General features: G+C 49.8%; 5 protein-coding genes and 1 long non-coding RNA gene across 9 annotated transcripts; 4 read left to right on the top strand and 2 right to left on the bottom strand.

Annotated features, from left to right (window-relative positions):
- Positions 1-16,638: 16,638 nt before the first annotated feature.
- On the bottom strand, positions 16,639-20,573 carry LOC120690156 (pyruvate kinase isozyme A, chloroplastic-like). Its single transcript, XM_039972695.1, has 6 exons — positions 19,836-20,573; positions 18,992-19,082; positions 18,669-18,862; positions 18,255-18,376; positions 17,362-17,840; positions 16,639-17,150 (listed from the first exon to the last, which is right to left on the bottom strand). Exons 1-6 carry the CDS (start codon positions 20,556-20,558, stop codon positions 16,849-16,851), a joined length of 1,911 nt encoding a protein of 636 aa, XP_039828629.1. The 5' UTR covers positions 20,559-20,573; the 3' UTR covers positions 16,639-16,848.
- A 2,373-nt stretch (positions 20,574-22,946) lies between these two features.
- Positions 22,947-26,443, bottom strand: LOC120689845. Of its 3 annotated transcripts, none has more exons than XR_005681480.1 (5): positions 25,825-26,443; positions 25,448-25,530; positions 23,967-24,982; positions 23,439-23,567; positions 22,947-23,340 (listed from the first exon to the last, which is right to left on the bottom strand). It is a non-coding gene; the product is annotated as an uncharacterized LOC120689845 (long non-coding RNA). The 3 variants fall into 3 exon arrangements; XR_005681478.1 differs by having other exon boundaries at positions 23,419-23,567; positions 25,825-26,442; XR_005681479.1 differs by lacking the exon at positions 23,439-23,567 and having other exon boundaries at positions 25,825-26,437.
- Positions 26,444-27,675: 1,232 nt separating this feature from the next.
- Positions 27,676-28,445, top strand: LOC120687625. The gene is made up of 2 exons (XM_039969651.1): positions 27,676-27,955; positions 28,030-28,445. The coding sequence occupies exons 1-2, from the start codon at positions 27,676-27,678 to the stop codon at positions 28,443-28,445; spliced, it is 696 nt and encodes a 231-aa protein (XP_039825585.1).
- A 3,214-nt stretch (positions 28,446-31,659) lies between these two features.
- Positions 31,660-34,583, top strand: LOC120688802 (60S ribosomal protein L4-1-like). Its single transcript, XM_039971175.1, has 2 exons — positions 31,660-32,822; positions 34,179-34,583. Exons 1-2 carry the CDS (start codon positions 31,722-31,724, stop codon positions 34,290-34,292), a joined length of 1,215 nt encoding a protein of 404 aa, XP_039827109.1. The 5' UTR covers positions 31,660-31,721; the 3' UTR covers positions 34,293-34,583.
- Positions 34,584-35,631: 1,048 nt separating this feature from the next.
- LOC120692518 lies at positions 35,632-39,734 on the top strand. Of its 2 annotated transcripts, none has more exons than XM_039975850.1 (4): positions 35,632-35,844; positions 35,994-36,132; positions 37,796-38,160; positions 38,872-39,734. In XM_039975850.1, the coding sequence occupies exons 3-4, from the start codon at positions 37,819-37,821 to the stop codon at positions 39,403-39,405; spliced, it is 876 nt and encodes a 291-aa protein (XP_039831784.1). In that variant the 5' UTR covers positions 35,632-35,844; positions 35,994-36,132; positions 37,796-37,818; the 3' UTR covers positions 39,406-39,734. The 2 variants fall into 2 exon arrangements, with proteins under 2 accessions (XP_039831784.1, XP_039831785.1); XM_039975851.1 differs by having other exon boundaries at positions 35,998-36,132.
- Positions 39,735-40,432: 698 nt separating this feature from the next.
- LOC120693312 (basic proline-rich protein-like) lies at positions 40,433-41,224 on the top strand. Its single transcript, XM_039976736.1, has one exon. It carries the CDS (start codon positions 40,499-40,501, stop codon positions 41,030-41,032), a length of 534 nt encoding a protein of 177 aa, XP_039832670.1. The 5' UTR covers positions 40,433-40,498; the 3' UTR covers positions 41,033-41,224.
- The last annotated feature ends 28,028 nt before the right edge of the window (positions 41,225-69,252 follow it).

Consider the following 69,252-nt stretch of genomic DNA (forward strand, 5'->3'; position numbering starts at 1 on the left):
ATATCCTTTATATGTATCCTTTGGGTTGCATTTTGGTTAGTTGTGCTAGGTGCCGCGCTATAACACACTCTGGTCCTTTTTAATTAATTTGATTAATGGTTTACTTAAACTTAATTCTGAGAGTGGCACTCTGTGCTTCGTGCTTGGGTGGCTCACGTCTCGTTAAAATATGGTTTTTGTTAGAAACATGGTTTAGGGGGCTAGCACGGTGCTTAGTTCTTGGTTGGCCACTCTTCATAAGGACCGGTTCATAGAGCGACAACCTGGGACAACAGCGCTACCACAAGACTGGAATGGGACGGTCTTGGCGTAATAATTAGGTCTTTTTGGTTTGGAGTAACTTACCTGCGGGGCAGGGGCGGTAAGCTTCTATGGCCCTCGTACTGAGTGGCCTCGTCTGTGCTTGGTCTGCGTACCTGTGTCTTGACGCCCACTAGACCTGCTCCATAGTCGCCGATCTACCCTCGCGGTTACTCCTTACCAACGAGATTCTTTGTAAAGGCCTCGTAGTGAGTTTGCTAGTCATCTCACCTGAGGAAGTGTGATGAACAACTAGCGTAGCTCACGACTTGTGGGTAAAGATGTGCAACCTCTGTAGAGTGTAAAACTGGTATACTAGCCGTGCTCACGGTCATGAGCGGCCTAGATCCTCCTTTTGATTAGTGGGGTTGTCTCCTTCCGACGAGGGAGGTGCCTCTCGGGGTTACCTTGGTGGTTTCGGTTTGGTTCTCAGTAGTAACATGATTAATTTTGATTAATTACTATGTAACTGGTTTATGGTAATTCATCAACTTGTAGTAATTAGCTTTAATAAAATTTTGCCAAGACTTAAGAGCTAATGCAGTCAGTCATCCAACCTTAGAGCCTCATAGTTTGTGTTATACTTGTTGAGTACAAGTTGTGTACTCACCCTTGCCTCTTCTCTACTTTTTCCTCTTGGATACTCTACTGCTGCTCAGTACCTGCCGACACGAGGGAGTTCGCTCAGCGCTACCAGGACTACGAGGACTTCTAGGCGTTCGTCTCCCAGTCGACGTCCCTGTGGCGCCCTGCTCAGCTTCGGAGAGTTTTTATCGTATTTGTACTCGCTTCCGCTGTATCAGACATTTTTGTCATTAATGTAATAATTAACATTCGTATTCGCTTTATTATATCTTTTTACGTGATATGTGCTATGATATACTGTTCATTCTGTTGTATATACGTGTGACTTGATCCTGGCACGTATATGATTGCTCGGTTTATGTTCTTTTATAAACCGGGTGTTACAGAGTGGTATCAGAGCCGTATCGACTGTAGGACGAAGCCTAGATAGAACTGGTCGAGTTCTTCTCTCCAATCCTTGTCTGCTGAAACTATTTTACTATTATACCCCTTGAATTCTATGACTTTTTACCCTTCTTGCCTTGATTTTTCTCTCTGAAGAATAGTTTTCGTAGATTTTGGCCTGAATCAGTCATCTGACCACCATGAGTATTAGCTAGGTGACCCTTTTATAATAATACGATAGCACGTTCTGCGACGCGTTGTGTTAGTCGAGTCGTATGTTAAACTCGGCTAAGTTGTGAAAATTGTCTGCTTGTTATTATGCTACATGTTTGATTTGGATTTTTGAATGATTGAATAGCTTAGTAGTTTAAATTTGTTTAAAGAAAATTACTCTGATGTTAAAGTTAACTAATTAATAAAATGAGTTAGATTGTTGGGGGTAAAACAGTCCACTCTATCCCGTCTACTTTGTCATGTCTGAGTCTTTTTCCGCAAAGAGTTATCATATCCATCTGAATTTATTCTTGCAATATCCTTACTCGTGAAATCTTTTGTCCAAAATCAGATGGTGAACACCAGGCGTGGTTCTGACCAGCAGGGGCAGAACAACCAGGGTCAGAATACCCAGGGTACCGGGATCCCGATGCCTCCGCCTTTGACTCCGGAGCAGTACTTCCAGCTCCAGATGCAGATGATGGCCACCCTGAACAACACTGTTCAGGCTCTTCAGCAGGCTCACACTTAGCCTCCGCCCCCTCCACCGCCGCAGCCTCGTGACAGGCGTGCTGAGTTCCTGAGGGGTCACCCGCCGATGTTTTCTCACACGTCTGACCCTCTTCAGTCTAGACCTGGGCATGGGTCACCCGACCCGAACAACCCGACCCAACCCGCCCGAAAAAAACCCGACCCGACCCGACCCGAGCTACGTGGCGGGTGGGCGCGGGCCGTATTTTTTGACCCGCAACAATCAACGGGCCGGGCCACGGGCCGTGATTTTTGACCCAAAACCCGACCCAACCCGAAAAACCCGACCCAAAGGCCAAAAAACCCGACCCAACCCAAAAAAAACCCGACCCGACACGCCCGCGCAGGGTGCACGGGCCAACCCGACCCGACCCGGCGATAGGTACGGGTCGGGCGCGTGCCGTCCTATGCGACCCGTGACCCGGCCTTGACCCGACCCGAACCCGACCCGACCCGATGTTTGCCCAGGTCTACTTCAGGCTGACGACTGGCTCCGTGCAGTGGAGCGCCAGCTGGACATCGCCCAGTGCGAAGATCGTGAGCGCGTCTTGTATGCAGCAGGACAGCTGCGAGGGGCAGCTTTGGACTGGTGGGAGTCCCACACAGTTCAGGACCGCGAGGCTCTCACTTGGCACCAGTTCAGGGAGCGCTTCCGCAGCCACAACGTCCCCGCGGGCGTTATGAAGATGAAGCAGAAGGAGTTCCTTGCACTGAAGCAGGTAATCTTAAATATAATCATTCAGCGGTTTCTTTTGAGCTAATGCCCCTTGTTCTATCCTTATGAATCTTGAGTTAATCTTTCGATATCTATCTGTCTTTGTCACTTCAGGGGACTATGTCGGTCACGGAGTATCGTGATCGCTTTCTGCAGCTTGCTCGCTACGCCCCTGCCGATGTTGCGGATGACCGCAAGAAGCAGGATCACTTCATGGAGGGTCTTGAGGACTACCTCCAGTACGCGCTGCTCAACCTCCGCTTCGACGACTTCAACCATCTGGTTGACAGCGCGCTCAACACTGAGCGCAAGCACTTGGAGATGGAGGACAAGAAGAGGAAGATTGTCCCCGTTGCTTTCGGCAGCAACACTCGTCCTCGCCTCCAGCCGCCTCAGCAGTACCAGCAGCAGCAGTACCGGCCTCCCCAGCAGTACCAGCAGAGGCCGCCGCTGTACCCGCCTCGACAGCAGCAGCAGGCAGGTCAGGGCCCGAGGTTACCGGCACCTCCGGCTCGTGCTCCACCAGCTCCGCCAGCACCGCAGGCTCCACGTCCGGCAGCTCCTACCGGACAGCAGGCTTCGACACTTGCACGCGTCTGCTATCACTGCGGCCAGCCGGGGCACTACGCCAACACTTGCCCCCGGAAGACGCAGGCGGGACAGCAGGGGCGCCCAGCTCAGCCCAGGGCGCCAGCACAGGGTCGGGTGAACCACGTGACGGCCGAGTCAGCGGCCGAGGCTCCTAACGTGGTTATTGGTACGTTCATGGTCAACTCTCACCCCGCTACAGTGCTTTTCGATACCGGTGCTACTCATTCTTTCATCTCCAAGTCATTTGCCGAGCAGCATCGTATACCGGTTTCTTGTATGAGGACAGCTATGGTAGTTACCTCACCTGGGGGTCAGATACCTACATGTTCTATATGCTCCAGAGTTAGTATTGTCATAAAGGGGGTAGAATTCCGCACTGGCCTGATAGTTATTGACTCCTCGGGGATAGATGTAATTTTGGGCATGGAGACCCTTACCAGATGGGGAGTCCGTATTGATTGTGCTCAGCGGACAGTTCACTTGTCAGCATCTGATGGCCAAGAGGTGACAGTCAGTGCTTCAGATCCTTCTGGATTTCTTCATCAGATGGAGGCTAGACCCACGGACGGTATTCGCGTGGTGTCTGAATTCCCGGATGTCTTTCCGGATGATCTGCCAGGTATGCCGCCTGAACGCGCCATTGAGTTTTGTATCGATCTCTTGCCTGGCACAGCTCCTATTGCAAAGCGGCCCTACCGTATGGCACCTATAGAGCATGAAGAAGTCAAGAAGACTATTGATGAGTTGCTAGCCAAGGGCTATATCCGTCGCAGCTTCTCTCCTTGGGCTTTTCCATTATTGTTGGTAGATAAGAAGGATGGCTCGAAGAGAATGTGTGTTGATTATCGGGAGCTGAATGCAGTCACTATCAAGAACAAGCATCCACTGCCCCGTATTGAGGATCTCTTCGATCTGCTTCGAGGTGCTCGTATATTCTCGAAGATTGATCTTCGTTCGGGTTATTTTCAGCTGAGGATCCGTCCTGGGGATATTCCGAAGACGGCATTCACCTGCAAGTACGGGCTATATGAGTACACGGTCATGTCCTTCAGCTTGACTAATGCCCCGGCTTTCTTCATGCATCTGATGAACATGGTTTTCATGGACTATCTGGATGTCTTTGTGGTGATCTTCATTGATGATATTCTGATCTTCTCCAAGACAGAAGAAGAGCATGAGGAGCATTTGAGACTCGTATTGCAGAGACTGAGGGAGCATCAGCTGTATGCCAAGTTCAGCAAGTGCGAGTTCTGGATTGACGAGGTTCCATTCCTCGGTCATGTTATCTCTCAGGGAGGCATTGCTGTTGACCCGAACAAGGTGAAGGATGTGCTCGAGTGGGAGACACCGCAGACAGTGAAGGAAGTCCGGTCATTCTTGGGCTTAGCTGGATATTATCGGAGGTTCATTGAGAATTTCTCCAAGATCGCGAAGCCTTTGACTTCCTTGCTAGAGAAGAATGTGGCATTCATATGGACTGATGAGCGTCAGATGGCCTTCGATGAGCTGAAGAAAAGGTTGACTACGGCGCCAGTCCTGACTCTGCCAGACCAGACCAAGAGGTTCACAGTTTATTGTGATGCTTCGAAGGATGGTCTTGGGTGTGTTCTGATGCAGGAGGGCAGAGTGATAGCTTATGCTTCACGGCAGTTACGTCGGCATGAGCTGAACTATCCTACTCATGATCTTGAGTTAGCCGCAGTTGTGCTTGCTCTGAAGATTTGGAGGCACTACTTGTATGGGCAGCGGTGTGATATCTACACTGATCACTAGAGCCTCAAGTACATTTTCACGCAAAATGAGCTGAACATGCGGCAGAGAAGATGGTTAGAGTTGGTCAAGGACTATGACCTGGAGATTCACTATCATCCGGGCAAGGCCAATGTTGTAGCAGATGCTCTGACAGAAGAAGTTATGTCAATATGGCCGTAGCTTTCCAGATGCCTCCAGAGTTATGCGAGGAGTTCGAGCAGTTGAGTCTGGGCTTCTTGCCTCATACCTCCAGTGCAGCATTTGAGGCAGTACCGACTCTAGAGTCAGAGATCAGGCAGCATCAGAAGGAAGATGAGAAGCTGCAGGAAATCCGTGAGTTGCTCAAGAAGGGCAAGGCTCCTCATTTCAGAGAGGATGATCAGGGTACCTTGTGGTACAAGAACCGGATCTGCGTGCCAGATGTGAAGGATCTCCGGAAGTTGATTCTGAGTGAGGCCCATGATACAGCATACTCCATTCATCCGGGCAGCACGAAGATGTATTATGATCTCAAGGAACGTTTCTGGTGGTATGGAATGAAATGTTCAGTGGCAGAGTACGTGGCTATTTGTGACACCTGTCAGCGTGTCAAGGCTGAGCATCAGAGTCCAGCAGGTCTATTACAGCCTTTGAAGATTCCAGAGTGGAAATGGGAGGAAATCACTATGGACTTCATTGTTGGATTGCCTCGTACTCAGAAAGGGTACAACTCCATATGGGTAGTAGTGGATCGATTGATGAAGGTTGCTCACTTCATTCCAGTGAACACTACTTACTCCGGTGCTAGACTTGCAGAGTTGTACATCTCTCGGATTGTCTGCTTATATGGTGTGCCCAAGAAGATCATATCTGACAGAGGGTCTCAGTTCACTTCTCGATTCTGGGAGCAGCTCCATGATTCGCTGGATACGAAGCTGCGTTTCAGTACGGCTTATCACCCTCAGACAGATGGGCAGACAGAGAGAACCAACCAAGTGTTGGAGGATATGCTGAGAGCTTGTGCTATTCAGTATGGTACTAGTTGGGATAAGTGCCTGTCTTATGCGGAGTTCTCATATAACAACAGCTATCAGGCTGGTCTGAAGAAGTCCCCCTTCGAGGCATTGTATGGCAGAAAGTGCAGGACTCCTCTCTATTGGGATCAGATTGGTGAGAAGCAGCTCTTCGGCCCTGAGATCATAGATGATGCAGAGCAGATGGTTCAGGCTGTGCGAGAAAATCTGAGGATTGCACAAAGCAGACAGAAGAGCTATGCTGATGGCAAACGGAGAGATCTGACCTTCAGTGTCAGTGATTATGTGTACCTGAAGGTGTCTCCGATGAGAGGAATTCGCAGATTTAATGTCAAGGGGAAGTTAGCACCTCGGTATGTGGGGCCATTCAAGGTGCTAGAGCGGAAAGGCGAAGTTGCTTACCGCCTGGAGTTACCTCTCAGCCTCTCAGGAGTTCACGATGTCTTCCATATATCTCAGCTGTAGAGGTGTCTGCGAGTACCCGAGGAGCAGGCACCCCTGGATGGAGTAGATGTGCAGGAAGATCTGACTTATACTGAGCATCCGGTAAAGATTCTGGAGACATCAGAGAGGGTTACTCGGAATAAACGCATCAAGATGTGCAGAGTTCAGTGGAGTCATCACAGTGAAGCTGAGGCTACTTGGGAGCGAGAAGATGAGTTGAAGAAGACATATCCAAATCTCTTTGCTAGCCAGCCCAGCTAAATCTCGGGGACGAGATTTCTTTAAGGGGGTAGGGTCTGTAACACCCTAATTTAAATTTCAGCATTTTTTAATAAATTTAATTGGCTTTATTTAAATTTCTAAGGTTTATTGTGTTAGACTTGCTGAGGCTACTTGCTGGAGCCCTAATAAATCATAGGTTTAATTTTTGTTGTTGCATCATGCTGGAGCATTGTTTTATTTTTAGAGTGCTTGTGTGAATTCAAATTCAAATTTGAATTCATTTGTGCTTAGTTTGGTTTAGAAATAGAAATTTGAGAAATAGAAAGAAAAACCCAAAACAACCCAACCCAATCCGGCCGGCCCACCCCGGCCCAGCTAGCTCTCCACCTCAGCCCAAGTCCCGGCGCCAGCCCAGCCCGCTCTCCCGCTCCCACCGGCCCTTTTCCCTCCCCAGCAAACCGGCCCATCCCGCTTAGCTCGGCCCGCTACCGCTCAGCCCAGTTCACCCCCCTTAGCTCCCCGCGCACGGCCCACGCGCTCGCACCGCACGACCCGGCGACCAGAGCCCAGGCCGCGTCGCCCTTCCCCACCTGCCAGCGCCCACGGCCTCTCTCGGCCACGCCGGGCCCGCGCGTCAGCGCCCTCCTCTCCCCTCCCTTCCCGGCTCCGCAGCGGCCGCCCGAGATCACCGGCGAGGTCGCCGGGATCCTTATCCCGCTGCGCCCCGCCGCAATCCCTGCCCAGCCCCTTTAATTGGCCCCCCACGGCCCCCCTGCAACCCTACCCTCGCCATACCGCCGCCCCAATCCCTAGCCGCCACGCCGCGCAGCCCCGCCGAGCAGAGCAGAGCTCTGCGCCGCCGCGGGCACGACGCTCCGCAGCGCCCAAGCCCCACCGGAGCCGTGCACAAGCTCCGCCCGAGTCCCAGGAGACTCCCCGAGCTCTCCTTCCCCGGCCTAGGCCCCTGCAGCGCCGGATCTCCGCCGAACCCGCGTCACCGGTGAGAAGCTCCGCCGCCGTAAAATCATCGCCGCCGGCAACCCCCGATCCCCTCCTGACCCTGTTCCACCTTCACAGCACCCCGGCGCACCGATTGGAGAGGATCCGAGGCTCGGAGAAGCATCCCGCACCCCGGACCGCGGAGCTCCGCCCAGCGCCTCCGCACAACCTCGCCGCCGACGTCACTCCGTTGCGACTCCGACCCCCCCGTGCGCTTGGTAAGCTTTGGCCCGCCTCCCAGATGCTTTTGCGCCTTATCTCGTGCCCCGTAGTGCACTCCAGTAGCGGGAACACATCCGCCGGCGAGCGCCACCGCGCAGAGCCGCCGCCGCCATCGCTCTCACCGCTCAGACCTTCCCCGTGCCTACCTAAGTGCCCAGGTGGACTACACGTTCCGCGGGCATGCTCCCCGACCCAAGCCCGGGTCGGATTGACCCCCGGAGCGCCGGTTTGGGCGTCTCCGGCGAGCCCGCCACCGCGGAACCACACGCCGGCGGTGTTCCGCCGCCGCCGCCGCCCGCAAAGCACCTCAGCCACTAGATCTAGGACCGACGGTCTAGATTAGATCTAGGATCCTTTAGATCTGAGCCGCCGGATCCTAAACCTACGGCCGAGATCCAAAGATAACGGTTCGGCTTGGATCTTTTTCTAAAGAGACCCCCATCTTTATCGAAATCAACCCGCAGTCCGATCTTATTCAAAAATATTTACGCAGAGGTCCTGTTTTTAGCGTTTTAGCCCCTGGAGTTCTTTAAAATTAAACCCGCCGTCCTTTCCTTGACGTTTTTGCGTGTTAGACCTCGGATCTTTCTGTTATTTACGTTTAGGCCCTCAGTTTTAGCAGAAAAGTCCCTGGAACCCTGTTTTTATTACAAATAAGCCCCTAGACCTTGTTTTTAGCGTAGATTATGCGTTTTAGCTCCGTTTTAGGCGTTCTTTATGTCCACGCGATCGTTGTAACGCGTAGAACAGTTTAGGCTTAGTTTTTCTTGCTATTTTTATGTATTGATGTACTGTTTCTTAGTTTTTGTTAGTGTTTGCTTGTATGCTTTTTATTGCGCCTTGTTTTGGCCATGTGTTCGTGAGTAGACGTTGATCCATCTGAGGAGCCCCAGTACCAGTACCCGGAGCAGCCGTCTTCCGAGCATTTTGAGCAGCAGCAGGAGCAGTATGAGGAAGGCAAGTATAACATGAACAACCTATCACTTTTAAATACAATTTCATACTGCATTTTAATACTGTATGCCTATAAGGATTTCCTAGCCACTTTATATCCTTTATATGTATCCTTTGGGTTGCATTTTGGTTAGTTGTGCTAGGTGCCGCGCTATAACACACTCTGGTCCTTTTTAATTAATTTGATTAATGGTTTACTTAAACTTAATTCTGAGAGTGGCACTCTGTGCTTCGTGCTTGGGTGGCTCACGTCTCGTTAAAATATGGTTTTTGTTAGAAACATGGTTTAGGGGGCTAGCACGGTGCTTAGTGCTTGGTTGGCCACTCTTCATAAGGACCGGTTCATAGAGCGACAACCTGGGACAACAGCGCTACCACAAGACTGGAATGGGACGGTCTTGGCGTAATAATTAGGTCTTTTTGGTTTGGAGTAACTTACCTGCGGGGCAGGGGCGGTAAGCTTCTATGGCCCTCGTACTGAGTGGCCTCGTCTGTGCTTGGTCTGCGTACCTGTGTCTTGACGCCCACTAGACCTGCTCCATAGTCGCCGATCCACCCTCGCGGTTACTCCTTATCAACGAGATTCTTTGTAAAGGCCTCGTAGTGAGTTTGCTAGTCATCTCACCTAAGGAAGTGTGATGAACAACTAGCGTAGCTCACGACTTGTGGGTAAAGATGTGCAACCTCTGCAGAGTGTAAAACTGGTATACTAGCCGTGCTCACGGTCATGAGCGGCCCAGATCCTCCTTTTGATTAGTGGGGTTGTCTCCTTCCGACGAGGGAGGTGCCTCTCGGGGTTACCTTGGTGGTTTCGGTTTGGTTCTCAGTAGTAACATGATTAATTTTGATTAATTACTATGTAACTGGTTTATGGTAATTCATCAACTTCTAGTAATTAGCTTTAATAAAATTTTGCCAAGACTTAAAAGCTAATGCAGTCAGTCAGCCAACCTTAGAGCCTCATAGTTTGTGTTATACTTGTTGAGTACAAGTTGTGTACTCACCCTTGCCTCTTCTCTACTTTTTACTCTTGGATACTCTACTGCTGCTCAGTACCTGCCGACACGAGGGAGTTCGCTCAGCGCTACCAGGACTACGAGGACTTCTAGGCGTTCGTCTCCCAGTCGACGTCCCTGTGGCGCCCTGCTCAGCTTCGGAGAGTTTTTATCGTATTTGTACTCGCTTCCGCTGTATCAGACATTTTTGTCATTAATGTAATAATTAACATTTGTATTCGCTTTATTATATCTTTTTACGTGATATGTGCTATGATATACTGTTCATTCTGTTGTATATACGTATGACTTGATCCTGACACGTATATGATTGCTCGGTTTATGTTCTTTTATAAACCGGGTGTTACAATCCGTCCTGTAACTCTCATTATTTTACCTTTCTAATTCATCTGAATCATCGTTGTATATATATTTGTACAGCATTTAAGTACTTTCCAAAAAAAAATCTAGAAGCTGCAAAAGAAGCCAAGCAAGGCCGAGTTGGAAGGAACTTTTTTTATTCGAAGAGAGTTGAAAGGAACTTGATCGTCAAATGGCCATCCATCTTTCTTTTTCAAAAAAGAAAAAAAATTGCCATCCATCCTACATCAGGCACTCCCGCTTAAACAAGCCTACGCCGATTGCTTCTTCGCGGATTATGCGGGCAATTCCACTTCTCTTTTCTAGCTACAAGGCCAATCAACGTGACGCTAGCAAAAGACCCTCTCCGTGAGTCCGTGTGCACACACGATGACATACATTTTTTTTTTTGGAATATTCATGCACGGTGCTTATTATCTGGACAATGCGTGTCATTTTCGCTGCAAGATCAGAAGATCATGCGAATTTAAGCGAGCTAAACTTTGTACCGCTGGTGAACCTACCTTCTCGTTGACAAAATAAATAAAATTCTAGAAGAAATATAAGCAAAAGCTTCTCTAGCAGTCCAGCCAAGTTGGGCTAGGCCGCTAGGGTAAAGCCTCTCCTGGGTGTGGACCCGGCCGTGCATTACCATCAGAGTCGTCGTCATGGGCTCGTGGCCCATTGTTTTAATTCCGATCGCATCATGCTGTGAGGTCATTTGATGGATGGATTATTAACTAATATAACGGATAAAAAAATCACATAAACCGTACGTGTACGAGCGTGTGCACGAGCGCTAGAGTCGTAGCTGCGCGAAGCACTGTACTCTCTTTAATTATTATTACTCTTTTCCGAACAAACAATTATTATTACGTACAAATTGCTTTGATGCCGTCGATCAGAAGGCTGTAATAGTTTACTCAGCCTACGGTGAATTAGAGGCCCGATCTTACCGGCTGCACCACGAATTAACCTAAATGGAGATTTTACGGGTGGATGGAAGTTGTTTTTTTTTTTAAAAAAATACTGCTAGAAGTGGATCCCAAGCATACAAGATGAAACCGTGCGGCTCGAATCGGACCGAAAATCTGGAAATTTCCGGAGCAACCGCCCTACTTCAGATCATGGGAAAGGGTTGATCCAAAAAAATTCATAACACATTGTGCTGCTTTGGTAGCCTAAGAAAAACTCGACTAGTGGAGGAAAAACCACCCCACGGTATTATATTAAGAAGAAAATCAATCTTCTCCCGATTGACCTAGAACCCTAACCATACTAGCAAGGGAAATTCTTTATACAACGTTCGAGAATAACCAAGATGAGGATGGCCACTACTGGACGCATCCGTTCCACCGCGCAAATATGCTCTCATGCAAAGTGCGAGGCCGGGGGCTCGAAGCTCGTTGGTTGCACAATGACAGCCCAACCACCGAGGCTGGTACTGCTTGGTGGTCAATGGTCACTCTTCGTCTCCCTCGACAACTGCGAGGTATTCTCCTCTCCTGCAGGCCTGGGATTTCGGTTCTAACCGAATTGATCGGTTCGGTTCTACGGTTCCTACACAAGTTTGGTTCTTAGAAAATAGAAACTGATCAGTTCTTTTTAGAAATGGAAATCGAGAAAATTCGATTGGTTATTATGGTTTGATTCCGGTTATAACCAAATTAATCGAATCTATCTCAACATAGGTTCATAAAATCGAAAAACAAAAAATGGATCCCGACGTCATCTACCAGCGCCGCCGTTCACCTCCTCGACCGTTGCTCTCGCGTGCGCGGAAGCTGCCGCCACCAAGCCGCGCAGGCGCTGGCCAACCACCTGCCAGGGTGGCCGTCGCCCACCAGTGCTCCCTCGCCCACTGGATGCACCGGTTGGAGTCGGTGAGTCCCCGCCGTGCAAGCCGGGGATGCTGTCTTGTTGCCGCTATGCGGCTCTGCCATCCGCTCAACCCCTGCTCGCACCGACGATCGCGCTGCTACCCACGCTCAGAGTGGATGATAGAGTGGAGGCGTGCGCTAGGGAGGGGAGGAGGGTGAGGCGACAGCAGGCGGTCGATGGCGGCGGGCACTGAAGGAGTCTGTGGGACGTGGGAGTGGGACTGCCGAGGGCGAGGGCTTGGGGCACCGGGGCAGGAGTTAGCTAGGGTTTGGTTGATGGTTAGCTTGGGCCTTTGCCGAGCTTAATGCTTTAATAGGCTGATTTGCTCTTCTCCTCGATTAACCTAGCCTGGAAACCGAATTAACCAGGTAATTTTGGTTGCTTAGGAACAGTAACTGAATTCTTCGATTCCTCGTTAAATTTGCCCACTCCTATCCTATCTTCTGGACATGGGAAGAAGGGGCCTGGACGACGCGGCCATCTTCCACTCAAGCCGGACGGACTGCGAGTCTGCGACGCGTGCTGGATCTGTGACTGAGAGCGCACAGTCTACTGGCCTGCTGCTCTCGAGGTAACACCAGTTGCTCGCGCCCTGTGGGTGGGTCAGGTCACCACCACGCGGGTGTTGTGTTGCTTTGCGCCGTGCAACGGCGTAGGCGTACGAGCATGCGGACATGACATGAGTGTGAGTGCTGCCTCAGAATCCGCGCTTAGGACCACACGCGCGCAAACGATCGCCGCACGCCTCTGTGCTCCTTCTCCAGCTCTCCCACCCAGTCTCAGTTCGCGCACACGCATGCACGCAGATCCCCGGCCGGCGCTGTGTTCCTGCGCCTCGGAATGGAGCAACGCTCGGCCCGGCAACGCTGCCCTGAAGCTGAACGCTGGGTCGTCGGCGACGCCTCGGCCGCATGGGTGCCTGCCTGCACACGACGATGCGGCCGCGCCCGCGCGAGCGGCTCTCCCCTCTCCGGTGCCTGCCTGCCGGACTCCACACACCACCACCTCCCTGCTGCTGCGCGTCGTGGTGCTCGTACGCACACGCACGCGCGGGGGCCCGGCGGGGCGTGGACCATGGGCCCGCCTGCTGTCGCCGTGATTCCGACCGTACACACACCTTGGATCAGGCATTTTTTATTTTTATATTTTTCAAAATCGTTTTGTACATAAATATATTTTCAGTTTCATAATTTACAAATTTATACCCCTACCGCCCGGCTGCGGGGCGGCCGGCCCCCTGCCGCCCTCCTGCCGAGCGGTAGTAACCTTAATGTAAATAAAATTTATTTTTAATCGCATTTTAGCCCCTGGGGGAGGCTGCCGCCCGACAGCCGGGCGACAGGTACCCGCCGCCCGGTGGCGGGGCTGTAGGCCTACCCGCCGTCCGACAGGGGGGTGGCAGGCACCTCCCGCAGGTTAAACCTTGACCGTCAGTGTGGCAGTGCGGCATTAGATGTGGTTTTAAATATTTTGGATAGAAATAAAAACCGTTAGTAAAGTAGATGAATATGAAAAGTATAACTTAGCAATTCATACACATACGCAACTGAGAATGAAATAGGTGATACATGAGAACTAAATAAGTATAACATGACGACATGTCCATAACAAAAATACAGAAACAACTAGAAGCACCTTCTAACCACCCCGGCCATGTCGACCTCTTTTACGCTGTGCGTGGACGTGGTCTGTAGGGTAGGTGTGTCGGTCTGGAGGCCCTACGTCTCTACCTGGACGTCAGGTGGCCACAGGTGTCTGGAAGGTAGGATCGGCCTGCTGGTTAGGTGTAGAAAATAACTGACTCCAGTCTTCGAAGCTCGCCTCAAAGGTATCATGTGTGGCCCTATGCAGTAGCAATTAAGATATCTTAATCAAGGTCAAGATTTAACCTGCAGGAGGGGCCTGCCGTCCTCCTGCCGGGCGGCTGCCTGGCCTACCGCCCCGCCATCGGGCGGCGGGTACCTGCCGCCCGTTTGCCGGGCGCCAGCCTCCCCCAGGGGCCAAAATGCGATTAAAAAAAATTATTTATATTAAGTTCCCTACCGCCCGGCAGGAGGGCGACAGGGAGCCGGCCGCCCCGCAGCCGGGCGGTAAGGGTATAAATCTGTAAATTATGAAACTGAAAATATATTTATGTAAAAAACGATTTTGAAAAATATAAAAATAAAAAAACGCTTGGATCAGACGGCACCGGTGGCGGCCCCCACCCGACCCGACGCTGACGCGAGGTGGGCCGCGCGGTCCGTGCCTGCCGGCCCCCTCCTTCCTCCTCCCTAGTCCCTACCCTGCGCGGCGGCGCAGGAGCACAAGCAGAGCACTGCTGCGTCACGGACGCAGCGACACGAGTTATTCGCGGCCACTGTTGATGCCGACCCGCCGTGCATGCCCTCTACTGTGGCCGTCCATGGCTACACCATCGTCGTCCCGTCGGGTGGTGGGCACGATGAAGCACTAAAACCCTACGTGACAAGAATAGGCCAATAGGGTACACGCACGACCGACTGCCAGCCGGTCCGCGCCGCAAGCACATGCCCGGCCTCGGGATAACGGCAGGCGCGGCGCGGCATGGCCGGCCCCGGCCGGCAGCTTCGCCGTGCTGGGCGCGGCGGGGTTTCGGCGCGGCGCGGCGCGGCGCGTCCGTACGCGCAGTGGAGCTAGGTCAATCGAGGTGCCGGGGCCGTGTGGATGGTGGTGGGCTCGCGGAGGCATCATCTCGAGAGCTCACATCAGCTGTTGCCTCCACGCGAAAAGCGCGACACCGGCGACTGTTGCGGTGCTCCCTCCCCCGCGCCGGGTCATCAAAGACGGGCTGCAGTGTCCGCGTTTGGCATCTCGCTGCGAGATTCATTCCATTCGACTGGTTTAATTCAACTTTTTGAGAGGTCGCAGCAAACGCCAAACGGGTAGTAAAATTGACGGTGATTTTTTTTTTGGTTTTGTGGAGGAGAGATGGCTTCAGACTTCAGAAAGGCTGAGAGCCTGAGACGAACCATGTATGAATTGTTTTTCTTCTTTCTCATCGCAAAAAAGGTATGGATTTAACCGGAAGAAAGCAAGTGATATAGATTGGAATATCATGTTTTTTTAGCGTGATTGGAATACCATGTTGTGACGCTGAGATGTGGACCTTTGATGTACACACAGACCTGGCCCGCATGCGACGTGCAGGGGCATTATCGCCAATTAGTCGCACTCAGCTTGTCAAGTCCTCCAGGCTTTCAATGACCTAGCCTTCCTGATTTTTCTGGATTTGTTCTTGGATCCATCACCCCCACCTTTTGTTTCCCTCGGTTAAATAGGCCCACAATCAAAACTTAGAGTACACAAAGTAGTAACAACAACAGCAACAATTAAAGGTTCTGGTAACCACTTTCAAGGTGGGGCCCAGAGAGAAGAAAGGGATCCTTTTGGAAGCTTTGTCCGCGCCAAGCAAAGCAGTTGGTGTGGCATCTAATCTAACAGCCCTGCTTAGTGATGGATTTCGGGTAGAGGTGGTGATGATGCCTCAACATTCGTGAGGGGATTTGGCTAAAGGAAATGAGGTGCAAAAAAGGACCATCATTCGCGCCACATTTTATAGTCGTGTCAACTTTGTAGATTGTTTTCTGGATAATTTTCTGGATGAATGATGGGCTGGACTCCATTGGTCCTGAACACCCAATTGCATGGGCCAGCGCAAGTGCAACCATTCTTATTTTGCAGCTGCAAGCAAGCAAGATGCTACATAAAACTCATGCGTGGAATCAGGCGGTGAAAAATGGCAGTTACAGCGAGACAACCTGGAGTCTTGGTGCATTTTACAATCTGGAGTCCAGTGGTTGCTGCTTGGATACTTTTCTATGGTTACTATTAACCTTTTATTTGGCGTCTCATTGGTTTGCAAGAGATTTTTGTATGTCTCTATCAATTCTATAAGTTGGGCTTTGAGGCGCCACGCCTAACGCATTGAAAAAAAAAGGCAATCACGTTTGTATTATTTGGTTTACAACGGTAATGCAAAAGTAAATTGTCAGATCGGCAATCCGATCGGCAAGAGTGTACCTGAACCTGTTTGGCTTTTATGACTGTCTTAAGTTGTAACAGTATAGGAAGCACTAGAAAATGCCAATATCTCAAAAAAAAAAAACAGAATCGTGTCTCGAAGCTAGATAAAAAACAAATCAGTTAACCTGGGTTTGAGACTTGCATCCTCTTAATATCAAAACGGGGACGGTCTGCCCTTCACATCAAGTGTTTTTTTACTTAAAAAATAAACAAACAGAAACAATCGATCCCTTCGCACTTGCCAATTGATGGATCTGTCCTCGTTAGCCTATATAAGAGGCTCAACAAAGAGCAAAAGCTCCCTCCCCACCCATGGGAGAGACCAAGCAAATTCTGGTCATATCATTGCAATTCTAACTTTTTTTAAAATATCTTAATACTGTAGTAATGTGCCGATATGGCGGTATGTAGAAACACAACATTGTGGGTGCCGTTGTTAGACTCACAAACTTCAACTTATTGGTAGCAAGCGAATGCAGTATATTCAAGTGTGCACCATTGAACATCGACACAATATAACAAGCTCTCAAGTCGCACAAAGCCACAAAAGAAAAGTGTCCTTCCATGCTACAGTACAGCTCAGTTTCAAAATTGGTCGGGATAATGATTGTACAGGAAATGACAGGACACGGGGATACAATTCCTAGGGTACATTCATCACTTGGATGGACTGCAGCATGTCGGAAAGCGCAATCACCAGGTCACCAGACTGCACCATACCCCTGGCCTTGAGCAGGGAGAAGGTGCGGTTGAGGTTGCTCTCCATGTCATCAGAGTCACTGAGCCGGAACGGGATGAGACCCCACTGTAGGTTCAGCCGTCTCCTGACAGAAGTCGAGGACGTGAATGCGAAGATTGGGCAGTCGGGGCGGCATCGTGAGAGCAGGGAGGCCATGTGGCCATCCTTTGTGTAGACGAAAACAGCATCGACTCCCAAGTTGTTGGCTGCAAGTGCAAAAGTTGGTTTCAAATGTTTATCTAGAGATCATTATGCACAAAACATAATGCCAAACTAGTTCAGAATTTACCCACGAAGGCACGAACTAACTTCTAAGTTAATCTCAAAGGCAAAGCAATCAAAGTGCAGGTATGCATCAGTTTATTATATGCCTCTGCAAATTTCATTGGGTATTGATAATGTGACTGCATGGCTTACCCATTTTCGCTGCCGAATTGCATATTTCCTCTGATATCTTATCAGAGAAGGAAGACGAGACATCTTCAAGCTCCAATGCCTCATGGCGTTTCTCTTCTCTCCACCACTTTTCAATCCTCAGACTAACACTCCTAAGGACACTGAGAGCCTTCTCTGGATACCTTCCCATGGCCGACTCACCAGAAAGCATGAGAGCATCTGCACGCTGGCGGACTGCTTCAGAAACATCAGCAACCTCAGCCCTAGTGGGTGTAGGATACTCAATCATTGATTCCAGAAGCTGAGAAGCAACAATGACTGGCTTGTTGAGCTGTCTGCACGTTCTAACTACTTTCTGCTGTACAGAAGGGACCTGTTCCAGGGGGATCTGTGCCCCCAAGTCCCCTCGGGCTACCATTACTCCATCTGATGCACGGATAATCTCTTCCAAGTTCTTCAAAGCATCAATGCTCTCAATCTTTGCAATGACCCCTATGTCACTGGCACAAACAACGAAACAATAACAATTTAGATGACAAAGCAATGACTTGTAGCTGAAAAGAAAACTTCACACATATGGTGTCTAAACCATTAATAAGGGTGACAGCTTCGCGTTTAAACTAGGGCATATAGATCTGCTACACCCTCAAGTGTGCAAAACCAAACTGCTAGTGTGCTGATTATTGCACAAAAGAGAACCCTGTGGCAGACTCCTGTAAAACCTCAAGAATTGTTCAATACATGCTCCGATACTTATTGTCCAGAAGCCGTATGGGATTGTGCAAAAGCTCATAACTAATGAAACACTTCCTTTCTGTTTCAGATGTACGGATAGTCAATACAGCCCAGCTACATCCTACATGTAAACTTTGCATGTGATGAGGTAACAACTTTCAAAAGTTAAACTTACTTACCTTCCACGGCTCCGTGCAGTAATGTAGCTCTTCAGATGTTTAATTACTTCTGCAGACTTGACAAATGATACAGCGATGAAATCTACACCTTCAGCAATTCCAAAATCAATGTCAATCCAGTCCTGCAAAGTTGAGATCATAAGTAAAATTATCATCTGCAAGCAGCGCCCAAACCTTTACTATATCTTAATTGAGTGCAGCCTATAAGAGTTCCAGAGTGAGGAACAGCAAACCTTTACATTCTTGAAAATAATTTTAGCATCCAGTTAAAAATAATCAGCCAACCCTAGGGTCAATATGGATTGCCATAAATTTGTGAGATGTTCTGTATTGAATTACTATATTGACTGTTAAGCACAAAGTATGAGAAGCATATTTCAAATCAAAGCAATAGCTGTTCACTATATAAACTACCTTTGATGAAATTGTAGGTAGCATAGCATTCCTCTCTCGCACTACACTGCCATCACGCCATATAGTAAGATTAGCTCGTGGCAGCACCAAACCAGGATCAGTGCAACGACACTTCACATCTGGCCCTAGCTTTTCAATCACCTCAAACCTGGCCATTCCACCGTCCACAAATAGTTCATCGCCAGTTTTAACATCTGGGTAAGGTTTTGACAAATTATCAAAGCAGGAAAATATTACAATCACACTACTGGATGGGAGTAATTTTGCAACAAATAACTAAAAATAAGTAGACTCAAGAAAGAAGATCAGGGCTTATAGATAACCTTCAGCAAATCCATCGTAATTCACATGAATGATACGATCTGGTAGTGATGTGTCAGAAGATCTAACGCTGAATGTCCAAACTTGTCCATCCTGCAAAATCCAAGAAAATGGTAAGTTCTTATGAGTGACAACTAAGGGCTCGCCATAAAAAAATCAGTACATCGGAGTTTAGATTAAAGTGAATGAATAGATGGTTTACTTTTTAAGTACTGATAGTGTGCATGATCTGAACTCAAAATCTTTGTTAGGTTATGCCACATTTACCTTTTCTCGGAAGAATTTAGTGGTTGGGTTCTATCATCATAATCAAATCAAGATCTTTATGCTATAACAATATGGTTTCTACTCTCCATTTCGGAAAAAAATTGAGTAGTTCAACACTCTCATAGTTTCCAAACAGACTTTTAACTACAATCTCAACTTATAGTGGAATCTATATCTGCTTGTCTCTGAATTGGTGGAAGACAAGGTTAATAAACCAGATTACTCCTACATAGTTGTCTCTCATGCTCTCAACAAGCCTTAGCAAGTGTAACCCTATGCATCTGAGTGCTTTTTTTCTATCATGAGTAACTAGAGTTTTACAAGAAGTTTTGATATTTTGCATCAAATTTAAGAACAGAGACATAATTTTATCACACATCTTGCACAAACGCTCAAGATTGAATCTCAACCTGAACTTACACATTAAATCTCATCCTGAATATCATCAACTACATCATCCTCTTAAGATCTCATCAGATGAACAATGAATCAGGTAAATCAACCGATATCCTAGGTCTCTAGTGTTTAGGCACGGAATAAACCTATGAAAGTGAAGGAGAGGCAGGGGCCCGTGCTCACCTCGGCCTTTGCGGAGGGCGCGCCGCCGAGGTCGCCCATGTGGATCTCGCACCCCTCGGTGTCCATCATGACGGCGACGGCGAACCCCTTCTCGTCGTTGAGCCTTCGCACGGCGCGGATGACCCCGCGGTGCCACTCGCGGTCGCCGTGGCACATGTTGACCCGCGCGACGTTCATGCCGACGACGGCGAGCGCCTCGAGCTCGGCGGCGCCGCAGGTGGCGGGCCCAATGGTGCAGACCAGCTTGGTGCGGCGCGTACTCCGGAACCCATTCTCCCGCAGCTCCGCCTCCGTGGCGGCGTCCACGTCGATGGCCGCGGCCGCCGCGGGGTGGGCCGCCGCCCACGGGACGTAGACGCCGTTCGGGGTCGGGGCCGGGTCGGGGAACGAGGTGAGGTCGGAGGACGAGGCGGCCAGGCGGCGGCCGAGGCGCTGGGGGCGGGGCCGGAAGTGGAAGGGGACAGGGAGGCGGTGGTGGGAGGGGATAGCGGGTTTAGGAGGTGTCGGGAGGTGGAGAGAGCGAGCGGTGGTAGCCATGGCTGCTCGCTGCGGCGGCGGAGAGCAGTCCACGAGGCTGGCGACAGCGGCGAGGCGGGTCAGCGACTCAGCGGGGCGGCGGCGTAGCTCTGGGTTTGGGTCTTTGGGATTGTCGCCCGCGGGCCGCCTGGATGCAGCGTCAGATGCCCACGGCGCTTCGTCAGATTCGGATCTGGCATGCGACATCTATCAACACGCATGACACGACCAGTTATTTTTTTTTAGGATTGTACAGTATCGTGAAGAACTAAGGCTCTTTCGTAAACCCCTAAACGAAAAAAAAAAAATCACATCGAATGTTTTGATACATAGAGTACTAAATGAAGTCTATTTATAAAACTTTTTGTATGGATGAGTTGTAAATCGCGAGACGAATCTAATGAGTCTACTTAATCTATGATTTGCAACATTGATGCTACAGTAACCATCCACTAATTATGGATTAATCATGGATTAATTAGCATCATTAGATTCGTCTCGCAATTTACAACTCATCTGTAGACTTCATTTAGTACTTCAAATTAGCAAGATTCTTTCGCAAAATTTTTTTGCGTTTCAACTAAACAGGGCCTGGTCGAAGTTCAGGGTTCTACAGTCTCGCGAAGATATGTTGCATTAGTTCATTCATCATACTCTATTTTCATACTTTAAAAAAAAATTATATTCTGCACATTGAGGTTCTTTCCCCCAACTTATTTTTTCGCATCTGTCGTACTCTGGCCCTGTTTGGTTTAGGTTAGTACAAGTAGCACAAAAATTTTGACTAATAATTAAGGGTAATAAATAAAAGTAATTTATAAAACTAACTCCACAGCAGTGTTCTACTTCGCGAGACGAACCTAATGAGGTCTTTGACCGCACGTTTCGAGGATGGTTACTGTAGCATCACTGTAGCCAATCATCAATTAATTACTATCGTTAGATTCGTCGTGAAAAGTTACACCCATCCGTGAAAAGATTTTACAAATAAACTTCGTTTAGTACTCCATGTATTGAAGATTCTTTTCTCGGAAAATGTGTGCTAGTAGTACTAGCAGTAAACCAAACAGGGCCTCTAGAGAATGCTGGTGCAGCTCCTCGCCCGATAAATATGTACTGGCGAACGTTTAAACCATCCCCTGTGCGGACAGCCTTACTACCATATTATCAGCATGGAGGAGGGGGAGAGGGGAAGGCACTTTTAACAATTTGCATTGGCAGGAAAAGATTATTGTCTTGGAAGAAAGGAGCTGGTCGATTATACTAGTGCGCAAACACTTGATTGAACTCAACAATAACATGCGCATGATAATTTTGCTTTTTTTATGCACAAATTTGATATTTTTTGAACTCAAATAGTAGGAGCTCTGTCTTATGAGTTGCTCCTACTGTTTAAGTTTAATTTTCTGAACTCAAATAGTAGGAGCTCTGTCTTATAAATTACTCATTCTATTTAAGTTCAGGAAAAAATGTTACAGCTTAAAAGAAAAAGAGATCTTAAGCTACGTTACAACTTACAACAAATCTAGTCACTCTTAACTATGTACAACAAGCTATATGATTGATGCTACACTTCTTCACTTTGTGCTTGCGCTAGTTTTTAATATGACTGAACTCGACTAACTTATATGGGATCATCTGTTAACACCTATGACAATAATGGAAAAAACTCTCAACATTTTACTAGTACATCTGAAGTAAGCAACATAAACGCAAATGATAAACCTTGTTCACTAGAAAACCACGAGAAAATGATTTATTTGTGGATGGTATCTGTAAATATAGATCTTTTTCATCTAATACCAAAAGGATATGATATTTTTAGATGACTCCAAGCTACACAAAACAGCATTAAACCCGCCACAATGGTTGTCTTGAGTGATGTCCAAATAGGTGAGAGAAGATTTAAGCGCCACTCCATACAGTGCAAGTCTGCAACAAGTGAAGCTAAGTCGAAGTGATGCCAAAAAAAAAAGATGGAGCCGAGCAACCAGTGCCTATTATTATTATTATTATTATTATTATTATTATTATTATTATTATTATTATTATTATTATTATTATTATTATTATTATTATTATTATTATTATTATTATTATTATTATTATTATTATTATTATTAAATAATGATTTTTGCAATCCAAACAAAACCCTGCATCTCGGAGCTCATGGTAGTGATAAGCAGTAAGAGACCATATTTTGCTCTGTTGTGGGTCCATGTGTCAAGATAACATTTTTTTAGGGTGATGTGTCAAGATAGCAGCGATGCCACGGTTTTCTTTACGCTCCAGCCCAAGTTGCTACGTGGGGCCCAATATTTTTTTTTAGCTTCAACTAGGTGAGTGTCCTACGGGTAGCAAAAAATAATTTCATAATATAATATATAGAATCAGAAAATATGATATAATTCTAATCTAGAAAAGGCCTTATAACCTTTCGTATCATACTATTCAAACAAATAGGCCAAGAGTCTTCTCCAAAATCTAGAGTGTTAAAATGGACATAATTCTAACCTTCCAGGACCCCTAGAAGTGCAGTTGTGATGAAAGAGAATTAAAGAACACAAAAAAAGAAAATAACAATAGTACAATGTATGAATTGTATCGCTGCATCTATAGATGGAACTTGCATTGCATTTTCTTTTAAAAAAATACAGCCATATCTGAATCCTTAGTTTCGTGCACATGGTTTAATTATCTCGCTATGTACAAGCAAATATAATAGCATACTCATATCTTCCAGAAGTACAGATTGAACGAAAAAGGACTAAACGCCTGACCATTATGTTGGCAAACTGCAGCTCGTCAAACCTTTTTGTGTTCAACATTTAAATTGCAAGTATGCTTGACAGACACTTCCCTGTGTATAGAACTACTCTTCTGAGGCTCCTTAGATTAGACCATTGTCTTTTTTTTTTGAACGGGAATTAGACCATTGTCCTTTACCAGATATTTGACGAGTTGGGTTCAGAAAATCCATCATATAGTTCTGCAAACAGATGGTGGAAAAATTAGGAGCAGAATAACTATTCCATTTAGTGCACATACATGAATTACTTATTAGTACCATTAAAATGCACAGAATACTTGGTCAGCTGCCATTCAGATTCAGCAATGAAAAGTGATTGCAACAATCACATAGATCATGAGCCTTGACATCTGGTAGGTACCATTATCTTTTTAGCTTTCCTAGCCTTGAGCATGGGCAGAGACATCCTATAGAGTGTAGATAAGAGTGAAGGGTTTGCCATGCATCACCATTCCATTTAGAAAGTAAAAGAGGGTCAAGTGGACACATTTTTTATCACTTAGCTGCAGGATAACAGATATCTAGTCTCACTTATATACAATCCAAGGCAAAAGATTAGGAGTGATAACTATCAATTATATACATTTCCTGTTTCTTTTCCATACAAAGTACTTCATTACTTGCATCAGGACTGAGAAAACACAGCCACCATCAGTTGGTAGCAGTTGTTGAAGATAAGAGTGATATCTGATAGACTATCCTAGTGCCCTGCCATTAGGTATAACTACAGTCCTGAAAAATATGTTGGTTAGTTCCCCTGTCCTGAACGCATGGGGCATGCACTGAAGAGAAGGAAATAATCTCACCTTGGCCCTGAAGTTTCAAGAATTAGTTCTCTGAGTTCCCAGCTGCAGCTGCAGTAAAAAGCAAGTGTCACAAGGAATGGACAAACTGTTAGTACATGAGAATATCTAAAACGAGGACATCATCAATTGAAATTGAGCAGTTCTAGAGTCCAACTCATCCATCACTTACTGTGCCACTTCAATCAGCTACTAAAGGAAGGGAAATAATAGAAAAACACACACAACAATTAGACCACAGAAATGGTAACCCTTGCCCTAGAATTTTACAAGAACCCACCCTGACGAGTGATGACCTGACCATGTATGTGTAAAGTATTGGGTGACCAATTTGGAGTGGAGAGAACACAAAGGCAGCTCGAGCTTGCTCTAGAAACGATTCAAAACAATGTGAAAGTAGAACACAAGCGAATAGCCGGCCACAAGCTTGCACTAAGTTAGTGGACTATTATGCCTCATCTGGAATCAATAACATAGCATCACAATTTTAGTGAACAAGCAAAATCAATTAGCAGTACTGAAAAGGAGACCCTGACAGGTAGTGCAAGCGTAGAGCACCTTCACCTGTACCAAGGTCCAAACCCAAGCAAAAGAGATAAGCTAATACTCCAAAGATTAACTTAATACTTGGCCATGGGATTCATCCAAATCTAACCGAGGTAAACAAGTAGAGATTAGAATAAAATCTCCTGCATCCATATCACTTAACATGCAAGAATGGCTAACTGTTCATTCACAAAATTAAGCATTTAGCTGCAGAGCGAAAACAGAGATAAGCAGAGTTGTTTGCATGCATACTGGTTAGCACATTAATGTAGGTTGGAGTCGATCATCTGAGCTACAAATGCCACAACAAGTAATTAAATAAACCAATCTAATAATGGTATACTGTAGCTTGAAAGGGACACCACAAATCTGATTTCCATTAAATTAACCAAGACAATAATTGTATACTGTGGCTTGAAAGGGACACACCACAAATCTGATTTCCAGTGTCTCGTGGACCTGAGGTGGATTGCCTGCACGAGTTAAAGACATATGAAGATCACAAGCTGCAGCAGGTAATCAAATTAGATAAATCAAATCAGTTAGTAGAGCTACTTCCATTCCATGACTACTATTCTGAAAGAGATTAATGCTTGGATATTTAAAAATCATCCTACTGAAGTACTATAGGAAGGATCTCTATTGATATTTCAAAAACATTTAATTAACACAACAGGAATCAAATAATACATGGAACATCCTATACTTCTATTGATATTTCAAAAACATAATTAACACAGCAAAAATCAAATAATACATGGAACATCCTATACTTCTATTGATATTTCAAAAACATTTAATTAATACAGTAGTAATCAATTAATAGATGGAACATCATATGCTAACCTTTATAAACATCTGAGCAGACAATTAAACGAAGGAAACATCCTATATGTCATTCATAGGAAATAGTAGAAGAGAATTAGAAACTCACAAACCTTAAAAATCGTTGCTATGGAATCATCCTGTTCTCGACATTGCAATGGTACATGATTGTCTTGCTTGGGTCCAAATCAAGGTTCTGTAGCATCAGTTAGAAAAAATTTCCATGAGTTATCTGCTAGCAATCTTTTGAAGGGAATAAAAAATAGATATGTATGTGTGCATTGCATCCATCAATTATCATGATAGAAAATAATGAGTAAGGCAACAAAAGTTCTAAGTGTGGATCTTTCTTCCGCCCTGACGCATATCTTAGCATGCACAGATCATACATCTTGCTTTCTGCTATTAACAATTTTGCAGGGAGAAGAAATTACCCAAAAACAACATGAAGATAAGTACTAAGAATATGGTAAGCCACAGATGCAATTACCAGGAAGCAGAGGTCGGGCGCACTCGTCGATGCGCAGGCTTGTCCTCAAGGAAGAGGCAACACAGCTTCCTAAGGTTCATGTGCGGGAGTATGTGCAACCCCTATGGTGCGGTTGGGCAGAGGAGGCAGGGGTGTGCGGGGTGGAGCGACGGCGGAGTAGGAGAGGACGCGGCGGCGGGGATACGGTACGGAGGGTAGTCGCAACGGCTGCGGAGCCGTGGGACGGCGAGTCGGCCAAGGTGCTTGAGTCGAGATCGATCCACCCGCAGAACAGGTTCCATAGGAGGAGGGAGGGAGAATCGATCTGCCCGGAGGAGAGCTCGGACTCCGCCGGATCGATCCGCCCACAGCTCTAGCCCCGGCGATGGAGGAGAGGGGTGAGGATCAGGACGGGAGCTCCTCCCCCGCAGTTGTCGAGTCAGTGCGCGCGGGGGCGATGACGCGGGGTTGAGCGCGTGGTGGCGCCGCTGCCAGCCTTGCTGGTGAGCAACGCAGGAGACGGAGCGGCGGGGAGGGCGGCGCCCGGCGGGGAGGACAGCGGGGTGAGCGAGATGGGAACCGTCGGGAGGCGTGCGGGGTGGGAGGGACGCGCGCACCGCGGCGTCGCGGGCTGCGCGGCCGTGGGGCGGCGGGGGCGACCCGCGGCGGCGCGGGCTGCGGGGTGGGGGGGGGGGGGGGGGCGACCCGCGGCGGCGAGGGCTGGGGGGCGGCGGGGGTGATCCGCGGCGGTGAGGGCCGTCGTAGAGGGATGCGCTAGCGCTACCGCGGGGCGAAGGAGAGGAGCGGGGGAGGGCGGCGAGGCTGCGCGGGAGAAGGAGATGGGCGAGGAGGGCGGCGAGCGTCGGGAACCGTCGAGAGGCGCGGGCGAGGTGGGGAGTGTGGGGAGTGTGGAGCGTGGGTCGCGGGGTCCGGACGCGCGGACGGGACGGACGAACGAACGAAGGCCGCGGGTGGGACTCCGTGGGAGGGGACGGGCGAACCAACGAATGACGAACAAAAAAAAAGTCACCTTAGGCTTTCTCCAACCGAATAGGCAAAAAAACAGAGACCCATTTGGCTGTATAGGTCTCGTGGCCGGTGGATGGGTCAGGTGCTGTTGGGTAGGGAAAAAACGGAGTAGTCAAAATGGCTGTTGGATGCCAGGCGCAGTTTTTTTTTTTTTTTTGAAGTGATGCCAGGCGCAGTTGGTTCGCGTGAAACGGTGAAATTTCCCGCCCTTCTTTTACCGCTCTTCGCATTACGGCCGCGAGTCGGCGCTTTCCCGCCGCATCCCCTTATCGGATAGAATTTCGCGGCCGAGTCAATCCCTCGGGTGTGCCAGGTATGGTTCTATCTTGCTGGCGTTCGATCTTTACTTGCCTGCTCATTGCTTGCTGTAAGAATGGGGTCTTGGTTCATGATCTGCAGTGGCTGGGGGAACGATGTATCTCCCCAAGGTCTTCAACTCACTGTTGCTGTGTATGCGGTAGTATCGGGTACGAAGAAGCGTAAATGGGGTGGATCTATTCTAGGCCACAGAACCTATGATCGTGAGCGTGTTGCAGCCGCAATTCGGCTGGAGAACGACTACTTCAGGTCACGACCACTATATAACGAGGAAATTTTCCGCCGCCGGTAAAATGGCTTCTTCTTTTGTCTGATTAGGCTGTGCTTATTTACCTCATCCCGTTTCCATGTTCCATGCTCTTTATGTCAATTTACCGTGTGTTTGTATGTAGTAGGTTCCGTATGTGAAAGTCGTTATTTCTGAAAATTGTTGATGAAGTCACAGCAGCCAATGACTTCTTTAAGCTTAAGCGTGATCGAGCTGGTAAGCTTAGCTTTTCACCAAAGCATAAATGTGTTGTTGCAATGAAGATGCTTGCCTACGGGTCAATTGCAGATGCTTTAGATGATGGGCAACGTATGGGTGAATCAACAATTCTCAAGTCGTTGAAAGAATTTGTGTACACTATCATATCTGTCTTTGGCCCAGAGTATCTTAGGAAACCCAATGCAAAGGAGTTGGAACACATCCTAGCTGTTAATGAGGCCCGTGGTTTTCCTGGGATGATTGGCAGTATAGACTGTATGCATTGGGAGTGGGAGAATTGTCCTAGTGGCTGGGCAGGAATGTACAAGGGGCACAAAGGCAAGCCCACTTTAATTCTTGAAGTAGTGGCCACGCAGAACCTTAAGATTTGGCATGTTTTTTTGGGCTTCCAGGATCTCACAACGATATCAACGTGTTGCAGTGTTCTCCAGTGTTTGATGAGTTAGCTAACGGAAACGCTCCTCCTATGGACTTCACTGTCAACGGTAACCCTTACTGTATGGGTTACTACTTGACAGATGTAATATATCCTGAGTGGGCTACTTTGGTAAAGAGCATTAGTGCACCTGTGAGCAACAAGCAGAAGATATTTGCTGGCCAGCAGAAAAGTTGCAGAAAGGATGTTGAAAGGGCATTTGGTGTGCTGCAAGCAAAGTGGAAGATACTCCACGGTCCTTGTAAACTTTGGAGGCACAAGGACCTCAATGCTATAATGCTAGCATGTGTAATCCTCCATAACATGGTAATTGAAGATGAGCGCAATGTTCAGATCCCTAGAATTGCTCGCAGTGAGTGGCCTGGCCGGTAGAATCCACCAATTCAGCCACTTGTTAGTGTCCCTGACATTGAAGAGCTAATAGATGCGTACTCGGTTATCCAGGACAAGAGTACTGCAAGAAATCTCAAATCAGATCTTATCTATCACATGTGGTCACTATATGGATCTAGCTCTGGTCCATTTGCTAAGCCAACTAGACAGTAAGGTAAAATCATCCAAAAAAGTCATATTGTGTTGGTTTCCATTGGTTCTCCAATTTCTAAACTGAATCTGATGCCTGTAGGTGCAGTAGGCAGCAGAGGGGGGAGGGGGGGCGACTGGAGGTCTTTTGTACAGGTTCCTTTTTATGCAGCATGATGCAAAACTGGACGACTGGTGTGCTCTGGAGGTTGTTATTTTGCTTGGCCGGGATGTGTGTCCGTTATCCCAAGAGTAGTAGTTCATGCATTTGAGGCATACAACTTTTTTGCTTACCCTCAATGTATGAAACAACAATGTCAAGTTTCACTAGCTAGGTGTAATCTAAGCATTGGTGTATGCAAATGTGTATGACACAACAATTATATATGCATTTGTGTATGAGACAATAATTATATATGCAAATGTCAAGTCTCAACAATTATTATTACATGGACATAGTTCGATCACCAATCATTAGTTTCATGCCAACACAATAACATAACAGAGTCTCCATAATAACATTACATGACATGATTCTGAAATTATTACATGATTCCCCTACGCTTTAAGATCTCAGCCTGCATAGCAAGGTAGTAGGCTTTAACATTAGGAGCAAGCTTCTCCAAGTCTGCACCCATGATGCCGATCTCAGCAGTTATAAGTTGTGCCTCAGTTTGCTTGTCCCTGACCTCAATGTTCTTCTTGGTTAGTTTCAGTTGTTCTTTTTTTAGTGTTGCCCTCCTCTCTACATCCTGCTTGTGCAGATCGTACATCTTCTCCTGAAGTGCAATCTTGTTTTCCTTCATGCCTAACATCTTCTGCATGTGAGCGCTCTGCTGTTGGCCCGATTCCTCACACCTATCATTCATTTGCTGCAGCACAACAAATGCAGTGCTAGAAGCATGTGTCAGGAGTTCCTTGTGCCTTTCGGCATTTACCACTATCCCTGCCCTCAGGTCGAGCTGGTTTACCATTGTTGTTGCCTAATTCAGCTGCAGTTTGTTGAGATTTGGTAGCAGCTGTGTTCAATTCCACCATTCTATCACTCCATTTGGGCTCATCCTTCAACAACTTCCAGCAGTGTAAAAATGTAAAAGGTTCTTTGGTTTCAAACAATTCGATAGCTTCATCAATCTGGAATCAAAGTACAAAATGATTGAGTGCAATTCAGGCAAATTATTCATTACAACTGAATAAATGGTGTGCCCAAGTACACACTTATCCTGTTCTGTTCGTTCTTGCCACTCTCATCCTTGCGGTCTATAGTTGATTTGATGCCACAAAATTTGTTCACACCTTTCTGGATGGCAATCCAACGATGTTGAATAGCAATTTGGCTCCTATCAGATCCCTCTGGCTTGTGCTCCTTGTAATACTCATGAACCCTTTTGTAATACCCTCCACTGCTCTGGTTCACTCCTATGATTGGGTCTTTGCTGATGTTTAAAAAGGCAGAGCATATGACCTTGTCCTCGTCCTTTGAGAAGTCTGACCCCCTTCTGGCAACCTTCTTGCCCTTTGCTTGTTTCTTAGATTTTGTTTTTATAGGATTGTCTTCTGTTGTAATTTGGGTCTCAGCATCTGCATGGCCATTTGGTTCTTGACTTTGTCCCACCCCAACTAGGTTCTGTATCAATGTCATATGAATGCAATTAGGCATATCAACTAACATGTCGCTTTAAGAAGGACTGCCGAGTTTAGGAATTGCATGTCAATTTACCTCATTTGTCGCAGAGTTATGAACATTATCATGGACCATGAACTGCCACTGATCGTTTGGATACATAAACTGATAGCCTTGTGGATCGAAGTGATGCTCAATTGGATCGCCTTCTTGGTTGTGGTGCCCCTACCTTGCGCTTGCTGAACCTGTGGCATTGATGTCCATCCTAGTGAAGGAGAAAAATGGCATAATTAACAGAGATCATATAACAGTACTTGCCCACACATAGACATATAATGAATATACGTTGTCATTCATGAACCACAACCATACCATAGCTGCATACATATATAGATTCAATGCAAATACAATACAATATTTGGTCCATTGCATTCTAAAACAAACAGTTTATAGAGCTGCTTGTTTTGGTACGTACTAATAATAAAATGACATTAACTCTCATCACACTAGTCAAAGATGCTTGGTCATCTCGAAGCTGCTCATATGCAATGAGCACATATTGCTGAGCAATACCTACGTGGGTCTAAAAATGAGTTGGAATCGTGACTTGCCAGATCTAGAACGATGTTCCCGAAGAAAAAAAAAACTACATGAAATCGAAATAACCGTCGATCCAAAGAACATAGACCCATAAATAGTGGGAGAGCACAGACAGAGGCCAGATCCATCCAGTTCATGCACTCAACCTACAATACAGTGAGAGGGGGAGGCACTCTAGGATTTGATAGCCCAAGCAAATGACGACATGTGATTTTACCTTGAAGCTCTGCCGCTGCCGACGAACAGTCGGCCGTCGATCCTTGATTCCTCGCCGCACCAACAAGCTGGATCTTGCCCTTCCGTGCCGCCGCTCGTTCCCACACTACCGCCAGTCCAGCGCGAGGTAGTTGCTCGCACAGTGCTGCGTGCGGGAGAGGCACGACCCATTTCTAGGTATCCACTCCCCCTCTCCTCAAAATGCATCGCGCGTATTGCTACTCGGTTGGAGACGGATAGGTACCTCACAGTGACACTCCATCACCCATTTTAGATTTGGGTACCTTTTTACCTATTCGGTTGGAGAAAGCCTTAGAGTCTTTTTAGTAGTAGATAGATAGATAGATAGAATAGAAGATAGAGATAGAGATAGAGATAGCACATTGTGGCCGGCCTTACAAACCTACCAACCAAGCCCAGCTCGTCAGCAAAGAACAACCCATCAGCAAAGCCTAGCCCATCAGCAAAGACCAACCCATCAACAAAGCCTAGCCCAACTACTCACCACCACAGATGTCCATCCAGATCAACGGCAGCATTCCGGAATCAACGGCCCAGATCTCACCTCTCAAACCCTAGTCCTCACACCCCAACCCTGATATAAGCTCGCTCACTCCCTTCACGCCTCCACCCATCCCGCCCCGCCGCCGAAGCCACAGCGCCGCTCCCCCTCGCCGCCGCCGCAAATGGCCGCCGCCGCGCGCCCCCTGGTCTCCGTGAGGGCCCTGGAGGGCGATATGGCGACGGACTCCGCCGGCGTCCCGCTGCCGGACGTCCTCCGCGCGCCGATCCGCCCCGATATCGTCCGCTTCGTCCACAAGCTCCTGTCCTGCAACAGCCGCCAGCCCTACGCGGTGTCACGCCGCGCCGGTCACCAGACATCCGCGGAGTCCTGGGGAACGGGACGTGCGGTGTCCCGTATCCCCCGTGTTCCCGGCGGCGGTACCCACCGCGCCGGCCAGGGAGCCTTCGGTAACATGTGCCGTGGCGGACGCATGTTCGCGCCCACCAAGATCTGGCGCCGCTGGCACCGTCGCGTCAACATCCACCTCCGTCGCGTCGCCGTCGCCTCCGCCCTCGCCGCCACCGCTGTCCCGTCCCTCGTCCTCGCCCGCGGCCATCGCGTGGAGTCCGTCCCCGAGCTCCCACTCGTCGTCTCCGAATCTGCGGAGTCCATTGAGAAGACCGCCCAGGCCATCAAGATCCTCAAGCAGCTCGGTGCCTACGCTGATGCTGAGAAGGCCAAGGACTCTGTTGGCATCCGCCCCGGCAAGGGGAAGATGCGCAACCGTCGCTACATCAACCGAAAGGGACCCCTCATTGTCTACGGCACTGAGGGCTCAAAGATTATGAAGGCTTTCCGCAACCTCCCAGGTGTTGATGTTGCGAATGTCGAGCGCCTCAACCTACTCGACCTCGCCCCTGGTGGCCACCTTGGCCGGTTCGTGATCTGGACCGAGTGCGCGTTCAAGAAGCTTGATGAGGTGTACGGTACCTTCGAGACGCCTTCGGCTAAGAAGAAGGGTTTCGTGCTCCCGAGGCCCAAGATGGCCAACGCTGACCTGTCTAGGCTCATCAACTCTGATGAGGTGCAGTCTGTCGTGAAGCCCACCAACAAGGTGGTGAAGCGCAGGGAGCCTAGGAAAAACCCGCTGAAGAACATGGCTGCTGTGCTCAAGCTGAACCCGTACTTGGGGACTGCACGCAAGATGGCAGCTCTTGCTGAGGCAGCGCGTGTCAAGGCCAGGAAGGAGAAATTGGACTCCAAGAGGACCAAGCTCAGCCCAGTATGATAATCCTTTCATATCTTTTCTGTTGCACTATTTCTGTATCTAGTTTCTTAGCTTTTCATACTAGGCTACATTTATCGTATGTTATTAGCGTTGCATTGTTCTAGTCGCTATCATTTCCTGGCCATTGTTGCAGCATTTGGATGTTTCATCATTTCATATGCATCCTAATATTGGTTAGGCCATACTTCTTGATTGGTAGCTCAGGGCTGATAGTTTGTTGAGAGGGATAGTGCTTCTCATTGCACTTTCCAGATAGTCTTTATGTGCGCGGTTAACATGCATGCAGCTGAACCCTTTAGGAACCATTGTCATTGATGCAGCTAGATTATCCACACCTTGCAAATTGTTTGGAATTTGTTAGTTTCGTTAATGAATCAGTTTGTTTGCTCTAATTTGTGGAACATGTGATACTATCAATGCTCACCTTAGAAATATTTGCGCGCTTCTCAATGTTAAGTTATTGATACGGCTCTCACCTAGTTAATTCTGATTGAGCAAGTTATCCCTTCCATTTAATCTCTAGTGTGTGTGTGTGTGTGTGTGTGTGTGTGTGTATATATATATATAATGTGAGCCTGTATCATGTAGTGTCGTATGTTTCTCTATGCCTAGATAACTTTCTTTAGTTATTAATTTTATTTCCATATAGTATTAACTTGCTATTATAGCACCTAGCATGCTATATGTTACAATGTAATTTATTAGTTTAGAATTTGTTGTGTAACCTGGTCTGTTTATTTGCTATAATTCCTTAAGGTCTGTTCGTTGTTAGAATAGTCACTGTTGGTTTCATCTTGTAAGGATGGCAGCATTTGGGCCAGATTGTTACAATCCTGCTCATGCCAGCTTGCAGACTGTTAATTGACAATCGACAAGTTTAGAAACAGGGCCTTATAATCTAGCTGTAATATCACGTTAATGGTCTCTATGTATATTAATGTTCCCTTTTCTCATCTTGACTACATTTTGTGGTACCTCAGTTCTTCCAATCATAGATTTTTCCGAAGATGTGGACTTAATGGCACCTACTTATTCATGTTTGTGGATGATTTTGTTAATCTCACTATGCACATAAGTTTCTTTTCTAGGCTTGCAATGTTTTTTTTTCTGTTACAATTGTTTTGTGTACGTATTGATGCTCACATATTGTAGGCTGATGGTGTTAACTGAACTGTGCATCCTCCTACTAGATTCGTCTATTTCTTATATTTATGTATTCCATTTGCCATATCATCTCCCTAATTATTATGAGGGGCATGGTTATTCTGTTTGCAGTAGTTCTGAAATCTTGTTCTGTAATCTATAATACTGAAGTGGTGTGCTGATTCTGTATTTGAAATTTCTTTGTAGGAGGAGGCTTCTAAGGTCAAGGCTGCTGGAAAGGCGTGGTACAAGACCATGATCTCGGACAGTGACTACACAGAGTTTGAGAACTTCTCCAAGTGGCTTGGTGTGACACAGTGATCTTCTGGTCCAAGTCTTCGTAGTTTATCACTGCCCCAGTCAGGAATTAAGATTTTGTTTCCTATTATTATCTTATGTAACTTGTTATTGAGATCGTCAGACATGGCATCTTGTTTTGGTTTTCGCTTTGGTAGTTGTTTACCGCCGGTCTTTTACTTCCAGACTCGTATTATGAGAACAAAGTATGTGCGAATTTCAACAGACAATTTGTGTCTTAGATTGTGACTGACTTTGCTGTATGCTTTCATGGTTGCAGCTTCTTGCTGATAGTAATGTTGCTTGTTTAGCTGATGGGAGAATGGTTTGTTGTCCTTCGAAGTTTGTAGTACTATATGATATGTTCATATAGTCATATGTGCATGTGGTTTGTGGAATCATACAGGATTTGATTCCTGGCTAATATGTTTGGGCTTGTCGTATTTTCTAATAGATGGGATGTTTGGAGAACCATATGCTTATTAACCTTGAACAAGTAGTTTGTGAAAGCTGCTTGCAGTAGTAGCAAAGCCAATGATCCCTCCACTCTATTTTAGGAGTATTTCGGTGCTTTGCAACGCTATCCAGCTACACTTTCTGCATATTCTTTTTTCCTGAGAACAAGTGGGGTGCTTTTGTGCTTCTCTGAGAACTGAGATGTGGATGTCTCCCTCTCGCATCCACTTTGACCCCTCCTGCCAATGCACATTCCATCCTATCCTCCCTTCGTACCCATCAAACTTGACTTCCCTTTCTTTAACGTTTTCAATTTTCAAAACATAAACTGTGCCAAGATTGGTGAATGCGCAGCAAGTGAGATATAAGTTGGGTAATTGTTGAGGTCAACATTTCATCGCTGTAGAAAAGCTCACAGCTTCTCGTTCAGGCGAAGTGCACTTGAAGAGGTAGAAATATTGTTGTGCAGCCTCGTCATCCTGGAGCAGGGGTGCTTGCACAAATCAGATCCATTTGTTGCAAGCAAGAGTTGACATGTGCATAAACTTGCAACGCAGAGGAACATGCCTTGATCCTGCCACCATTTCGCAGTGCTCAAAACGAAAAGAATATATATATATATATATATATATATATATATATATATATTCTTTTTTTAGGGCTATATATAACTTGTCCAGTAAAGAGACAAGTGATTGAATATATTCCATTTTTCCAGGAAGTATCTATTCATTATAGCATTTACGAATTAATTTGTACATTTTGGAAGCGACTCTTCCTTTTGATACGCTTCCTGTGACTTGGACGGTGTAGATGAACGCAGAGGAGTCGTCAGAGTTAGCATTGGGGAACTTGGAATCTGGGTTCGTCAAACTGAAAACTATCTGTGGGATGGTGACACCGGATGAATCCATGAGGCAACCAATGCCATCGAGTCATAAAACTGAACTAATTTTAAGGTAGCAATTCCAAGAATAAATTTAAAAAGAAAAGAAAACAGGAGCCAAGAACTGACGTAAAGAACATCCCATGCGCCCAAAACATTTGCAAGGCTCGGCCCCTCCAACTCAGGCGCCTCGATCGCTTCGTAACCACCTGATTCATCAGTCGCTCCTCCAAGGTTGGTCTCCGATTGGTCTCCAAATTTCTATCCAATTTATTTTACTCCACATGCAATTTTTCTTTGTTATTCTTGGAGTCCGGTGGTGGTAATTTTTTTTCAGCTCCTTTTGTCTCCCTTTTTTTCTCTGACCTGAACTGCTGTCCCAGCCAGGCTTTCACCTCGCCGCTTAATCCCAATTGGGTTGGAGCGCAACCCAATTGGGGGTTAATTGGGATTGCTACTCCGGGGCTGCCCGTCCCTCGTGTTCTTGGATTGGGCGACGCGAATCGGCTGGTTTTCTTGCAGGTGAGGACTGACGACTACTCACAGCTATTCGATTGGAATGGATTGGATTGATTCCTTGCGCGTTCGATTCCGCTTTCTTTTCTAGATTGCGCGGTAATAAAATGGATCTTCTAGACTTCCTGTTCCTGAAACCGATTCGAGCTTCTGCTATTAGTTTGCAGTTCGAAATCCCAATCAGATTTTCTGCATAGTGATGTCTTGATAGGCGTTTCTTCCATGCTGTTCGATCTTTGAAGCCCAATGTTCGACTTGTGTCAGGTTGCAAGTGTTCATAGTTTGGTGGATTCTCACTTTTGCATTTTAGTTTGGTTTTCTAGCTGGAAATTCCGATCGAGGAATCCGGTTATTAGGACTGAAGGCAAGTTTAGTTGGTAGCTCTTACATGTTCTTTGTTCGTCAAAACTAATCCCCTTTCTTGGAAACTTAGTTTATCGGTCTCGCGTTGATGATTCTTTGCGATACCGAGGTCCTAGTTGGATCCCCTTTATTGTTCCATTAGTGGTATTTCCTCTGTTCATAGATGAATTGATTGATTCATCCTGCCCCGTATGACTGTAGAATTTCTTTTTGACTTGTTTTAAAGGTGTCCAATTTGGTAGGTCCTGCTTTGAAATTTCCACCTGAATCCGTGTTGTTAGCTTTGGAATTGAACCTGGATCTGAATTGGAGTTGACTTATCTGTTGAGTCCTTTTTTTACTGTAAATGGATGCAACTGTTGTAGCTTTTTCCTTGTTTAGATCTCATATGATCTTTTCCACTTGAATTTCTCTCTAGTTTTGCTATCTTGTGGGATTTATCTCCTACATCAAAATTCCAGTTGTTGGTCCCCATCAGAAGGTGATGCTTACATCTAGGACTAAAGTTAGGAATGTGTTAGGTCACAAAAGAATGAGGGAAACACATGTGTTTTTTTTTCTTTCAGAAGAATGTCGGGGTGATCCCTTTTGGCTTTGGTTTACTCGGTCAGTTGTTCCATGAATTACTGCATCAGGAATGACTTATTGCTTCCGATTGGATCCTGAACCTTCTTTAACCACGAGCACCAGATGTTTGAGAGTTGAAAATCTTGTTTCTTGCAATAATTCTGACAGAGAAACAATTGAGCTTGTTGTGATCTGTTGATATTCTCACCGTTAAACTTAACATATGACGATTGCTGGATTCTACCTTCCACTCCAGGCCCTCCTTTTATTCTGTTTGTCTTGATTCAGATTTTTCCGCAGTATCATGTTATTTAGTCCTTGGTGTTTGCATCCCACTGAATGGTACTGGAGTATTCTTTAATCAACTCAACACTGATGTCATTGTGCTAGTTTTTTAATAAAATACTCTTTTTATCAATATTGAAAGCAGAATAAACCAATATGTTTTTTATTTGTGTCAAAAATACTTTCAGTAGGTTTCAATAATACATCACATGGAAGCTGTGCTTGTTTTTGAGGACCCCATCAGTACCAAAAATTTATGTGTGACTGAAGGTGGATTCGTATAAGATTGAATGTATGTCAGAACACATTGATTGCACGAATTCTGCTCTACTTGGATCCAATATTCAGAAAATGATAGTTTTATTACCATGATACCTTTGTGATCTACACCTGTTTTCTTTCCTTGCTCGGGTGCTACTGCATATTGTGACCTCTTTCATTTCTGTTGACTTAGCTGCCAGCCTCCTTGGTAGAATCATGAAGCTGAAAAATAGCACAGTGGAGGCTTTTAAGGAGAACAATACGATTTTCACTTCTGAAGGAAATCTCCATTGTAAAAAAGTGCCAGACGATTATGGTGCTAGGCCAAACCGACCAGCTGTAGTTCAGACAAGAAGCAAATGGATTATTGGAGATGTAACTGAGGTTTTGGATCGCAACACATGGAAGCTTGGCAAGATCTTAAAGATGCTAAAGAACAATTACTTTGTTATAAGGCTTGCTGATTGCATCCAACTGAAAGAGTTCCACATATCTAGCTTGAGAATTCCGCATACTCTGGAAGCTCCACAGAGCAATCCCTTTCCTGCAGCAGATAAGGTAACAGTCATTTCCTCAGGATGCAAAGTTGCTTTATTTCGAGTTTACACGTTCATTTCTCTTACATAACCAATAGCTTAGTGTTAGGCATTGTTTACTTAGATTTACCTTGCTTGGCTTACAGCAACATCTGCATTTTGTGATTTGGTGTCCTCTTAGTTTCATTAGTGTTGCACTATCAATCATCAGGAGTCTCGTAATATTGAATGATTTCTTCTTCTATCAATACAATGATACACAGCTCTCCTGCGTATTCGAGAAAAAAATGATTTCTTGATGTTGTTGAAGGGAACACAAACACTCCACAGACTTCTGTTGTTTCCAGGAATTTTTTTTGAAACATAAAATTATTTATTGTCTACATGATTTATGATCTTTAGTTCTCTTTTGGGATTGTTGTCAAATGTACATGATTTATGATCTTTTATTCTCTTCTGGGATTGTTGTCAAATGTGGTACTTCACTCAAAGATGTAGAATTTGTTTACCACCAGCACAGCACTAATGAAACTTGAAGCTTGACGCATTCTGAATGTCTGTTACCGACCGGTTACTGTTTTGATCTGCACATTCTGAATGTCTGATTGCAGTAGCAAAGATTTTAAACAAAAATGACTGATGCATGAAGCATTCGACCAACTTCTTCATCTTGTGCATTGGTATGCTTCTCATTCCAACTGGACGATTTTACAAGTTCCCATATCCTTTTCAGGCCACCGGACGCGGCAAACGCCAACCTGCTGATTGCGCCTTGCTTCGCTCAAGAGTTGCGCAGCAAACGGGGAGCAGTGGCAAGAAGAAGAAAGCAGCCGCAGGTGCCTCTCACCATCCGAGCAAAAGAGCACACCCATGGAACGTCGCCGTGGCTTCCATGGCCAAAAGCTACATGCACAGCTCTTCTCAGGCCATAGAGGACGCGGAATGCTCGGTGGCCAGCTGCAGCGTGAATGACCCGTGCCGCCTGGACAATGGCGGCAACGGCAGCGGCAGGCGCCGCCGCGGCGCAGGTTGCCTCCCTGACGACGCCATGTCCGCGTGCCCGTGCACGTCCGTGGATCGGGAGGAGGAGGGCACGGTGGACGTGCACGGGCTGGAGCTGGAGGCGTACCGGTCGACGATGCGGGCGCTGTACGCGTTGGGGCCCCTGACGTGGGAGCAGGAGGCCCTGCTGACGAACCTGCGCTTGTCCCTCAACATCTCCAACGAGGAGCACCTGCTCCAGCTCCGGCGGCTCATGTCCTCGTGATCGTTGACAGCCACGGCCCACAGCCACACTTCTTCACCAGCGTCAGTCGATCAGGTCGTAGACGCTGGGTTCGCCGAACCACGTCCTGTTCGATCGAGCTCTTGTTTTACTGTTCTTGCATGGTTATCCCCCTGTCTTGTCTAGTTCAAGTAGAATCCTGTTTTTACCAGTGTCGAGATATGGATCTATACAGAGAGAGATAGAGAGAGAAGTCTGCATCTTTGTCCTGCCTTGTGTATCCCGAATACCTATCTTGCTTGTAAATGCAAACATGTTTACAGGTTTTCCTTCTGAGGAATCATGTTTATAAGTTCTTCACTTCTGTTTCACTGACAGTTCATCTATCGTTGATCCTGTTTGGATCCTTCGGTCTAATAAATAAATTCGAGGAATCTTAATTAGACCCGAGGAATCATATTTAGTAGTATTAAACAAAGTTTATATACAAAAATACTTGCAGAATTTCTGAATTAATTGCAAGACGAGTCTAACGATGTATATTAATTTATGATTAGCAGATGACTACTGTAGCATCAATGTAACAAATTATATATTAATTAGACTTATTAGATTCGTCTCACAAATTAGCATAAGAGTTATGAAATGAGTTTTACCAGTAATCTATATTTAATACTTATAAATATAAATATTCCTCCTATCTAATTATTAGACCGGAGGACCTTTGTCATTTAGATTTGTTCTAAATCAAATCTTTCTATGACCACTATAAAAATATTTGAAATAGGAGTTGCATATTATGATATTAGGTTTTCACGATCAACCTAATTATATTGATTTTATATCATCCATCTTTACAATTATTTATTATTAACAATCAAAATAGCATACGACTATGAACTATCTCCGTTTCACTGAGAGTGAACACCTAGGCGACAGACACGTACGCACGTGTCGAGAGAAAGCCTACCTCCAGCGGCACGCACGCCACGTGCTCCGGCACGTTGCCAAACGTGTCGAGGTGACAGCCGTATAAGGACACCGCGGCACTGTTCCGGTGGGTCTTCCATGCCCTTGCCTCCTTTAGCCTCTCGCGTCCTCGATCGTGCAAGCCCAGGAAGAGCAGCGCGCAACGATGCCGGTCAGCCTCGTGACGACGTCGCTGCTGCCTCCGTGCCGGGCCGTCCGCGCCGCGGCGGCGTCGGCCCGCGCCTTGCGTTCGGGCGGGCGCCGACCGCCGCCTTCGTCCGCGGGGCGCGCCGGCGTGCGCTGCCTCGCCGCCACGCCCCCGCCGCCTGAGTTCCCGGGCCAGTCGCCGGCCGAAGTGCCTGGCACGGGCCGCCCGCCGGCTGAGGTTCCCGGCACGGCCCGCCCGCCGCAGGAGTTGCCGAGCATCGACACGCCGCCGGAGTTCGACGCGCCCCCGGGCGTGGACGTGCCGATGCCCGGCACGCCGAGGCCCGGGCCCGAGATGCCTGGCCCGGCGATGCCGTCGCCGCCGGTGCCGGAGGTCCCGACCGTGCCGCCCAACCCCGACGTCCCGCCGCCACAGCCGCCGGAGGGGGACCCGCCAAGGCCGCCGCCGGAGGTGGACCCGCCCAGCCCGCCGCCCGAGGTCGGCCCGCTGCAGCCGCCTGGCGCCACGACGGTGCCGCCTCCTTTGGTGTAAGCTCGCGCCCGCTGATGCGCCGCGGCGTGGCAGGTGGGCAGGCCGGCGTGCTGATGAGCCAGCCTAGCGGCGGCCCGCTGTCCGGAACCGTGCTGTCCCCAACGGGACAGCACCGTGGAGTGTGTACAGAGTACGAGTAGTTCACGGTTTGTACATGTTTGCTTTCAGTTTGAACATGGACCTAGCGAATTCGAGGAAGGTCGATGGCTCGATCCAGTAGTCCGTAGCCTGGCGTGATCGTGACAATGGCGCGCGTTGAGCCGAACAAGAATCAAGCCGAGACATGCTGCCATGCTGAGGGCGCCGCGGCATCTTCCAGACTCCCCGGTGTGCAGCGGCGCTGGCTCAGCCAGCTGCCCAGCTGCCCCATGGGCCATTGGGGGGTAGGGCACGCAAGCCCACCCCCGCCGCGCGCCGCACGGGAGACGTTAGCGTAGGGCCGTGCAATTGTATCAAGCGTCTGGCAGGCCGTGCCACTCCTGACGGGCTTGTAGCAATTTAAATTGGTGTGGGCCTAGCGCTTGACGGCCCGGCGGGTCCGGTCCAGGGAGAAAAAGCGGAGACAGAAGCGACGCGTAGCGGCGGGCTCGGCAAGTCGGCGTAGGATCAGGGTTAAAAAAACCGCTCGGAACCGGACGGTCCGGTTCCGGATCCGGGCGGTTTTAAATCGGGGCAAATTTAAATTTTAAATTTGAATTCCAGGAAATGAAAAAATCCCAAAAAATTCATAAAAATACTTCAAGTTGCGAGGAATGTAATGGTGTCAAATTTTTTGAAATATTCATTCATTTGATATATTTTGGGGGCATTTGAATTTAAATAAAAAAACGGGCGGCCCATTAAGGCCCAACGGCCCGTAACCGACACATAAGGCGCCACACCCCCCAGAAGCTTCAGACCGGCGCCCCCACCCCATTTCCGCCTCCCTCTCCCTCCAGGCGGCGCCAGGAAGCCCGACCGGCGGTGACCGCCGGCCAACCGCTCGGGTAGTGCGGCTAGCCGGCCGGTAGAACCGTTTAGCCAGCCCCGGCCCGGATCTAACCGGCCGCGCCGGTTGACCGGCCGGGCGCAGTGGTAAGCCGGCCGGTATCGGCGGTAAGCCGGCCTGGGAGGTCGGTAAGCCGTTTGATTTTTTTTCCTTTGAGTTGATTTACAAGTATTAGATGATTTGTTTTAGGATTTAGATGTATGATCTAGGTGTAGTTAGGATTTAGGTAAGATTTAAGTGCATGACGTAAGGATTTAGGTTGATTTGATTTAGGTTTATTTAGGATTTAGGTAGAATTGAATATTAAGGTGCATATTTTTTTTAGGATTTAGGTTGATTTAGGATTTATGTGATTGATATGTCTTTGTTGTCCATTTATGCAGATAGACAATGTCAGGTAGAGATAAATATGTTGTATGGGAACATGGTGAAAATTTTTATCCCGGATGGCGGTGCAAGTATTGTAATACGCAGAAAGCAGGAGGTGGTGCGACTAGATTGAAACAACATTTGGCTCACCGCGGGGCGGAGGTGGTCCATTGCAGGAATGTGCCACCAGATGTGCGGGAGTATTTTTAGCGTGACATTGAGAAGGCTAGGAAGGCAACTGCTGAACGTGCTCGAGAGAGGTTGAGACGGGAGAAGGCTGCAGCGGAGGGAAACTATCCCGGTGAAGAAGAAGATGAGGAGACTCAGCTGCAGCGTGCCTTGGACCAATCGAGAGCGGAAGCAGTGTACCGACGGGGGGTGGAACAGAGAGGAGGTGTATACGAGCATGGAGGGGATAGTGGTTCGACGAGGGGGAATCCTTTGCAGAGGATGTTGCGTAGGGCAACTTCGCAGAGGGAGAGTCCTGCGGTGGAGGACTATAACGTGGCATCCGGTGGGAGAAGAGGAATGACCCAACAAAGAATTGATACAGGCTCCTGGACGCAGAAGGGTAGGAATGCAAAGGAAGCTATTGGTAAAGCTTGGTCAAAGTTTTTCCATTTTGCGGGAGTACCTGGAAGACAGGCTGACAATCCTTACTTTGTCAGCGCGGTCAGGGAGACACAGAAGTGGGGTATGTTTTCTTTCATTCGTATGACACCTATGAGCTTACATTTCTGTATCTCATGATTTTCATATGTTTGCAGGTGAAGGTATCACATCACCAACTGGACGGGATATTGATGGCAAGTACCTTGATCAGAACGAGCAAGACTTGAAGATGAGGTATGTAAAGTTTCGGAAAGACTGGCCCTTATTTGGCGTCACGTTGATGTGTGATTCATGGACTGGGCCGACGAGGATGAGTGTCATCAACTTTTTGATATACTGCAATGGATTCATGTGGTTCCACAAGTATATTGATGCGAGTGGAAGAACTCAAGATAGCACATATTTGCTTAGGGTAGGCCCTAAACATGTCCCATCCACTTTGAGTATATTTTGAAACTTACTAAAAAATCCTACCTATTTTGACAGGAGATTCGAAAGGTGGTGGACGAGATTGGACCGGAGAATGTCGTGCATATAGTCACCGATAATGGCTCGAATTACAAGAAAGCTTGCAAGGCACTAGGAGAGGTGTATGAACACATTCTTTGGACACCTTGTCTAGCACACACCGTCAATTTGATGTTGAAGGATATAGCTCGAAGGCCCGAACATTCTGGTACGATCAAGCAATGCAAGCGAATTTCTAATTGGTTACACAATCATGGTCAGTTGAATACAATGATGAGGAACGCAATCGGTGGTGAGTTGGTTAAGTGGAATGCCACTCGATTTGGAACCAATTACATGTTCTTAGAGAGCATCTATCGGAAACGTGATCGTTTCATGCAGTGGATGGCATCTACTGAGTTTTTACAAAGCAAATGGGCAGATACCGAAGATGGTCGATTTACTCATTCCAGGTTTTCAAATTTGGATTGGTGGGACGGATTGAAATGTGTCATCGACACAGTTCAAGCAATATACAAGTTCCTTCGCTTCGCTGATCAGGACAAGCGGCCCAACATGTGCGAAGTCGTGATGGCGTACCAGAATACGAGACAGGAGCTGCAGTCTTTCTTTGGAAATAATGTTTCCACTCGGGACGAGTATATTAAGGTTTTGGACGATAGGATGCGTGACCTTTTCATAGGCACGTATGTGGGTCCAGGTAAGACTATACGAGTCATCTAATTTGGAACTCTATGAAACTTATGCTTATTTGAAGTGATTTATATTTTGCAGCTGCTGTCCTAAATCCGAGGTATTCATACACGATGGAACCAACTCAAGAAATGTTCCGTGGACTCAAGGATACATTTGAGCGCATGACGGATGTCCAGAGCGCCGTGCAGGCATTGCAGGAGCTTGAGGTGTTTCGGCAGAAGGTTGGCGAGTTTGGCAGTGAAATGGCAATGAGCATGGCGATGGATCCAAAGACATCCCCATGTAAGAGTTAGTCCGTAAGATATTGTTGTTTTCTCTATATTTGAATATATTTGCACATACAGCGTCCTGGTGGATGATGTTCGGATCAAGCACTCCAAAGCTGCAGTACCTTGCCATGCGGCTTGTTTCACAATGTTGTTCGTCCAGTGGATGCGAGCGCAACTGGAGTACTTTTGCCTTGCTGCATACATAAGTTCGCAATCGATTGTCGCACAAGAAACTTAACAAGCTGGTCTATGTCAACTACAACCTTCGTCTGCGACTAGAGGAGGTCTCCGGCCCACCGATACGTGAAGAAGGTGATTTTATCGATCAGCTGGCCCATCTTTCATTTTATGATGAGAATAATCCGGTGCGGGAATGGATGGAATATGGTCGATCTAACCGCGCTCCAGTTCTGGACGAGGATGATGATGACGGAGACGTCCCTCTCCCGTCTCATATTGTTAGGGATCAAATAAACCTCTCAGATCTACGTGACACTACGGGGGATGCTTGCATCAGCGATTGGGCACGTAGACATGTGGGTGACACTCACCTAGGGAAGAGGAAATTCTAGAGGGGGCATACGAAGGGTGACTCGAAGCGTCAAAAACAAAAAGGAAAAGCAACAGCAAAATCAGTGAACAGCGACACGTCCACTGATGATGGCGATGGTAAGCGTAGTCCACCGTATCAAGAGACTGGGGATAGCAGCTCCGCTGGTGATGGTGACGGTAGTGACGGTGCTGGTGCTGCTGCTGGTGATGGTGGTGGTATTCCCATTAGTTTCACAGGTATACATTGCACCTATATATGCACACCTGTTTCTGATTATGAGTACTAATTATTATATATGGTTAATTGCAGGGGAGACTCAGTTCACACATGCTACTCATGACCCCGATCATGGAGCACCGGAATCGCCGAGGAGAACGATTGGACCGACGGACAACGATACTTCACAGTACTCTTCTTCCTTCTATAGCGATTCCAGGCACTCTTTTCACTATCCCATACCTGACATCAACATGCAGCCACAGACGAGATGGGTGTACGAATGGGAAGACCCCCATTTTTACAATATGTTAGTTCAGGAATGGGAGACAACATCGGCGTGGACAGGGCAATCTTGGCAAGACTACAAGGCTGAACTGCTTAGATTGCGAGGTTTGAATGTGATGTCCATCGCCGAATACCAAATGGCGTCCAGAATGGGGGTCTTCCCATTCTTACGTTGAACTATTATTAATGTGTATCAGTGACTACTGTATTCGTAGGCACGATTATGACTATGGTATTTGTATGCACGCGCATTAATATTGTATATCTCTGCATAATTATAAATTGTTACTTTGGTGTGGTATTTTACATTAATATGTGCATAGTTCATACCAAAATTTCCTTTTATTTCACACCACGGAACCAATTTAAAATTGCCGGTTTATTTTGTTCAAAGGCCGGTAACCAGTGAAACCGGTCCGGTTTTACCAACAAACCGGCCGGCTAACCGGTACTGGCCGTTACAATGGGAACATTTGAATTTAATTTTGAATTTGACCGGTATGAACCGGTAACCGGTCCAACCGGAACCGGTGGCCGGCGGTCCGGTGGAATCTGTCGGAAAAAAAACTTGCGTAGGATTGAGAGAACTCGCTCGGTGCGGGTCGGTCTGGCGCGGCCCGTTGCGGAACTCCGAATTTTGGGTGCGCCCTTTCTGCCGCCGCCGCCGCCGGCGATCGGCATGGGGGCTGCGGTGCGGCGGTGGCGATCTCGCTGCCGATGATACAGGTGCGCTCTCTCTGAACTGATTCCTCCGTCCTAATTACTCCAATCTCAGCCATGGATGCTATTGCTCCCTCGAGTTATAGGTCACGCAATCACCTGGCGATTTCGCCGTAGAACTTCGCGTCCCAGGGTTTGAATCACTGCGGGTAGAGCAATGTCTGGCGGCGTAGAGAAGCCAGAGCGATCGGTGTGAAAACTAGAGGTAGCCCAGATCGCGCGCAGCTCGTTTGGCCGGTGGTACACGTGAGGCATTGATGGACGAACGGGGGGACGCGTCGCGTATATTATCCGCGCGCGCCGCACACAGGGCTGCCGGCTGCTCACCTCCATGATGGTCCATGCAGGCGATCGTAGGCGCAGGACCACCAACAACAACCAAGCACGCGCGAGGACACGCATGTCGCCATGTTGCTGGCACTGTATGCTGCCAAGGAATTGGGTGGTTTTGATGTTCAAACTACCAAAGGCTGTTTGATTTTTTGAGGTTTCTGACCTTGGCTTGGCTAACCTGAGACGTCTTTTGCAGTGATCTTCACTCTAGCCATTCCTGCGAGAGCACAAAACACCTGTGAAATTTCCTAAAAAAATAAACTTACAAGCGCTACAGGCGATGCGAAGATCCCTCAACCCGCAAATCACTACGCCAAGCTACAGAAAAAGCTCGAAGCTCCTGGCAAATCGCAACACTACACGTGGCAAGTTCGAAAAATTGACAGAGATTCGCTACAAGTAGAAGGCGTTAAAACGAAGCCTCCCCCCTATATAGGGATGTAAAAGTGAACAGTTGCATCAACGGTAAAATCGAGAGGAATACCAAATGCCACCCAACAAAAAATCGACACGTATAAAGAAGGCACCTTCGGCTCGTCCCAACCTCCGACGTAGGGAGACATTTTTTGGTTGTAGGTGATAGAGGCTTCTAGGGTTCGGCTCGTCGGAGTCGGCCCCCGCCCGCGAGGGGCTACTGTTGGGGATCATCGTCTCAGATGCCGGAGGTTGCCCAAAACTGCAGGGCGGGAGCCGAAGGGTCCGAAGGTCACTGAAAGCCCGGAGGTTACCCTCTCAACCGAAGGTCAGAAGATGCGCCCGAAGGTTACCGCGAAGCTTCGGGGTAGCGTCTCGATCACGAATCGGATAGGGTAAATAATTTTTATACTCCAATCTGTATGAAATGACCTACGGCCCGGAATATTTGCAGAATATTCCGGGCAGGTAGGGTCATTGTAGTAATTATGTAACAAAGTTTAGGGGTATAAATACCCCCAACCAATCTGTACTGGACACGTGCATATATGAGGGCGAAACTCTACCACTTTACTCTGTTTAACCACCGTGTATGCATTTTGATTGGGTCGTAAGGAAGCCGAGAACCCAACAACCTACCCAATGTTGGAGATATTTTCAGACTGGTAGCATTATTATTTTCATGACGTGCGTTTTCGTTTTTATTATTACACTAGTGAAAGAGTAGAAACAACATGAACATACTGTCGGACTGGCAAATCAAGGGCGGTAATATCTCCCAGGCGTTTTGTAATGGGAAAAGTACTTATATTTCCATTTGCGTTTCAAATCAAATATAAATGCATACTTTAAGTTAGTTTTGCCAAATTAGGTTATCATAATGGTCGGTCTCGATGTCAAAGCCAACTAGTTAAAAGAACCTTGGCTAAAACGGGCCAATGGGCGTTAGTTTTTACTTTTGACATCCATGACCACATCTTTCGGTCTGTATGCCTTCGTGTTTCTGGTTTGAACAAATGATTGGCTTCAAGTGAAAGTAAGGTCTTGTTTAGATTTCAAAATACAAAATGCAAAATTTTTATAAATCACTTGCATGATGTATTAAATTAGTTAAAAAATAAATCGCATTACACAAATGGACTGTAAATCGCGAGAAGAATCTAATGAGCCTAATTAGAACGTGATTAGACACTAAATCGCTACAGTAAACAAACTCTAATGATGAATTAATTAGACTCGTTAGATTTGTCTCGTAGTTTACAGACGAGATCTGTAAATAGTTTTGTGATTAGTCTACATTGAATACTTCAAATATTGAAGATTCTCTTCCAAAAACATAAAAATGTAAAATGCAAAGTGAACTAAACACACCTTAACAACAAAACTGTTGTAGTAACTGATAGGTGAAACTATCCAGCACTGTTCCCTGATGTGTGCAGTGCAAAGCCTTCGGGTGTACGTACGCACCTGGGCCTGTACAAAAACTGAAAGTACAGCAGAAAAACCGTAGTGCTTGTTGTATTTGTCAAAACAATGCATTCTCCCCCAAACAGTACTGCCATTTTGCGCGGATCCAAACTCGCGTTGCATTCTTTGAAGGCCGTGTTTAGTTACATGTGAAATTTTTTGCATACGTTTTTCGAGAAGAGAATTTCGTACGCATGGAGTACTAAATGAAGTCTATTTGCAAAACCTTTTCAAGGATGGATACGCATGGAGTACTAAATGAAGTCTATTTGCAAAACCTTTTCAGGGATGGGTGTAACTTTTCGAGACGAATTTAATGGCGGTAATTAATTGATGATTTGCTACAGTGATACTACAGTACCATCCTCTAATTGCGCGGCCAAAGGGCTCATTAGATTCGTCTCGCGATTTACACGGGTTGTGGAGATAATTTTGTAATTAGACTTCATTTAATACTCTAAATTAGTGGTCAAAAGTGCTACAGTATTTCATGGAAATAAACCAAACACGGCCCAAGGACAAGGACAGTGACAATATTGCTCAAGCTGCTGACCCTGCTCTCACATACCACCCCCTCCAGCCCTTCGGCCCCTTCCACAAAGCAAGGACAGCACCCAGCTCATCTCATCTCGGGGCGCCGAGACTCGAGAGTGGAGAGTACACTGCCTCGGCTTTGGATGTGAGAGGTGAGGGAGCACAAGTACACATGCATCGGTAAATCAAAGCAGCCGCCCGCGGCCGATGCGCCGGGTACATGCCTAAGAGGACCACCTAAGCTCTGCTAAGCATCTCTAGGCCTGCACCTGCTAAGAGATCTATAGATCAGGGCAGCGACTGCATCTGCATAAGGTGCTTTTAACTGGAATTTTATAGTGCTACTATATAGTATCTTTTAACCAGAATGCTACTATATAGTACTGTCCATGGACCACAGGCAGGCATGCGAGTATTAATTTTAGATCAAGGATATAGGAGCGATTCAAAGTGCATATGGTATGTCTAACCAAGCAGCACGTCTGCGTATTGTTAATCCATCTTTTTCCGAGGAACTGCGCGCGTGTTCAGTATTCTGGTGCGGCGTCTCAGTTTCTTAATTGCAGTTTGCCACAGGCTTTACAGCATATATACCTGGCATTTCCCTGTGTTACATAAGTTATAGATGTATAGTATATTAACCATATATAGGCTGAATATCATATCTGGGACAAAAAATAGCCATAAAGGTCGATACGAAATTTTTACTTGTGATACAAGATGTCATACCCATCTGCACGTCCTTTTGCACCGTCTTTGCAATTACCCTTTCTTTGAATCTTAGTTGCTCTGATATATGATTGGCAAAGTTTTGCATTTCTTTCATATGCTTGATTACTTTTAGTATTATGCCTGTTCTAACTAGGAAGCATCTGTTTATATGCATCTTAATGTTTACGTCTGCACAACTGTTACAACAATCAACCCAGATTTTAAGCAGGTTTATGTTCTTAGTTTTTGACACATTTTGTCAGGAATTGGCAATGTCTGTTTCTCTTACTGCTACATAACAAATACAATTGTCTTCATTTATACATGAGAGACGTGCATGCCGGCTGCCTGATTCCATGCATGCATGCAGGACATGACGCATGCCGCCTGGCTTGGCTGTAGTGGCTGTGTTTAGTTCCGCGAAAAGTTTCCAAATTTTTTCACTGACCCACATTACATCGAATCATACCATACATGAATGAAGTATTAAATATGGTTAAAAATATAAGAGTAAAATGCACTATAGGTCCTTAAACTAGTTGAGCTGTTCTGTTCAGGTCCATGAACTTTGAAAATGCATTTTTAGGTCTAGGATCTATTTAAGTGAGTCACTTGAGGTCCAAAACTTGCCACGCCATCGCCCGCATCCGACGTGGACGTGCCACGGTGGCAGCTAGAGGGCGCCCTCACTGGTTCACGCGAGGCGTGCGTCAACCTGGCACGCCGCCAGGCAGAGCTCGCCTGCGCCCTTCGCCCCCTTCCCTTGCTGCGCGGCGGTCGTGGGCGGGACGGGTGGAGCGGCGCGCGCGGTCAGGGGCGGGAGGGCGGAGCGGCGCGCCACGCAGCACGCACCGCGGCCAGGGGCAAGTCGGGCTCCACGCCGCGCGGGGCTCCGGCATTCCGCGGTGGGCGGTGGCGCGGCCTGCAGCATCCGGGCGGAGGCAGCGCGCGGAGGCCGCGGAGCAGCGGCGGCGCGCGTGCGAGTGGGAGGAGGTGGAGAAGGAGCAGGGGCGGCCGCGAGCGAGCCGAGCGAGGCGCCGTGCCGCTGAGTTCAAGCTCGTCCGATCCCAAGCGCATTGGAGCAGGGGCCTCGCGGCGGAGTAGAGCTCCTGGAAGACCGCGCGCCGCCCCCTTCCTCCTCCCTCACAGCGGCCCCGGCTCGGCTCCGGCCGCGGCGGCGGAGCTCCAGCTCGCGCGCCGGCGAGCCATGGGGGCGTGCGGCGGGGCAGAGGATGCTCTGCTCCGAGCACCTCGCCGGCTCCCCCACCGTACGGCGCCAAGGACCCGCCGGCCTCAAATTGACCAGGCAAACGGCACGGGCATGCTCAGAGGCTCACCCCAAAGCAGCACAGCACGACAGCAGGGCCCCAAATCTACTGGAGCACGGTCGACCACGACGGAGGCGGCGGCGGAAAGCTGAACGTCGACGAGCTTCGTGTTCCGGCCAACCTGCTGCACAAATCGACCAACGGTCAAGCCAGAGAACACTACGGCATCAAGGCGGGCATGAGACAAAAGCAAGGATGAAGAGAACGCTGCCGGAGAAAGCTGGCCACGGCAAGGCGGTCCGCGGCGGTGCGCCGGCCGGCCGCGAGGAAGAACGGGGCGGGTGAGCGGCTCCGGTACTGCGGGGCGCAATTGAGCGGTGCAAGAGGTGCACAAGGATGAGGCGAACACATTGACACAGCCAATTTGGATGGAGGGTGAACGGAGTGGCTGGATTATGCCGGCACGGTGGAGTTGTGCGACGGTGGCAGAGAGAGGGAAATTGGGGAAGATAGCCGGCGGCGGGGTTAAAATAGCGTGGCGTGCGCGAGAAAGGCTGAGGTCGATGGAGACGCCGACGTACAAGAGGACGGCGAGGCTGCGAGCGCGTGCGGGGGAGCTCAGCTTGGCCGCCGGTGCGCGCGGGGGAGCTCCGGCCGGCCGCCGCTGGCTCGGGCTCAGACGAGCTCTGCCCGGCAGCCGCGAGCGTGCGTGCGGAGGAGCTCCGCCACATTCGCCGTGGGCGCAGGCAAGCTCCGCCCGGCCGGCGCGAGCGCGCTCCGGGGGAGCTCCGCCCTAGCCGCCATGGGTGTGCATGGAGGGCAGCTGCGCCCCGGCCGCCGTAGGTGCAGGCAAAGGCAAGCTCGGCTCGGCCGCCGGTACGCGCGAGGGAGCTTCGGCCGGCCGCCACGGGCGCGGGCGCAGGCGAGCTCTGCCCGGCGGCGCGCTCGCGTACGCCACGCTCGCGCTCACCGGGCCAGGTGCCAGGTTGACGCACGCCTCGCGTGGACCAGCGAGGGCGCCCTCTAGCTGCCACCGTGGCACGTCCACGTCGGATGCGGGAGATGGTGTGGCAAGTTTTGGACCCCAAGTGACTCACTTAAATAGATTCTGGACCTAAAAATGCATTTTCAAAGTTCATGGACCTAAACAGAACAGCTCAACTAGTTTAAGGACCTACAGTGCATTTTACTCAAAATATAATTAATTGCACAGTTTGGTTGTAAATGACGAGACGAATCTTTTGAGACTAATTACTCCATAGTTAGACAATAGTTGCCAAATAAAACCGAAATGTGCCACAACAACTTTTTCGCGAACTTTTCGCGAACTAAACACACCCAGTACCAAAGAACCATATGGCCAAAGAATTTTTCAACTGCTTTTATGTAGCTTCATATGGTTCTAGTGTACACGCACATGCTATTCTTCAACTGTCAAAATGATGTCTTTTTCATGTTAAGTTGTCATGCGAAATTAAGCTTTTTGCCATATAGCTATGATACTTTCTGTTTTGAGACAAGTTTGTGTGGGGTACCATAATTAGGGGCACCCTAACCCAGGGACTAAATCATTCCTAAAAATGCAAAACACGATTGGGCACCCAGGCCCACAACGCCCGCCATCCCGACACGGTCTACAGTCACAACGACTCAAGGCCCACGGTTTTCCTCCGATCCGAAGGGAAAGAAGGATTACAAAACGGCCCTAACTCTCCTAACAACACCAAAAGTCCTCTCCAGGACTCAAAGAGGCCTAATTCACAGCCCAGCTCCGCGGTACGGCCCAACCGAGGATCCCCCTCGAACCCGCGGGGTAATCTCCGCCTCGCTCGAGGCCTCCCCGCCAAGCCCCTCGACAGCGCACCGCGTCTCCGCCTCGCTTGAGGGTAGCGGGCCTACCCCCGAGAGAGCGGACTAACTCCGCCTCGCTCAAGGCTACCCCTCGGCAGACGGAGCTCGCAACCCAACCGCTCACCTGCCCGTCTGACGGAGGCATTAAATGCCAACCACTCCGCCGCGGAGTGCGGAGTCAAACGATGTCAGGCCACCATGTCGCACAGCAGCCGTGACCGGAGTCCCGTCCGCCAACTCCGGTCACTGTTCCGCCATCCCCATCACTGTGATCACGCTGTGGGAACCTGCGGCGTCCTGTGCAGACGTGCCCGGCGCTACTGCCGCCACTGTGCTGCCTACTCCGCGTACTTCCTCTGCCACGGAACCCTCGATCGGCATGGGCGCAACCCTCGAATGCGGTCCGGGCCTTGACCAGAGCAAGACCCCCGCCTACCGAACCCTCGATGCTCTGCCACATCAACGCGGAGGTCGGTACCCTCAACAGGGAATGCCACAACGCCCACAGGAACCACAAAGACACCGGCGCGATCTCCGCGAGATCAGGACATCGCTCAGGATGACCGCCACGCCCGGCGCCATGCTCTCCACTGCACCACAGTGTACTTTCTACAGTAGACATCCGCTGCACGCCCCGATTCGGGGAGAAGATGACGACTTTAGATCTCCCCGTACATGTACTCCGCCCCTCCTTGTGTCTATAAAAGGAGGAGGCGGGCACGCTCTCAGAGGCTCAGACAGATATCTGATCTCATCTCGCACACAACCCGCACAAACTCACTTTCCAGAGCTCGGTATTGGCACTTGTCTCAATCACATAGCAGAGACTTGGGAGTTTCCCTCCCTCTCTCGCCTCGCTTGTAGCCCCTACTACAGGCACTCCGGTGCAAGATAGTACAGTGCACTCGCACACCCTTGCTGGACGTACGGCCCCGTGGCCGGAACCAGTATAAAACCCGTTCGTTACTGTGTTACCTCTTGCATCTACCATCTAGGATTGGGACACACAACATCTTTACTAGTTAGTACCAGGCCCCCGGGTCTGGACACCGACTGTTGGCGCGCCAGGTAGGGGGGGTCACTGTGTGACACTTGTCTTTGTTCCCTCTTGTTCCTAGATGGCAGACGGGCCACGCCTGCTCCCGGCAGGCACGGTGCTCCGGTTCGGGAGCCTCGACTTCGTCGCGACCGGCAACGGTTACGACATGGAGCTTCTCCCGGCCGGGGTCAACCCCGACACTCCGACTCCACCGCCCCAGCACAGGAGGTGCTCGGGTCAGCGCGCGCGGCAAGCGCGCATGGAGCGGCGCAGAGCGGCCCGCCTTGCCACCCCCACGTGGGTCGAGGTCGGCGCCTCGCAACCTGCAGCCGCTGCGGAGGATGTCGCGGCACCACCACCACCACCAAGCACAGCCTCGGTGCCTCCCAAGGAGGGCGCGACTGTGCCGTCGCCGTTTCCCTTCGGGATGCGCAACGCTGCTACGACATACTCCTCGTCGGTCAGCACCAACATGAGCGCGTAAGAGGATCTGCCGGGTCATCACCTCCTTTCGATCCGCAACCTCATCGCGTCATCACCCGACGACTCCTACCCCGACACAGCAGGCACGATTGCTCTGGAGTGGGATTACTCCAGGGTCCGTGACCTCGACGCTTTCCGGTCGTTTCAAATCACGGCGGACTACTGCCTCACTTGCTCCGAGGACTCCAGCAAGGGGGATTACGATCCCACTCGGGAGTGCTTCATGATCGAGCTGGCGGTTGGGGCTATCGACGACGCACCGGGTGACGATGGAAACAACGAGAAGCCCCCACCAGCGAACCAAGCAGTGGTGCCTGCCGCGAACCCAGCTGCGTCGGCAGGCTCGGCGGCGCGACAGGCACAGCTGGCGCAACTCAAAGAGCTCGAGACCAGGCTCGATGAGGAGCGTCGGCAGACCCGACTTCTGCGTATCGCGCTCGAGCAAGAGCGCACCACACGCGGCATGCGTGCTCGGGCGAAGGGACGTGTCGCCCAGGAGCGGATCCTCGCCGACGACGACGTCAACAACCCGCAGGACCTGAAAAGGGCCAGCCAAAAACTCGTCACCGCGGCATACCTACTTCAGGCCATGTCCGAACACTCTACGCCTGCGGGTCGCATCCTGCGCAACGAGGCACGGGCGCTCATCGAGCAGGCTGCAGTACAGCAGGCTGAGAGCTCAGTGTCTCGCATGCGTTCGGCAGCCTCAGCAAGGGCTGAAGGCACCGCGCAGCAGGACCCCGAGGCCTCGGTGCACGTTGCACCGGGAGGAAAGGGCAAGGCGGCCACGACCGACGATGCGAAAGCACCCTCGGTGCATAACTACATCAAAAGGCCTCCTGCGAAGGAGCGCCTCCATGACACGCGTGGGCACGCCGACAACGGCGACGCCCGCAACATCATCAACAGAAAGAGATACAACCTTCGACGCAGAGGGCGGATCGACCCCAAGCACGACAGGGGTGTATCACCGGAGCCTCCGGGCACGCGTGTGTTCAGCCGGGAGATCTGTACTGCTCCCTTTCCCCCACGCTTTCGCCAACCCACTACCCGCGTCAAGTACTCAGGAGAGACCGATCCCACGGTCTGGATCAACGACTACCGTCTGGCATGCCAGCTAGGCGGTGTGACGGGCGATGCTGTGATCAACTGCAACCTTCCTCTGCACCTCGCCGACTCCACGCGGACGTCCACGAATCAGATCAATGATTGGGCTGACCTGGTCAAGATCTTCGTGGGCAACTTCCAGAGCATTTACGTGCGCCCTGGGAACTCTTGGGATCTCCGAGGGTGTCGCCAGAAGCCCAACGAATCCCTGCGCGACTACGTTCGACGCTTCTCCAAGCAGTGCACCGAGCTCCCCAGTGTCACCAACGTCGACGTCATCAATGCCTTCCTCGAAGGCACAATATGCAGGAACCTGGTGCACAAGCTTGCGCGAAGCCGTCCCACCAGCACCAACAAGATGTTCGATGCCGCCACCAACTTCACTTCCGGTGAGGAGGCAGTTGGTGCCATCTTCGATGGCAAGACGAGCAAGCACAAGGAAGATGCGCCCGCAGAGGGCAGCAACAGCAAAGCCAAGGCCCCCGCAAAGAAGCAAAAGCGGCGGAAGAAAGGAAAGAAGCCGGCACCACCGAACCAGTGCGGACAGGGGCAAGTGGAGGACTCCAACGAGGCCTTCGGCGCTTCCCCAGACCACAAGGGCCCTCGAGACGGTGGCGGCCTGTTCGATGACATGCTCAAGAAGCCGTGTGCTTGCCACAAGGGCTCGGTCAACCACACTCTCGAGCAGTGTGAGATGCTTCGCAAGTACTACAACTGCATCGCGCACCGCGACGAGGGAAAGAAGAAGTATGCGGATGACAAGGGTGGAGATGGCTAGTTCCCCTCGGTCGAGAACACCTTCTTCATCTTCGGAGGGCAGACGACGAACATGACCTTTCGGCAGCACAAGCGTGAGCGCCGAGAAGTTTTCTCCGTCACCAGGGCCACGCCATCCTACCTCGACTGGTCGGAGAACACCATCTCCTTCTGCCGCGAGGGCCACCCCGACTACGTCCCGAACCCAGGACAGTATCCACTCGTCGTAGATCCTATCATCGGCAACACCCACTTCTCCAAGGTGCTCATGGACGGGGGCAGCAACATCATGTATGCCCACACCTTGGAGCTCATGGGGATCGGTTTGAACAGGCTCCGCCCCAGCAAGTCGCCATTCCACGGCGTGGCGCCGGGGAAGCGGGTCCAACCCCTCGGCCAGATCGACCTACCCGTTTGCTTCGGCACAGCAGCCAACTTCCGCAAGGAGGTGCTCACCTTCGAGATGGTGGGGTTCCGGGGAGCATACCACGCCATACTTGGGCGTCCGTGCTACGTCAAGTTCATGGCGATCCTCAACTACACCTACCTCAAGATGAAGATGCCGGGTCCGAAGGAGGTCATCACCGTCGACTCCTCATTCGAGCACGCCTACAAGTGCGACGTTGAATGCGTCGAGCACGTTGGGGCACTAGCGGTGGACGAGGCCCTCGCCGCACAGTTGAAGGACATGGCGGACGAGGCCATGGACTCCAAGCAGCGGCATGCAGGCAGCTTCGAGTCTGCCGAGGGTACCAAGGACATCCCCCTCAACCCGAACAACCCCGACGTCAAGGCATTGAAGATCAGCGCCACCCTGAACAACAAATAGGAAGTGGTGCACGTCGACTTTCTCTGCGCCAACGCCGACATCTTTGCGTGGAGCCCCTCGGACATGCCTGTTATCTCGAGGGAGGTCGCCGAGCACTCCCTTGATATTCGGCCGAACTCCAAGCAGGTCAGGCAACACCTGCGGCACTTCGACGAGCTCAAGTGACGGGCGATCGGCGAGGAGGTGCACAAGCTTTTGGAGGCCGGATTCATAAAGGAGGTATTTCATCCCGAGTGGCTAGTTAATCCCGTACTAGTTAAGAAAAAGAGTGGGAAATGAAGGATGTGTATAGACTATACTAGTTTAAATAAAACATGTCCTAAAGTTTCCTTTCCTTTGCCATGTATTGATCAAATCGTTGAGATGTGAGCTTCTATCCTTTCTTGATGTGTATTCCGGTTATCACCAAATCAGAATGAAAGAGTCCGACCAGCTCGCGCCTTCTTTTATTACCCCTTTCGGCGTGTACTGCTACGTTACGATGCCCTTTGGCCTTAGAAACGCCGGAGCCACATACCAGCGATGTATGCTCCACGTGTTTAGAGACCATATCGGGCGAATCGTAGAGGCGTATGTCGACGACATCATCGTAAAATCCAGGAAGACGGACGACCTGGTAGCCGATCTTAGGATCACGTTCGATTGCCTTAGGGCCAAAGGGGTAAAGCTCAACCCCGAGAAGTGCGTGTTCGGAGTCCCTCGAGGCATGCTCTTGGGCTTCATCGTCTCCCAGCGAGGCATCGAACCCAACCCTGAGAAAGTCTCGGCCATCACTCGGATGGGACCGATCCGAGACCTAAAGGGGGTACAGAAGGTCATGGGTTGCCTGCAGCTCTCAGCCGATTCATCTCGCGCCTCGGTGTACTTCATCAGTGAAGTGCCCGTCCAGAGGCCGGTGTACTTCATCAGTGAAGTGCTGTCTGAAACCAAAATGCAGTATCCACAGATCCAGAAGCTGCTCTACGCAGTGATCTTGGCTCGGTGCAAACTGTGCCACTACTTCGAGGCTCACCCTGTCACCGTGGTCTCGTCTTTCCCCCTCGGGAAGATAGTCCACAACCGGGAAGTCACAGGTAGAATAACCAAGTGGTCAGTAGAGCTAATGGGGGAGACTCTCACCTATGCACCTCGCAAAGCGGTCAAATCCCAGATCTTGGCAGACTTCATTGCCGAGTGGACCGACACTCAGCTGCCTCCACCTCAGATTCAAGCTGAATGCTGGCTCATGTACTTCGACGGGTCAGTGATGAAGACCAGCGCAGGCGCGGGCCTGCTTTTTGTCTCACCCCTCAGAGAACAGATGCGCTACGTGGTACGCTTGCACTTCCCGGCATCGAATAACATGGCGGAATACGAGGCCCTCCTCAGCGGTCTCCGCATCGCCTTCGAGCTCGGCATCAAGCGCCTCGACGTCCGGGGGGACTCTCAGCTCATCATCGAGCAGGTGATGAAGGAAGACAGATGCCACAATGAGAAGATGGAGGCGTATTGCAACATTGTACATTGCCTCGAAGACAAGTTTGACGGGCTCAAGCTCAACCACATCACGCGCAACTTCAACGAGGAAGCGGACGAATTGGCCAAGATCGCGTCTGGGCGAACCACCGTTACCCCGAACATCTTCGCCCGTGACCTCATCAAGCCATCCGTCGACTTCAAGAACCTTGCGGAGGCCATCGGGGCGGCACCCGAACCCTCGGGCGCCGCGACCATGGAGCCATCGGCCGAAGATCCCTTGGCGGAGGAGCCCGAGGCCATGGACACTGAAGCTGAGACCTCATCAGCAGATGAGGCTGAAGCAATGGAGATTGACGAGGCCCCATCTCCGCGAGACTGGCGTACCCAGTACTTCGACTGGATGATCTGAGGGGTCCTACCCTCGGACCGTGCGCAGGCACGGCGTGTCGCCAGGAGGGCCAAGTCCTTTGTTCTGGTCGACGACAAATTGTACAAGCGCAGCCCCTCGGGCATTTTGCAACATTGCATCCCCATCCCTGTGGGCAAGGAGCTGATCCGGGACATCCACGCTGGAATCTGCGGTCACCACGCCGCACCGCGCACCCTCGTGGGCAACGCGTTTCTGCAGGGCTTCTACTGGCCCACCGCAGTCGCCGACGCCACCGACGTCGTGCAGACCTGCGAGGGCTGCCAGTTCTACCCCCGGAAGACACACCTCCCGGCTCACGCTCTGCAGACAATCCCCATCACATGGCCGTTCGCCGTGTGGTGATTGGACCTCATTGGGCCTTTGCAGAAAGCGCCCGGGGGCTTCACCCACTTACTGGTAGCGATCGACAAATTCTCGAAATGGATCGAGGCTCGACCCATCAGAAAAATCAAGTCTGAGCAGGCTGTTCTGTTCTTCACCGACATAGTATTTAGGTTCGGGGTCCCGAATTTGATCATAACCGACAACGACACCTAGTTCACGGGCAAGAAGTTCTTGGCGTTCTGCGACAACGACCACATACGCATGGATTGGTCAGCAATGGCGCACCCACAGACGAACGTCCGAGTAGAGCATGAGAATGGCATGATCCTATAAGGCCTCAAGCCAAGAATCTTCAACAAGCTGAACAAGTTCGGCCGAAGGTGGCTCACGGAGCTACCCTCGGTTATCTGGAGCCTGAGGACGACCCCAAGCAGAGCCACGTGCTTCACTCTGTTCTTCCTCGTCTATGGCGCCGAGGCCATTCTCCCCACGGACTTGGAGTACAGATCGCCAAGGCTCAAGGCTTAAAAGGAGCAGCAGAAACAACAAGCTCGCGAGGATTCGCTAGACCAAGTTACGTCGCTTCTATCCTTGAAATTCCAAGCTATTTGTACATCATTTGTACTTATATTTAAAAGTTTCCCGAAGTAATAAAGAGTATACTTTACTTATTTATTTTTTGGGAACCTTCCGAACCATCGGGGGCTCGGATGCACACGAACACTGAGGTAAGCTCGGCTTCACCCTCGGCAAAGCCAAGCCTCCCTCGGGGGCTACTACGGGGGAGGGGGGACCCCGAACGTCCCCAAAAAACGCCAACATTTTTTAGAAAAAAATTCGTATCCAAGCTTCTCGTACACTTAGAAAGGTAGACGCAAGGCATAAACGACTATGGAATGGGATCGGCCGAGCTGCGGGACCGCCTACGCCTCAGGGATACGGCATCCCCACTCACCTCCCTACGCCTAAGTTGTTTATGAACGTAATCTTCCTCGCAGAAGCATGTCTAAGACGCACACGAGAGCACGGAAGTAAAGTAAAAAAACGAGGGCTCGAATGCACAAGGCCCCGAGCGGCCGCACTGTCAATACACGTTAACTAGTTTTCTCTCATAGCTAAGACAAAGTACTGACTTATTTACACGGGCTCCACGGCCCAAGGCTTTCACAGGTTGCCTCCTCCCCCCTGTGGACCTTCAGCGGCATCGTCTTCGACATCAGGGCGGAGGTCATCCCCAATCTTTCTGGACAAGACGGCGGCATAGCCCTCGATGGTGGCATCGGCCTCTTCCATAGCATCCCTTGCAGCATCCCCCTCGACGCCAGGCGCAATGACGTACCCCGACGACACTCGCTCGAGGTCCATGTTGTAGTGCATCGAGGCCACGCCGAGGGTTCTTTGAATGTCGAGGCGGAAGGCGCTCCAAATACGCTACCGGATGAGGCTCCCTATCCCTCGAGTTCCTGACACATGGCCACGACGGTCTGCTCCAGGTCTGCATGTTCAACTTGCGCCGCTGTGAATGTGACCTAGGCGGCTTCGTTCGCCGAGGTCTTGACCGCCACCGCCTTCCTCAGCTCTGAACGAGAAAACAAAGATAAGTTTCGGCAAGCTAAGAAGCAATTCTAGCAAAAACCTCAGATACTTACCCTTAATGCATTCTTGCACCTCCTCCAACTGAGCTCGCGCGGCGTCCGCCTGCTGCTTGAGCATGGACAGGGAGGCCTCCCTCTCCTTGAGTGCGGTTTCTACGTTGCGGATAGCCACCTCCCGTGCCTCAAGGACGACGTCCTTTTTTGTGAGGGTGACAGTGAGCGTGGTGATGGCCGCCTTCTCGCACTGAAGCTCAGCCTCCTTTACCTCGAGCACCTGGTCCTTTTGACGCAGCTCGGCAGCCTGATCCTTGACCACCTGGGCCTTGTGCTCGTCTGCGGCTCTCTGCCAGTCACGCTTGCGGCGGGATTGGGCCAGCTCCTCCTCCCGCACGTGGTCCCGATCCTCCAACTCGTCCACCCGGGCGTTGACTTCGCTTATCTGCGTGAGCAGACAGGCGTTGTCTTCTGCGAGCATGTATGCCCAGGTGTACTGGCAAGCCAGTTCTTTGCTCTTGTTGAGCGACATTTGTTTCAGCCGCTGCAAAAAGAGGGACGTGAGCGAGAAATCATGGAGTGCGAGGTGATAAAAATCGCAGGATAGTAACTTACATTCTCGGTCTGGAGGTGCTGCCCCTGGAGGACGTCCAGAGCGAACCAAAGCGCGCGCTCGATGTCGCTGCTGGCCCGATCAAAGCCCTCCCCGGCCTCGGTCTTCGTCCGTTCGTTGCGGTCGAAGGCAGGGGGATCCCAGGCTTGACTGAAGCCCATGTCCCCTCGCCCACGGACCTCATGGGCAACCAGATGTTGGCGCCACCCTCAGACATCCCCGCACTGAGGATGCCCTCAGAGGTCGAAACAAATTCGGCGATCCAGGTAGTGGTGCTAGTCGCGGCCGCCGGGTCGATCTCCTCCGAGTCCCCAAATTGCTCGTCCGTCGGCATTTCCTCTACCAGCACCTCCAGCGTGGGTGCCGTCTGCGCCACCGCCGATGTTGCGGCACCCTCGGCCCCTGCCCTCGCGGGCTCTGGGGCGAGGGTTTCTTCCTTCTCCTGGCCGGCGGGGTGCTCCGAAGAATCCCCGCCAGTCTCTCCTACCCCTCCTGCTCCCAGCTGGATGGCATCACCAGGACCGCCTCGGCTGGCGTCATCCCCGGCTCCCGGCCGGGAGGCGTCCGCTGCGTCGCCTCGGCCGGACCCGACTTCGGCTTCCGGCCGGGTGGCGTCCTCCGCGTCGCCTCGGCCGAGCTCGACTCCAACATCCGGCCGTGCGGTGTTTAGGGTTTAGGGTGCTCTGGGGCGAGGGTTTCTTCCTTCTCCTGGCCGGCGGGGTGCTCCGAAGAATCCCCGCCAGTCTCTTCTACCCCTCCTGCTCCCAGCTGGATGGCATCACCAGGACCGCCTCGGCTGGCGTCATCCCCGGCTCCCGGCCGGGAGGCGTCCGCTGCGTCGCCTCGGCCGGACCCGACTTCGGCTTCCGGCCGGGTGGCGTCCTCCGCGTCGCCTCGGCCGGGCTCGACTCCAACATCCGGCCGTGCGGCGTCCTCCGCGCTGCCCCGGCCGGCCTCCTCCTCATCATCGGCCCGAGCGGCCGCTGCTGCGCTCGGACCTGCGGGGCCAATTGAACTCCCTAAGCAACCACCTCCTTGAACGTCGTGCAAGCTGCCTCTGGCGTCTAGGACCCTCCGGTCGGGGGATGCAACGCTGAATGCGGCATCGCACTTGCCCCGATCTTGAGGGCCTTGGTCAGCGCAAGGCGGACCGGATCCTTGGTGGTGGCCCTGCGGCTGGACCAAGGCGGAGAGAACGCCGGAGTCAGCATGTTCGGGGAATCAAACAAGCAAGTACAAAAAAATGGAATTAAGATCACTTACTCTGACAGGGAGCTCAGCTTGCGCTTGCTCGCGCCGCTCCTCTGGGCTCGCGACACACTGTCGCCTCTTGATGATTGGTCTGGGGGCGTCTCCCTCGGGTCGGCTAGAACCCTCGGGGCAGTCTGCCCTGGCGTCTTCGTGCTCGCCGCAGACGTCCTGCCGCCCACTGGTGTCGCGGACACAGACGCCCGCTTTCCCGACGCCGCCGCCGGCACGGGTGATCCCCCACCCACCGCAGGCGCGGGAGACCTCTGGCCCGTCGCCAGCACGGGCGAACTTCGTCCCGTCGCCGACGTGGGAGACCTTCGATCCGCCCTCGCAGCAGGCATCATCACAAGTGTCACTGGCGCGAGTCTCCTCTCACCTTGCGTCATCGTCGAGGCCTCGACGCCGGCCACTCGCTGAGCCGGCGGGGGACTTGCGCCCGTCACCACCTCGAAGTCATCAGACTTCGAGAATCCACCCCGCCAGTCGAGGAGTCTTTCTCTTCTGTGGACTTGGGCGTGGACGATGGTGGGATGCCCTCCCTCCGCGCTCTGGCGCACGCCTTATCGTTGTCGTCCTTTCTCTGCCTCTTCCTGGCAGCCTTCACCTTCGCCTTGTCCTTCCTCTTCTTGTACGCCTGCGCGTGCAGACGGTTTGCTTCGCGGACTTCGGAGAGTGGGGGCTTCGAGACATAGCCTTTATGGCTCACTCCCTGCACACACGAACCGGATCAAAGACAAAAAGAAGGATAAGGAACGGTGCGAAATCGACAATAATCAAAAGCCAGACTCACCAGGCTGATGTACCCCTCCTCAGGGCGCATCTTGATCTTCCAGAGATCCTCGAGGTTGGAGGGGAAGTGCGACACCGCACTCTTCGCCCTGAGGGCAGCGGCGTCGAGCGAAAGCAACACACTCGACATCCTCGAGCCCTCGGCCGTGGCCTCGCGAGTCAGCTCGAAGATCGCTAACCTCCTCTCCATGAGGGGAGTCACCCTCTGCCGAAGAAAACTCACAATTACGGCGGGCGCTGTCAGCCCCTTCCTCGCCAAGCGCTGCAGCGCATCGTGAGCACCTTGAGCCTGGCCTGGTGCTCATGGGGCACCCCCCACTTCCATGTGTTTGGTTTCTCCTAGAGCACCTTGTCGGTGAACGCCGAGAGCCGCTCATCGTCGTTGCGCAAGTAAAACCACCCTCGGATCCACCCGGTGTTGTTCGTGGTCATCTTGCAGGGGATGTACAGATTCCCCCTATTCTCGCGCACCTGGAGCATGAGGCCACCCGTGCGCGCGTATCTCCTCGCCTGTCCCTGGACGTACTCGGTGTAGAGTTCGCCGCGGAACAGATGCACCCATAGGTCCCAGTGCGCCTCCACCACGGACCACGAGCCAACCCTTATCGAACGGGGCACGGACGTCCACTTGAACCGCCCGATAACAGCTCACCGAAGCAACCATGGCTCAGTTCTCCCCTCCTCCCTGCGGAAGGGCGACGAGGGCCGTAACAAAAAGTCGAGGGTTCCCTGAACGCCCTCACACGGGCCAGGGCTCGGGGGTTCCTCGCACGCCGCGGCTCAGGCCGCACCCTCGAATGAATCGGCTGCCGTTGATTGCGAAGTTCAACATGTCGAACAAACCCCCCTCGCACAATCATCGAAAGGGAAACGGGCCGCCGTGTCAGCACCGAAAAACGCTGAGGCCGGCTGAAAGGAACGCCGAGGCCGGCTGGAAGGAATGCTGATTTGCCACCCCGCCCGATCAACCATGCAACACGACGTCTTTAGCCCTTGGACGAGTGCTAGCACTCCTCCAAGGCCTCGGGGGCTACACCCGCTGGTGCGCTGACGCGCCCGCACGGAGGAAACTTCACACATTCGAGGATCAAAACCCCCAGCCTAGCACCCGAGCCTTCTCGTTTTAGCTAGTGTTGGGTTCGGGGTCGGACCCGTCTCCACCCATAGCCTCCAACTCCAAACAAGGCCGCAAGCACCTGACTCTTCCCCTCATTTCTATCTTGCTCCGCAAAGCAGCTCAAACCCTTCCGTCGATGCGGTGGTGACACCCCCAGCAGCAGCGCCATGGTGCTCGAAGCGACTATGATCTGCATAGACAACTCGGAGTGGCCCTGCCGCCGTTTCTGTGTCAGAAAACCCGATCTTGAACTAATCTCCTCCAGCAACGCCCGCGGGTGCACCCACATGCCCCCGCGGGGGGAACTAAGACTCCACAGTCAGCATCCGAGTCACGGCTTCGAGGGATCAAGCCTCCGCAGGACTGATGCTCATCCCTACAAAGGCTCGGGGCCTACTGTCGGGTACCATAATTAGGGGCACCCTAACCCAGGGACTAAATCACCCCTAAAAACACAAAACACGATTGGGCAACCGGGCAAATGACGCCCGCCATCCCGACACACTCTACAGTCACAACGAGTCAAGGCCCACGGTTTTCCTCCGATCCGAAGGGAAAGAAGGATTACTTGACGGCCCCAACTCTCCTAACAACACCAAAAGTCGTCTCCAGGACTCAAAGAGGCCCAATTCACAGCCCAGCTCCGCGGTATGGCCCATCCGAGGACCCCCCTCAAACCCGGGGGGTAATCTCCGCCTCGCTCGAGGCCTCCCCGCCAAGCTCCTCGACAGCGCACCGAGTCTCCGCTTCGCTTGAGGGTTGCGGGCCTACCCCCGAGAGAGCAGACCAACTCCGCCTCGCTCGAGGCTACCCCTCGGCAGACGGAGCTCGCAACCCAACCGCTCACCTGCCCGTCTGACGGAGGCATTAAATGCCAACCACTCCGCCGCGGAGTGCGGAGTCAAACGATGTCAGGCCACCATATCGCACAGCAGCCGTGACCGGAGTCCCGTCCGCCAACTCCGGCCACTGCTCCGGCATCCCCATCACTGTGACCACACTGTGGGAACCTACGGTGTCCTGTGCAGACGTGCCCGGCGCTGCTCCCGCCATTGTGCTGCCTACTCCGCGTACTTCCTCTGCCACAGAACCCTCGATCGGCATGAGCGCAACCCTCGAATGCGGTCCGAGCCTTGACCACAGCAAGACCCCCGCCTGTCGAACCCTCGATGCTCTGCCACATCAACGCGGAGGAAGGTACCCTCAACAGGGAATGCCACGACGCCCACAGGAACCACAAAGACACCGGCGCGATCTCCGCAAGATCAGGACATCGCTCAGGACGACCGTCACGCCCGGCGCCATGCTCTCCACTGCACCACAGTGTACTTCCTACAGTAGACATCCGCTGCACGCCCCCGATTCGGGGAGAAGACGACGACTTTAGATCTCCCTGTACATGTACACCGCCCCTCCTTGTATCTATAAAAGGAGGAGGCCGACACGCTCTCAAAGGCTCAGACAGATATCTGATCTCATCTCGCACACAACCCGCACACACTCGCTCTCGAGAGCTCGGTATTGTCACTTGCCTCAATCACTTAGCAGAGACTTGGGAGCTTCCCTCTCTCTCGCCTCGCTTGTATCCCCTACTACAGGCACTCCGGTGCAAGATAGTACAGTGCACTCGTACAGCCTTGCTGGACGTACAGCCCCGCGGCCGGAAACAGGATAAAACCCGTGCGTTACTGTGTTACCTCTTACATCAACCATCTAGAATTGGGACACGCAATATCTTTACTAGTTAGTACCAGGCCCCCGGGTCTGTACACCGACAGTTTGATTTTTAGATTGTTTATTATTGCATGCAGATGCCGCACTTAAGTTGCTCCTACATGATAATGCACCCGATATTGCGTCTATTTCCACTGGGGCCGCAAAGGTTTGGTAACCTCAAAAGCACGAACTGTGGCTATGCTTCAACACAAATCAGACACAAAAGAGAACAGAGGCAGCAGGAGCGGCCCTGAGTTGCGGCAGCAAGAGCAAGGTAAGTTATCCCATCAACTTATACCTCAGCTTTCATGTCTTCATGAAAAATCCCGTTTATAATATCCCATCATACAAATTTGGAGAAACGGATTCAGAAACCTGAAATACTCAGGAAGAGTATTCTTTCCTGATGCTCTGCAAGGGTTAGCATGCATCCTTGCCATGCCATAGAAAAGACAAGATCTTTATAGATCTCGAAAAGAACTTGGAGCCAGATCACCTAAACAAGCATCCACATCGGAAGGCATAAATAAACTAGCGGGGCACATCATCGTCGTGGGCTCGTGGCTTTTCCTTTTGGCATTGCTCTCTTTTGCTAAGCCGAGGTACAGTCAACAAGGACTTGACTAATGAGCAATGTGACTAGTCTCCCTCGCTCTACACGCATGCATGCACGCCTCTTGCGGAAGGCAGAGTAGCGCCCTAGCGGCTGCCGGGCCGGCTGCCGGCTGGGCACATTTTTCCTGCCTGCAGCTCTGCCGCCCTTGAAGAAAGATGTCGTCCACAAGTATTTGGATTTGTTTAGTTGCAGGGTGTAAAATTTTTTAAAGCGAATTTTTCTATATTTGAAGTACTAAATATAGATTAATCATAAAATTAATTACAGAACTCGTCTGTAAATCGCGAGACGAATTTAAAGAGCCTAATTAGTCCGTCATTAGAGATTATTTACTGTAGCATTACTGTAGCAATTTAGCGTCTAGTTACGCCATAATTGGGTCCATTAGATTCGTCTCGCGATTTACAAGCAAACTGTGCAAATGCATTTTTTATTTCGTCTAGATTTAAGTCTTCATGTAGGTGTCGGAAAAAAAATTTGAAATTTGAAATTATGCAACTAAACACGGGCTTGATTTCACATTTTCACTAGGAGGATCTGGTGGCTGCCCTCCCAGGCTAGCTCTTCCTAGCTAGCTTGCCAAGTATTGTCACATCCTCAGCCACACAAGGAAGACGAACAGAAGTATAACTGTTGAAAGTACAGGTTTTATTTTTTGAGATTCAGTAAACGGTAAATAAACTTGCATCGCCGCATGGGTACGTACATGACCGATGATCTTTTCATCTTGTAGTTTGGAATAGTTTGCTAGTTATTGATCAGGCTATTCTAGATGAGTGTTGACGTGCAGAGGGAGATTTGAAATCCACCCAACCTTTTCAACACGACGACCTCCATCCATTTCTGCTGAGCAATTGCACAATCTACTCCTCCCTCTATTTTAAATTATTAGTTATTTTGTATTTTTTAAATTTATATATTTTATTATGCATATATATATTATATCTAGATGCATAATAAAAATTATCAATCAAGAAAAACCACAACATCAACTAATAATTTAGAATAAAGTGATATAAATATTTGCGTCCCGGTCAACGTGATGCAATATGGGATCGTTATGGCAAAGCCATATTTTCCTATAAAAAATTGAAAACACCCCCTACGGTGACTCGGGGCTGGGGGAGCATGAAACTCTCTTCATGCATGGGGGAGTTGTAATCTCTATATACTCTAATCACGCTATTTGTTTATGATAAAAAATTTATTTGAATTTCGTAACATGCTAATTTTTTTTATAATTTAAAAATGATAAATAAATGATTAATGAATCAGGTATAATGTATAGGGGGAATAGATTAGGGGAATGGTTGGAGAGGAGGATGTATAGAGAGAGGAATTTTTTGGAGGGAGATCATAAAATATATTATAAAGTACGGGGGAGTTGGATGGGAACCGTTGGAGAAATCCTAACACTCTTTTTTACTGAAGTATACGTACGGTACGGGGCTCGGATACCTGCACTGTAGACGCCCCATGCGCCTACGCTTTTGCTGCCGTTGTTGTCTCCTCTATGGTTCTAGGAGCCTAGGCCTAGACGAGGCTTAGCTTGTCCTGCTACGACCCTCATCCCTTCCTGCAGGTGCGTTCAGCTGATCAGCTCTCTGGTCTCTTTCTACACTTTATTACTACACAACCACTGTTTTGACATGAAAGTTACTAATAATATTTAATTATAGACTAACTAGATTTAAAAAATCCAGCTCATGCTAATCAGTTAACTGTATAATTAGTTTTTTTAACTATATTTAATATTTCATGCATGTGTCCGAAGATTCGACGTGATAGGTACTGTACAAAAGTTTTTAAGAACTAAACAGGGCATAACTACTCACATGAAAACAGTTGGAAATGTTTTGTGTGTGTGGTTTTTTTTTGGGGGAGGCGGGTGGGGATGGGGCGGTAATTGTTTGTAACAGTTGAATTTGCAGATAAATAGAGTAAAGTGCACCACCGGTTCTTAAATTTTTCTCGTTGTGTCATCCCGGTCCACGAACTCTCAAAATATATCATTACCATCTCTAAACTCAGGTCGGGCCTCTAATCCCCCGTAAGGGGTCCAGCTGACCTCATCTTTTTACAAATAACCCCTTCCCCTTTTGTTCCTTAATTACCATCAAGCATCGATCTTTTCCTAAAAAAAAATCGATCTCTGGTAAAAAAAAAAAAGAATCGATCTGTTCAGAAACTAGCGCTCCTGCCCTCCTGGCGAGAAGCGATCTCCGGTATAAAAAAAAAAATTGATCTGTTTCGAGAGTTGGATTGCTTCGCTTGCCGCTGCCATCACTTTGTCTCCGGCGCCCACGATTCCTCTGCGCGTGAGAAACGAGCGCCCAGGACGGCTGC

This window comes from Panicum virgatum, chromosome 9N (assembly GCF_016808335.1).
Source record: "Panicum virgatum strain AP13 chromosome 9N, P.virgatum_v5, whole genome shotgun sequence".
In the NCBI taxonomy this organism is placed as follows: Eukaryota; Viridiplantae; Streptophyta; class Magnoliopsida; order Poales; family Poaceae; genus Panicum; species Panicum virgatum.

What these genes read in the sequence shown, in the direction of transcription:
- LOC120687625 (XM_039969651.1), top strand. Translation starts at nt 27,676, where the DNA reads ATGAAGATGCTTGCCTACGGGTCAATTGCAGATGCTTTAGATGATGGG. An exon ending in AATGTACAAGGGGCACAAAG is followed by an intron (nt 27,956 to 28,029) that starts GCAAGCCCACTT and finishes TTGGGCTTCCAG; the next exon opens with GATCTCACAACGATATCAAC.
- LOC120690156 (XM_039972695.1), bottom strand. Translation starts at nt 20,558, where the DNA reads ATGTCGCATGCCAGATCCGAATCTGACGAAGCGCCGTGGGCATCTGAC. An exon ending in TACCTACAATTTCATCAAAG is followed by an intron (nt 18,377 to 18,668) that starts GTAGTTTATATA and finishes TCAACTTTGCAG; the next exon opens with GACTGGATTGACATTGATTT. An exon ending in ACTGCACGGAGCCGTGGAAG is followed by an intron (nt 17,841 to 18,254) that starts GTAAGTAAGTTT and finishes TGTTTGTGCCAG; the next exon opens with TGACATAGGGGTCATTGCAA.
- LOC120688802 (XM_039971175.1), top strand. Translation starts at nt 31,722, where the DNA reads ATGGCCGCCGCCGCGCGCCCCCTGGTCTCCGTGAGGGCCCTGGAGGGC. An exon ending in AGAGGACCAAGCTCAGCCCA is followed by an intron (nt 32,823 to 34,178) that starts GTATGATAATCC and finishes ATTTCTTTGTAG; the next exon opens with GAGGAGGCTTCTAAGGTCAA.
- LOC120692518 (XM_039975850.1), top strand. Translation starts at nt 37,819, where the DNA reads ATGAAGCTGAAAAATAGCACAGTGGAGGCTTTTAAGGAGAACAATACG. An exon ending in CCTTTCCTGCAGCAGATAAG is followed by an intron (nt 38,161 to 38,871) that starts GTAACAGTCATT and finishes TATCCTTTTCAG; the next exon opens with GCCACCGGACGCGGCAAACG.
- LOC120693312 (XM_039976736.1), top strand. Translation starts at nt 40,499, where the DNA reads ATGCCGGTCAGCCTCGTGACGACGTCGCTGCTGCCTCCGTGCCGGGCC.